The 71,909-nt window shown below is 44.4% G+C and overlaps 1 protein-coding gene across 1 annotated transcript; it reads left to right on the top strand.

Moving 5' to 3' along the window:
* Window positions 1–9,146: 9,146 nt before the first annotated feature.
* On the top strand, window positions 9,147–32,809 carry LOC306807651 (monocarboxylate transporter 2-like). The gene is made up of 5 exons (XM_079317454.1): window positions 9,147–9,272; window positions 9,763–10,004; window positions 22,654–22,797; window positions 28,427–29,275; window positions 31,682–32,809. The coding sequence occupies exons 2-5, from the start codon at window positions 9,788–9,790 to the stop codon at window positions 31,966–31,968; spliced, it is 1,497 nt and encodes a 498-aa protein (XP_079173580.1). The 5' UTR covers window positions 9,147–9,272; window positions 9,763–9,787; the 3' UTR covers window positions 31,969–32,809.
* The last annotated feature ends 39,100 nt before the right edge of the window (window positions 32,810–71,909 follow it).

The following is a 71,909-nucleotide window of genomic DNA, read 5'->3' on the forward strand; positions in this document are numbered from 1 at the left end:
ATCTGCCCTGGCCATGGCTCCCCCAGCCCTGCCAGACCTGGGCTATGTCCCCCCCGATGGTGGATGGGGCTGGGCAGTGGTGTTTGGAGCCTCCATCTCTATTGGCTTTGCATTTACCTTTCCCAAAGCTTTCACTATCTACTTCAAAGAGATCCAGGCTGTTTTTGGCATCTCCTACAGCCAGCTTGCCTGGACAACATCCATCATGTGTGCTACCACATATGGAGGAGGTAAGTGAGGCAAGGCTCTTCCTTTGGAAAGAGAAGGTCTGATCTCACCAAAAGGGGAGAATATATTTCTTTGAGAAAGTTCCTGGAGAGTGCTAACTCTAAGTTTGGCTTTCTGTTTTCTGATGATATATATTGGCAAAACTGAGAAAATCAGTAGTGCTGTGTTTTTTATTGCCAATGTATATGAAGTCATCAATTTTAATTTCATCAGAAATCTTGCCATGTGTGGGTAAATTGGAGGCTTGGAATTATTTGGGTCAGGGCAGTTATTTCAGTATACATTGTCTTTTGTTCTGTTCCTATTCCTGTCTTTTATTTTGAAACAAAAATGTGTGACTTGTACTCAGGATTGCAGAGAAGCCACTGAAACTCAAACCATGATGTACAGACATGGAATATGTGCACATATATTGAAACAGCATGGAAATACGTTTTTCCCAAAATGTGCTGCTAAAATATTGCTCAAATAAGTAAGGGATAATGTTTTAGACTTTTCTCTGCAGAATCATTCTAAAAGAAAAAATACATTCACTGCTTCTTTTAAATTAAATGTTCACTGGGCACCTGTACCTTGGCTGCAAAAGTTGTATCTACTGTCCTCATCATGAAATCATCAACTGGATGTTCTCTAAGGGATGTTTCCAGGTTATCAGTCTGCCACTTGGATCTGAGTAGCTGGTTAATCTTGCTGTTAATGGTTAGTGGAGATCATCTGGTTTAGGTTGCTGCTGCCTGTGAGGTGCAGCTGCTGGCAGTAATTCCTGGGCTCTTAGCAGATCCTGGTGGTGCTCAGCTGCTTTTGCAAGGGTGAAAGGTAAAAGGTTTAACACTCAACAACACAAAAATAGCTACCCAAGTGTGAGTACCTACCCAAACCTGTATTCTTCCTAAAACAGGTCACTCTTTATTATCACAAACAATTTTGTAGATGGAGGGATCTTCTTGGCCGCCTCTCCCTTCAGGACAGGGTGGTTTGGAGGTTCCTGGGTCAGTCATTGCAAAGATCAGGGGTACACCCTATGCAGAAGGATCACACTCATGTACTTTAGGAACTGGTTTGACATGGCAATTAAAGGAGGAGCTGGTGTGGGATGGATTAAGGTGAAAGGAGATGTATGTGGCCAGAGAGGTGTGAGGGATGAGCTGCTTGCAGAAAGAGCCTTTTCAGCTCTGGCTGGAGTGGATCAGACTGCCAGTGAGGCATCCCTGGGCTCTTTGGGCTGTGCTCTCTGCTGCAGATGGACAGAAGGGTTCAGCTCCAGGGGGAATAAATCAGCAGCTCTACTGAGCACTGATTTCCCCTTGAAACAATGGCTGCATCCTCTGGCTGCTCTTTGGCTCTGGTGGCTTTGTGTCAGGAGCTGAGAAGAGCTGACAGAGTAAGAGACTCAAGAGAGATTCATTTGGAGGGTTCATTTCCTTAGGGTGGCTGTTCAGGGCCCTCTGGAAGCTGGATGTCTGAAACTGAGCACCAGACATTGCACTCATCTCAGAGTGGCTGGGATTTCTGGCTTTTTATTCTCCACACTTGACATGTGGATGGAAATGGAGGAGAGGACAGCAAGGGAACTGCTGGCTGTGGTATTGATGGGGGAAGAAGCCACTGCAGTATCAGACTTGTGGTTTGCATCACTATCTTCCCATCTTTAAAAACAGACTTTTATGACACCATCTTGCTGCAGAGCTGTTATTATGAACTGCAACTGTGTGTGCAGTGCCTGACATTCCCAGATCCCACCTTGTAACAGCAGCACAAGCAGGAAAATACGAGATGCTGTGAAGCAAGTTGGTTTTTCCTTTTCAGCACTGCATTTATATTTACCAAGAGCTCAGTGCTGGTAGGGGGGTCCTGTCCCTTTCACAAACTCCTGTGTTCATTGCTCCAAGAGCACCTTTCCTCTCTGGGGGTTTCTCCCCCAGACAGTACCTGTTGCTCTTCACCTCACTCAGCTTTCAAATCACTGCAGCATCTGAAATAGGTCTTGGAAAAACATAAATCTGAGGGAAAATCCCTGTGTACTCTTCTAGAATTAAGGAAGATCAAGTGTCTCATCTGCTTTTGCACATGATTCATAATTCTAAACATTTCCCTGTCATGTTCTCATCTTTCAGTTTTGCTGCCAGTAACTAGTGTTGACATCTCCATAGATCTGAAAGCAGCAGCATGCTAATAAGTAATAGAAGAGGGAATGGCAATAATAACAGCTTTAGGAGTTTAATCTTGGGGAATAAATACCTTTGAGTGCATAAGTAATTGAATACTCAGTTTGATCTTCCTTTCAGCTGTATCAGCATCAGTCTACAGCAATTCTGCAGCATCCAGTGAAGCTGCATGATGTGTTTGGGGAAGGAGGAAAGCACCAGCAAAACCTGCCCAAAGTGGTTGAAGGAATGCAGGGGATCCCTTCAAACCCCAGCTTTTATTTTGCAGTATTTAGAAAAGCTGCAGCTATCTGTATATAAAGCAGTTGTTTAGGCCAGCCTGCAGTAGAGTAAATGAAAAAAAAAAACAAAACAAAACTTCAACAAGCATTGAATATAATTTTTGAGTAAAGCCTGGGCTGTGCTCAAGTCATCAGACATCTTGCCATCACCTTTAGTGGAGCAGGATTTCATCTTTTAGCTGCTGAGTTTGACCTGCTGAGCTGCAGCCACCTGGCACATTTCAGCCTCAAGCTTTTGGGAAATGGGGATTCTCCAAGGGTCATCAGGAATGGGAAGAAGTGGAGTGCCCTGCAAACCTTACCTAGGTAATGGGTGCCTCTTTGAAGCATGTCTTACAAGGAGTCATTCCTGTGCAGCTTAGGGGCCTCTTGGGAAGGTCAGGCTGTAATCCTGGGATTACAGCAGGCTTGAGTAAATATCACACTTGGACCAAAAAGTCTCCTCTTCTTGTTTTTGTGGGGTCACAGGGATGTACAATGTCAGAAGTTCAGCAGGTTCCTGAAGAGCACTCTGTCCTTGGGAGTTAATGCTAAAACATTGTGCTGCTCTGCTGGGCAATGGTCACAGAAGGCAAAGCAGAGAATTCAGGACCAGGAGCCTGGCTGAGTTTACCCCCAGCAATCCTGTGTGTTGCATCACCCTGTGTGAAGGGCACAGGGATGTTACACACAGCTCTCTGCACTCAGCTCCTCCCTCTCTTTTCCATATCCCAACATTTCACTGAATTTGAAGGGTAATGAGGAACTCCCTGGCTTTCCTCCACCCCACCAGGAGCAGCTGTTGGGTTCCAAGGAGCTGCAGACTCCATCCTGTTGTCCTGCTCCCACCTGCTCTGGTGACAAGCACTGTGTGGTACAGCTGAGACTGGCTGCTGCTCAGACCATCCCTGTCCTTGAGGCAGATCAGTGTCCAAACACACTCAGCAAACAGCAGGACCTGCTCCCAGAGCACTGCAGTCCTGGAGGGAGATTCCTTCAGCAAACTCATGTCAAGAGGAGACAACCTTGTGGAGTTACCATCACTTGTCACAATTTTATTTGGTGGGGAACCAAAGTCATACCAAAGCCACAGCTGCCTCTTCATTATATTTTTCTGTATTTATAAATGTTATCCCTCCATCATCTGAAAACTTGGGTGAGGTGGGGTTAATTTTGTGGAAAACACCTGCATTATGGAATGACTGGGAGTACTATGACCTGCAAACAATGGTGTTCCAGTTCCTGGAAACTGCTGTGACATCCCCCAGCCCCCAGGTCACTGACTCTCAATTCAGGCTCAGTCAACATTGTGCAGTCCCTGGTTTTTGCTGCTCTGGAGTGGGAATCTCTCTTCATGGTGATCCTGCAACATCTCTCTCAAACATCATGAGGGTGCAATGAGATCTAAAGCTCTCCAATGTGGTGAAGTGTTATTCAGGCAGCCTTGAGGCTGCTGATCCTTTTCCTGCCTTGTTGTCAGCTGCTTGAGAGTTTACTTGGAAGCAAGCTGGACACAGCAGTGGTTTTCTGGACCCAGATGTGCCACAGCTGCTGGGGGCCATGGTGCTTGTGGAGGGGCTGGATGGGTCACAATTCATCTGCTTAGTTTTGGCAGTCTAAGCTGCAGATCTTTGCCAACCTGGGTCCTTTTCACTGAAGGGAGTAAGGAAACCTTCACTAGAATATTTCCATCAGAAATCACAGGCAGGCTAAGTGGGTAAGACAGACTGGGAGAAGGTGGAATACCACTGTGATTTTACTTGGGCAGCACTAAGGAGTGTTTATTCATTATGTGTTTACCTTGAGCAAAAATGTATGGACTCATTATCCTGTGGTAAAACCTCACAGCAAGGACAACAAGGCTTGAGTGTGGAAGTGGAGAGCCACAGGAAGGCAGAGGTTTCCCTCTGCACACAGTGTCACCAGTGGAGCCCCTTTTGCTTCCAGTACAAATGAGAGAATGACCTGGCTAATGTGTAATTACACCTGCAACACAACCTCCTGCCCCAGCTGCTTGTTTCCCTTTGTGTGCACGATCTTAAATGCCTTCAGGCTCTGCATTCAGCAGTGTTTGGAAAAAACACAGTATTTCTCCTCTTTTTCAGCCATTTAGGTCTTGGCATAACCAGACTTCGGCCATAAAAGTTAATAGCTAAATTCTTGATGCATCTCTGAGTACTTCAACCATGTTGTTTTTTCCTTTCTGTGCAGTCATTTTCCAAATATAACAGAGGAAGATCCTTCTGGGATTAAAATGTAAATGAGACAAAGATGCAGTAGCAAAGGAATAATTTGTTTTAATTCCCCAGTGAAAACATTCCAGTTATTAGATCTAGATTAATTGTCACCATCTTTTTACCAACAAGAATGTTTTGGTTTGAGCTGCTGATTAAAATCCCACAACAAGGAAAAAACAGAAGTGGTGTTACTGCTTGGTTTATTCTGTTTTCTCCAGGAAACCAGCACATCCTGCAGTGATGCTTCATGCACCTAGCTGGTTTGATGGCACAGACACAGGCATGGGGCTGTCTGACAGGTTTCCTGGCTCTGGAGAAACTTATTTCATGTCATGAATCTCTCTGCCTGTCTGCACTTCATGCTATTAATACTGGAGTTTAGCAAAAAGCAAGTTTGACATTTCATTGCTTTCTATTTTGACCTCTTCCTGCCCCTCCTTGTAAAACTTATTACTCAGTGAAAAACAAAGCCAGGAGTCTCTGCCAGTGTCCCAGGTGGTTCTGGTGCCAGCACTGATGTCACTTGGCTCTGTCAGTGTCACTCCATCTCCAGGTGAGGGGCTGGTGGCTCTGCCTGCAGCAGAATCTCTCACACAGCAGCAAAGAGGCTGCATGGAAATTAAAGATCCCCCCACTCCCAAACAGCCCAGGAGATGTGGAGTGACCATCTTTGACCAACATCTGCCACTTGGAACATGCTGGTTGGGTGCTGCCTGCATCCCTCCTGCTGCTCAGTGCCCCAGGAGCCACCAGCCAGAGCCAGGTTCTCTTTAATTAAAAGCTCAGGCATGAAAATATTAGTGGTAAATCCATGAATGCTGTAGTCTTGTGGCTAAACACAGAGGAATTGTGCTTTATCAGCCTGGTCATGCTCAGTGCTGGGGAGAACAGAAGGTACAAGGGTAATTCTGCACTACTGGGAAGGGAAGGGATGCTTTGTTCCCCAGCTGGCATTTTGTGCTGGCATCTGGTTGGAGTCCAGAGCCAAGAGCTTTGGTGACTTGGAATCCACTCTCAAGTATTACTCTGCATCTGTGTGGATTGATCCATTGGAAAAAAGTTAAGAATTTTATTAGGAACATCAATATATGGGCCTTTTTATGAGAACTGGGATGTCTCCCTACTAAGACAGGTCACACGAGGCACCTGCAGGGGATGTTCTGTAGAATGGCACCCAATTTAGTATTTCTGGAGAAGGGAATTCTCATCTTCCAGTGGTGGTATCACATGGATCCAGCCCTTTGGTTTTGCAGAAAATTTCTGCCTATGTTCTCATTCCTTAATTCAGGAGCTCCATTTTAACTGTGGTTATAGCTTGGATTTCACTGCTGCATTTTATGAGCAAATGGAACATGACAATAGAGCAGTTTTAAGAAATAGGGTGTGTCATTAAAGGCCCTTTAAAGAAGAGCAGAGGTACCTCTTTTGGCATTTTCCAGATGCTGTTTTCAAGCAGCAGAGTTAGGTATGGATTTTTTTTTTTTTCTTTAATGTGGAAGCAATTTTTGAAGACTTTTTAATTGACTTTCAAAGAGTCAATGAAGGAAAAACTCTATTGGAATTATAGAGTTGTAGCTCTTACCTTTGGCTGCTATAAACTGCTTTACATAAAAGTAAATATATTTCCAAGTACCAAAGTCATTAATTGAAAAGAAATAGAAATGGTTTTGATTCTTGAGGGGGCCCAGGGCTTTTCCCCTGACCCTGTTTTGTTTTGTTTTGTTTTTTTTCTTTTTCCAAGACAAGGAAAAATACTCAAGTTGTCCTCATAGTCACTTTTTTGGGGGAGTTTAAGTGCTCCACTGTATGGGTGAGGTGAAGTGAGACCCTGGCACAGATGGCCCAGGGAAACTGTGCCTGCCCCATCTCTGAAAATGTTCAAGGCCAGGTTCATGGGGCTTGGAACACCCTGATCTGGTGAAAGATGTCCCTGCCCATGGCAAGGGGATGGTCCCTGTCCTCCCAAACCATTCTGTGTTTCTGTAATTTTAAATATTGCTCGTCAAAACTTGGGCTTCAATAAGCAAAGGGTGTTAGTTCATTTGATTAAAAAGTCATGTCTTGGGAACTGTCACTTAAAGCTTTGTGAAGGTTAGAAAATGGGGGGAGAGGAAGAGTTTCAGATTATGCTTTGCTCCTGGCCCCTCTTCTTTGAACAGCTCTGGAGCAGAGCTCTGGGAATTACAACAGCAGTCACTTATTTACATGGAATACTGTGATAGGGAAATGAGTCATTTGAAAAGGTGTTTTGCAAGTTTAATCAATTTTGTTGCTGCTTGCCAGCAAATTAAAAATCCTGCCCTCCAGGAAGTGTCTGCTGTCAGTGGATGAGAAAGCAGAGCCTGGTCCCAGGGGACAGTCTGTGATTCCTGTGTGGAGGGGGAGCACTGGCACAGGCACAGGCAGCTGCTGTGAGACAAGCTCAGGCCTCCCAAATTGCTGGGCAGTGCTCTTTGACCTAGTGAGGCCAGGATTTCCAGGGTCAGTCCCACCCTCTGCCCTGTGGCTCTTCTGCTCTGCTTGTGAGCTCTCTTCAGAGAGTGCAAACACCACCTGCAGACATCTTTAGAAATCATTTGTTTGCCCCCAATACCACCTGCTGCAACTGGTTTCCTGCTCTAGTTCTAAGTTTACCATGAGTTTGTGTGAAAATTTACCAAGAGGTGTTCTGCTGGGGTTGGCTGCAGGGGCCATTCTTTAGCATGACACACAATTTACTTGATCTGGAGAAGGAAATTCTCATCTTCCAGCTGAGAGCTGCAGCTTCCATGGCTGGAGTTGTACCTGCTTCTTCATCCCTCTGCTCCCTGAGCTTTCCATCCATCCTCCCACCTTCCATGCTGCTGCTAAGGATGTGCCACATTCAATCTTAGGTTTTATTCTGTTTTGGTATTTTTGTTTTTTAAAAGAACACAGCAGCTGCTGAAACAACTGAATGGTGGCATCCTCACAGCCCATAAAGTGGATCAGGGCTGTCCCAAAATAAAACTCTCCAAGTCATCATGCTGTGACCCCACAGCTGAGGGGAAAGGTTTCTGATCATTTTGAGTTTGCTCAGTTTTATAGGAAGAAAGAAATGGCAGTAATAAAACATCTTACAGTGTGTTGTGAGGAGATATTTTAAAGCTCCAGATTTTGTGCCAGGTAAACTGTAGAGCAAGGCTCTGATTTTTCCCCCTCTCAGTTGCTTCATGGTGTAAGTAGGAAAATGAGACACACATGGATGGGGCTGTTAGCTAAGCCAGGGGGAGGCAAGGTTGAGTAAGATACAAGGTCTGTGGTGAAACTGCACCTTTCCAGCCAGAGCAAACACTTAATGTTTGCCCAGCCAGAGCTCCATGTGAAAACTGGATACACAGCAAACTGGAGAATGTGAACAGGGGCCAGAAGTCTGCAGTGATCACAGAATCATAGAATTCTGAATGGGGTTGAAAGGGACCTTAGAGCCCATCCCTGGTACCTTCTCCTATCCCAGGGTGCTCCAAGACCTGTCCAACCTCTCCTTGAACATTCCAGGGATGGGGCAGCCACAGGTTCTCTCAACCTGTGCCAGTGCCCTGTCACACTCACCATGAAGAATTTTCTCCCAACATCTAATCCAAATCTCCCCTCTTGCAATCCAAAACTGTTCCCTCTTGTCCTACCAGCATCTACCCGTGTAAAAAATCACTCTCCTTTTTTTATTAATAATGGTCCAGGGGCAGAAGAGCAGCAAACAGTTTGGTATGGAGGAGAAAAGAGCTGGGATTTAGTACGGAAAAGGGGAGGGATACAGGGGGAGTAAAGAAGAATAATTTGCATTTAAGGGTGGTTTAATTGATGCCTGCGGAGTGACTGGTGCTGCTGCCTGGGCTGGATATATAGATATATAAATAACTAGATCTGGGTTTCAGGGTGCTGGAGAAGGGATGTGAGTCCCTCGGGGAGGTTCGGAGGTGTCCCTGGGCCGGGCCGGGCCGGTCCCGCCCGCAGCGGTGCCGCTCCCCCGGGACTCGGGTGGGTCCTGCCGCGGGTCCCGCCGTGTCCCGCCGTGTCCCGCCGTGTCCCACCGTGTCCCGCCGTGTCCCACCGTGTCCCACCGTGTCCCGCCGTGTCCCGCCGTGTCCCGCCGTGTCCCACCGTGTCCCGCCGTGTCCCACCGTGTCCCACCGTGTCCCGCCGTGTCCCGCCGTGTCCCACCGTGTCCCGCCGTGTCCCGCCGTGTCCCGCCGTGTCCCGCCGTGTCTCGGCAGCCCCGGGGAGGGCGGAGCAGCGGGCTGCAGCCGCGGTTTCAGGGTTGTCCCGTTACACGTGGCGTTCCTGCCCCGTGCGCTCCCGGCACAGCTGGCAGCAGCTGGAGCGCTCCGGGGGCAGCCGGACACACGGGACTCACCTGAACCAAGGTGTGTGGGGACAGTGCTGGGCTGCAGTGCTGGGCAGCGTCCCCGACCGGGTTCTAGGGGGCAGAGTCTCGGGACTGGGGTCTGGAGGAGCAGAATCTCAGGACTGGGGGTCCAGGGGAGCAGAATCTCAGGATTAGGGGTCCAAGGGAGCAGAATCTCAAGACTAGGGGTCTAGGGGAGCAGAATCTCGGGATTGGGGATTTGGGGAGCAGCATCCCAGGACTGGGGGTCCAAGGGAGCAGAATCTCAGGACTGAGGGTCTGGAGGAGCAGAATCTCAAGACGGGGGGTCTAGGGGAGCAGAATCTCGGGACTGGGGATTTGGGGAGCAGTATCCCGGGACTGGAGGTCCAAGGGAGCAGAATCTCAAGACCAGGGGTCTAGGGGAGCAGAATCTCAGGATTGGGGATCTGGAGGAGCAGCATCCCAGGACTGAGGGTCCGAAGGAGCAGCAGCCCGGGGCTGACCCCACCATCCCGTTTGTGTTCCAGGCTCCCCGGCCCGCTGCCCCCGGCCATGCCGGCCCCCGCGCAGGCAGGGCGAGCCCCCGGCCCGCCCGACGGCGGCTGGGGATGGGTGGTGGTTTTCGGAGCCTTCGTCTCCATCGGCTTTGCCTACGCCTTCCCCAAAGGCTTGGCCATCTTCTTCAAAGAAATCCAGGATTTCTTTGGCACGTCCTATAGCGAGATCGCGTGGATCTCCTCCATCATGCTGGCCACGACCTACGGGGCAGGTGAGTGACCCTGCACCGGCACTGGGGCACGGCGGTGTGAGAGCAGCAATAAAAGGTGTGAGAGCAGGAATAAATGGTGTAAGAGCAGGAATAAGCCAGAAATCGCCACTCTGGAAAGCAGAGGGAGAGCAACCATCTATACAGGCACTATCTACAGCTTTAATTTCTGATCATGTTTCCAAACGTTTGTTTAGGCAGACAAGTCATATGTGGAGCCTGAGGGGCTCCTACCCAGAAATCAGAAGATTACCTATGAAAACTTTCTTTGGGCATCAGGGAAAAAGCCCTGAGAATAGGCTGGTGGAAATAACTAGATCTGGGTTTCAGCCAGAGCTGAGTGTGGAGTAGAATAATAAACGAAGTAGCTGCTTGTTTATTGTGCTGATAATCTCAGCAATAAAATTACCAGTTGCTCTTATCAGTTGTAAAGCAGTACATGTAGCTTTGATCTTTTTTATGATTTCAATATAACTTTCATGACTGAATGAAATACATGGGCTGCCCTTGATTAAATCTTCAGTTGGAGGTGGACAGGAAACACCCTGCAATTGCAGGAAGCTTCATTAATATTTATCCTGTCTATTAAAAAAATTCTGAAATGAATCTTTGTTTTTACAAAGCGTTGTTTTTTTTTTCCCCTTAATAACTGTAATGGTTTTTGAAGAGCATTTTAATGAAAATACAGTTGCTTTGTACAAGTTTGTAAGGTTTGATTCAGAGCTATTGTAATCCACTCTGTTGTAACCCAGACTGGGTCCTACAGAGATGAGCTGATTTCCTATACAAGAACCCACAAATGGAGGACTTGGAGGGGAGACCCCAAGGAGTGATTTAGAAAGAGAAATCCCTTGCTTGTGCCAGTGCTGTTGTCCCTTTTCTGTCCCATTACACTGCAATCAAAGTATTTACCTGTGGGCTGGGGGTTCCCTCAGTACCTCTGTGAGTTGTTGGCAGCTCTGCAGATTAACCCTGCACTGGCAGCACCTCAGGTTGCTCACAGGGCTTTAGATGGGGAGCTTGAGCCTCTTGGGGTTCAGCTCATGGCCAACAAGCAGGTGAAATGCTGGTGCAGGTGCTTTTCACCTCTGCCTCCTCCCAGATGCTCATTTTCCAACCCACCTTCTTCTCTATCTCTCCAAGTGTTCCAAGTCAGTGCTGTGTGCTCTGTACCTGGGATGTTGTAGTGGACTTTCACCCTGGTTAACTGAGCATCTCCTGCCTTTTTGCAAGGGCTTTAACATTACCCTCCCTAATGCTATTGCACAGTAATGTGGGGGATGATACAACTGAATTGCAGGTGACTGTACAATTGTGAAATGTTCAATCCCTTGCCTTGCAGCTGCTCAGAGTTATGTCCAATCCTCCCCTGCCCTGCTCTGGGGTGAGGCTGGTGTTGTTGGATGCTCCCTGTGCCCTGGCTGAGCTGCTGGTGGCTCAGGGGCTGCAGGCAGGGCGTGGGGGAGCTGATGGAGCACAGAGTCAATGAAACACGGGTGCCCAAGAGTGTTTTTAACAGGGCTGCTTTGATTGACTGGGCATTTAACAACAGAGCAGGTGTAGCTTATAAATGACTCCAGTGGTCTGGAAACTCTCATTAAAGGACAGCTCCTCTGAGCTGCCCCAGCTTTGCTCTGCAGCAGTGCTTGTTAGAACTGTGAGGACACAGGGCTTGATTTACTCTGATGAAAAACTAGACAACAGTTTAACACTGGATTTTTGCTAATCTTCCCAAAAATGGAAATTCTAAAAACACCAAGGTTTCAACATGCTCCTGAGTAACTAACAGAGCTGCCAAACCAGATGATTATTGCCATAGCATCCCTTCCCTTCCTTTCCCAAATGAGGCAGAACAGTCACAGGCTGTGTGGAGGTGCAGGTGGGGACAGTGGGGGGACACTGAGCATCTCCCACATGAAACATCAGGCACATGTCCCTGGGGGGGCTGGAGGGGCCAGTGTGCATTTACTGAGGTCAGGTGTGGGCCATGGAAGGAAATTCCCATGAGGACTGACCCATCCCAGCTCCCTCCATCCCCAGGAGATGCCCAGTGCCCTGGCAGGACACACAGGGGATGATGCTTTCACAGCTTTTGATGACACAGTGCTTGGCTTCCTTGGTGTTCTCATTGGTCTGAGGACTCATTTTTGGAGACTGTGCTACTTACACTGTAACAGAGCTTGTGTTTGCATTTCATAAATAATGCAAATGAAGCTTATTTTCTGAAAATGCATGAACTAACCCAAATCTCCACTGGAGAAGCTGTGTTGATTTTGACAGCATGGATGCAAATTTACAGAGACCACCTGAGGCTTTGCTTGTAGCACCAAAGGAGTTCCAGTTTTTCAGACTAAAACTGAAAATCAGCAGCCAGGACTATTTCTGCCCTTCACTTTCTGCTGAATTCCCCCAGGAAGCTGTTTTATACCAGCCAAGGCTCTGGCAATATATATTACAGAAGTTAATGTGTCTTATCCCCCAGTTTCTTAATCTGAACTAGGTTGCAGAAAACAATTCTGTCACTATAATACAAGTAGTAAAACAGATTACTGTGCAGTAAAGTGGATAGCCTAGACTTTATGATGGGGTACTTGTAGTTCTTGCCAGAGCTCCTGTTCAGCAATTCCACATTTCCAATTGCAGAAGGCAGACTGGGATATTTGAGAGTGAGGAGCATGAAGGAACATTGCTTTTCTCTGACCAAAATCCCATAGGCTGAAGCCCTATCAATCTGATAAAGAAGGATTTGTTTTACAATGTTTCTACTTTTCTTTTTTTTTTTTTTTTCCTTGTCATGGGTGAAGAGCTCATTCCTTACCCCAAATGAGTATGGAAGAAAAAGGAAAAAGGATCTGATCAATGATCTTAGAGGTCTTTTCCAACCTTAATAATTCTCTGATTCTATAAGGGACCAAGGGCCATAGCACCATCCTTCCCTACAGGTGTTTTCAGCTGCACCTCAGCACTCAGGTAACAGGCTCTGTCTGAGGAGGACACAGCAAATGTCCCAAAATGTGGAGCACCACAGGGCACCCATCATGCTGCCAGAGGCCCTGGGCAGGGCTTCTCTTTGCAAACTGCCTTCTGGGGCACTGTGTGCTGTGCCAGCACAAGACCAAGATTCCCAAGGTTTTGCCTCCCAACAGGTGAGTTTTGTTTAGGAAACAATTTCATTGCAAAGCTAAAAGCCTTTGGCATTTGCATCTCCTGATCTGGGCTGTGTTTTGGTGCCAGGTTCACTGAACTGAGCTGCCTTTTCCCCACTTTTAAGGCTGACACATTTCAAGCTGGGTCACAGATGTGTCCCTGGGGATAGCCAGGGAAAGCAGGAGGCAGCAGAGCTCTCAGGAAAGGAAAGATAAGCAGCATTAATTTGCTAGTAAATTAGTTGCCCTATTCAGCATCAGGGGAAACAGCCAAACATTCTAAAAATAAGAAGTAGTGATGCCACTAATTTAATAGCAGTAATGTTCTTGTAGCTCTTGTGATCTCCTGTAAGGCTGTAAGAGAGGTAAGGATTGTGGGAAGAAGTAATATCTTTTATTATTGCCAACTGTTAGAGCCTGAACAACGAGCCAGCCTCCTGGCACAAGTGCCAGAATAGAGAGAATAATTTAATACTAGGACAGGATCTGCATTTTCTTTTTAATTTTTTTTTTTTTTAATGGTGACTATATGGCCAAATGCTTCCTTCATCTTTATAATGGATTAACAGGAATCATCCAAGGGGAGCTCAGAGAGCAGATCCTCCTGCAGAGTCATTTCAGCTGCTCAGCTGGCATAGCTGGGGCTACACCAGGGGACATGGGAGCTTCTTTTTAGCAATTTAGAATAATTTCACTGCTTTATGATTGCCATGTGTGTTTGTTTTCAGCTTGTAGGTGTAAATATGTGCTGCTTCTGTTGCCCTTTAGTACCTAAAAAGCTCAGGCTCATGGCATCAGCACCAAGAATTGTTTTTATTCAGAATGTGCTGCAGTGGAGTCTTGTCTCAGTCTTGCTATGCCCTGCTGTAGAACTCCCCCCAGAATCTCCAGGGTGCTGCTGTAACACATCCAAATTTCCATTAAAATTGAGGAATCACTGTCTATTTTACAAAGGCAGCCTCACAGAGCCACATTTTGCAAACATAAGAAAAATAAGTGTTTCTGGAGAAAAAGCCTCCACCTGAAACCAGTCAGTCCAACCAACAATTAATCTTGTTATTTATTGTTTTGTAATTTGGAAAATTACCTGAAGATTTAATTCTGGAAACGCTCCACAACTAAATCTTTTCTCCAAAAAAACTTTCTCCCAGAGCTTGTAAGTGCTTAATAGAGCATCTGCTAAAGCAGCAAGGAAGAGAAGCTGGAAGTCCACCATTGACCTTGAACATTTAATCCAAAATTTTATAGCTGTATTTTATTACACTGCTAGCATGATAAATTGCAGTGACAGGTTTAGAAAGCACCTTACAACATGCAGTGGCATAAAGCTATATTAATAATGAGTTTGATTCTGCAGTTTTTAACTTAATCAAAGCTGCCAGTGTTCTCTCCTGCTCTGCTCCAAACTCTCCAAAACCTTCCCTGCCTCCAGACCCCACCCAGGGCTCTCCACCCATCTGAACTGCCTTCAGACAGATGTGAAGCACCACAACACTGCAAGGGGAAACTGAGGCACGGGAGGGAGGTGGGATTTTCACCTTGTCAGCTCTCTGCTGCTGTGCTTACTGCACTGGTTTAACAAACTTTCATTCTCAAGTGGAGCTTGTAGTAGGATTTCTCTAGGCATGTGCTTTTCCACCTGGGTATTTTGTGGAGGCTGAAACAAAAGAAGGGAGGTTATGCTGTTTATTCCCAGTGCTGTGGGTATCCAGCATCCTGCTGTCCTGGCCCAAGCCCTGCCAGGTGCTCCCTGGAGCTGCTTGGTGCTGCACTTCACCTTTTCCCTTTCCCTCCCCACCTCCTGGAGTGCCACTCAATCAGCCTGCCCATGCTGTGGAAATGGAGCAGGGGGCAATCCCCAGGGTAGCAGCCCCATTAGAATCCTAGATTTTGATAAGAAAGCTGGATGAGGAATGGCTTGATTTCTGTAATGAATGGTGCTGCAGATTCATATACTTCTCCTGACTCTCAGAGAGCACTCCAGCTCTGCAAGGTCACCACGTATGGGCTTATATTTTTTATTTTTTTAAATAGCTCTGTTCTGCTTAAGAACAATAATAGCACTATAGGTTCAAGTGAAATATTTCTGTGTTCGTGGACTTGGTCACAAAGCTTTATCATTTTGCCCTTCATTGGAGCTAACAAGGTCAGCAGTAATAGAGATGTGATAGACTTAATAAAAACCAAGATTAATAAGAACTAGGGGGAAGGAAGTGAAGAGTTTTGGCTGGGGGGTTGTTAATGGTGCTAAGCCAAGGAGTAAGTTATAATCCACTCCCCCAAGTGGAATTCAAACATGTGAAAGCTTCTTCCCCCAGATGCCAGCCTGTCCCAGAGCACTGCAGCTCCTCTGCCCCTGGATGGACACTCCAGTGCTCCCTTGGCCAAGCCATGCAGGGCTTCCCAGGGGGGCAGAGCCCTTTGGAGATCACAAGCAGCCAGGGGCCAAATTGCTCCTGGAGCAGCGTGTTAAGAGTGGGAACAGAGGGCTGGTGACTCCAGGAATGGATGTTCCAGCCACACAGGGAGCTCCTGCTCTGCAGCTGGGCTCCCAGTGATGGAAGGGATCAAAGGCAGTGGTGCTGCCAAGGCAAAGGGACAGCTAAAGAAATCACAGGGAGCAGCTCCAACTCTGTGATGATGTGACCTTGTGAAGGTGAGAGCTGTGATCTGCTGCATGGTGAGATCCAAACCTGCAGCTGGGGAAACCACTGAGCACTGTCCCTTTGCAGGAGAGGTTATTTAATTGCCTAAATATGAAGTGACTCAAAGGACCTTGTCCCCAGCCCAAATTTGGAAGCTGCTGGCCTGTGGCTCCTCTGTGAGCTGCAGGGACAGCATCTAAGATGGGTAATCTGGGAATTGAAATGCCAGAGCACTGATCAGATAAGACTGCTGGATAAGGAAGAGAACACTTTGTCTTTCTGAAGGTTGGGCCTTGTCTGCTTTGTTTTTCTTCTTCTTTCTCTTTTTTTTTCTTTTTTTTTTTCCTTTTTTTTTTTTTTTTTTTAACATCAGGTTGCTGCTGTGGTAAATTTAAGTATTTCTGATGTGAGGTCAGGGTCCCCAAGGGCATGCCTGTGGGTGCAGGGGATCACTACCCTCACTACTCTCCCAGGTGAATGCAGTGCCAGTCCTGCCCAGGAGCAGCACAGGACTGACCAGTTTGATGACTGAATAATGCATGTCCAGACAATTTCTGCCATGCTTGGCTCGTGCATCATCTCACAGGGACTGTGCTGAAGCTGCAGCCATCAGCCCCTTGAATGAACTGACTGTTCTCCTCACCTGTGAGGAAGCACATGAAGCCTCTCTGGGGCCATGCTAGCTGCTAGAGCTGCTGTGGCAAGTGCTGGATTTCATCCTCCTGATTTAAAATCAATTATTTGCAATGTAAAGTAACACTAATAGAAGGCATCAGGGTGATTTAGGTGTGCACAGGTCTTTGGAACTGCTCTGGCAGAGGACTATTTGAGGCTGTGGTTGTCACCTGGGGCGGGTGCTCAGTGCCACGAGTCCTGTGTGTGGCCCCCCTGTTTCCAGCAGCACTGCCTGAGGAAGGGCTGCTGCTCTGTGGGCTCCTCAGCCATGCAGGTGCAACCCAAACCATCTGAACCAAGCAGCTGAGACTAATAATTATGAGGATTCATTATTAGCAGGTATCACCAGTTATTCTCCAGTGGTCTGGGGCAAGAGCTCTTTACTAAGGGGGAGCTGCAGCTCTCCCCACCCTGGTAACACAAACCCCTAAAAGCATGAGCTAGCCAGGTCTTTTCTGGCATGACAAAGAGTGAAAGGCTGCAGGCTTTAACCCCTTCATGCCTTCCCCCACGTCAGAGCTGTGTTTCTCTGGTGTTCCCTTGCAGGCTGTGCACTGTTACCAGGGGCTGGTGGCTGATTCCCCCATCCCAGGGGCTGCTGGGCTCTGGCAGCACATTAATAACGTGGGGGCACTTGCTCTGTTACCATGGGCTGGTACCCTGGTGGATAAATTACAAAGCCAAAGGCAGTGTTGTTATTCCATGAAGGGACTAAGATTATTACTGAGGAAATTGCAGGCCTGCTCCTGCTGTTGTTTTACTACTGGTGTAATAATAGACTTTGTTCCATTAGTATAAACGATTTCCCCCCCTTTCCCTCTCTGCTGAGCACGTTGCACTCCTTCTTATGTCCCCAGTGACTCCCCCCAGTCAATGCAATCATGGCATGCTGAGCTCCTATTTGTATTTTTACAATAGTTAGGAAAATATTTACTATCTGGGCAGTTCTTTTGGTGCTGACCAATGTCCCTGTGCAGGAACAGCCCTTTAGAGCCCCTCACCACTGTGGGAAAGCAAGAAAAGCTGAGCTGCATGTTGCAGCCCCAGCCATGGGGGCTCTGGTGGTCCCAAATCTTCCCTGTGATCTGTGTATTGTTGAGTATTTTAAAGTGTTGTTGTTTTGTCACCTGTGTGCTGTGGTCATCAAATTGTCTGAACAGCAGACCTAGAATATTTGCACTGGCTCTGTGCCACTTTACACTGTCAGAAGGTCAGTGTTGTGAAACCTGGAAAAAAACCCACATTGCTGGAAGCCTCTGGGTTACAGATTTTCAGGGCCTCAGCTCTTTGCTGCTGAAAGCCCTACACAGAAATACTGCAGCAGAAATTCATCCAGGGCAAGTTTCACCAGAAAGGAAGAATACTGTTACTATTAGTACCAGGTTTAGTTAAAAGAAAAAAGAAAAAAGACAAACCTTTCAAATAAGGGATATATACACACACAGGGTCAGAGGTATGGGAGAGAAGAATGTTTTAGTCCCTATTAGAAATACATCAGTGTTTCACACCGGTGCTGGAAGTTTTGCAGCTCATAAAAAATTCATAAGGCTTGCTGAGGAAAACAGGAAGGCAATTCAGGTGTCTATTTTTTGAGCACTGTCATACTTGCAAGAGTTTAAGCCAGTCTGGATTGATATTTCTTGTTATATGCCAGCTCTGCATTATGAGCCTCTCTGGATCATAGTTCAGTGACTCAAAAAAAAAAAAAAAAAGAATGACAAGGTGGCCTGGCTTTGTGGAGAAGAGAGGAGAGTCCAGGGTATTTTGCTTTTTCTTTATGGTTTTACAGTCTCCTCTTCAGGGTCCTTTTCACTTCTGCAAACACAAAACTCAAGGTGAAAAGTAATTGGACAAGCTAACAAATGAGTTCAGGCTTACTGCAATCCCCACTGGCGAGTCTCTGTGTTTCTCTTGCCACCAGGAGCAGCCTCTTTGACATGGCCTTTCATGTACCAACTAACAAAGAATGGAAATCTGCCATAGGGATGAGAAAAGAGAGGCTTTAAGCAGGACAGGCACTAAACCAGCCTGATTTATATGGGCTGAGGATAGTGCTCCACATTTCATCCCTCTTCCAGGGGCTCCATCATCCCAGCTGCATCTTTTGGGGATATTTGGTGCAAAGTGTTGCTCTCCAGGCTGCAGTTTTACTGCAGGCAGGAGTGGAAGCCTCATGGTGTGCACCCTGCTCTGCAGGGGCTTGGGGTGTAAAGGGATGCAGCTGTGAGAGGCATTGCTTGCTCCTACCATGGGCTGCTGGAGATGATGGAGAGCATGGAGAGCATGTCCCTGTGAGCCAGGGCAGCTGCAGAGACACAGGCACAGCTCTGGGTGAAGCCACAGCAGTATGAGGCTCAGTGTCCCCACTGTGTCCTCTGCTGTCCCCCTGTGACAAAAAATGGCCATGGCTGGAAGTTCACTGGAAGGAGGAAATCACTGGGCCATGGAAGGGGCTGCCATGTGGCTGGGTGGGAATTCCATCCCTTCCTGCACCAAAACACCACCCTAATATCAGCATGCTTGCCATTGGAATGTGCTGGGGTGCAAGGGGTTAATTAAACGATGCCTCTAATTTCCTCATTAGGCATTGCAGTGCTGTGTTGGTGGTGGGGCTGTGGGGACAGCCCTGCCTGCTGCTCCTGAGCAGCCTCAGTCACTGGGGGCATTCCCAGCAGCTGGGGTGGCTTTTGCTGCTCCCTCTGACTTTTCAGGGACTTGCACAGCATTTGTGTGGCTGCTGCTGCAAGGTCAAGCCAGGTAAATGGCATTTTCTGAGAGCTTTGCCAGCTGTTCCTCTTGCCCTGTTCTCACCTGATGCTGTAAATTAAAGAAGCAAAATTCACCCTGACTCCTCAGCTTCTCCCACTTCAGGCCTCAGGAGGGAACAATGACTTCATTTGGATGCCAGCACAGGGAGCCTGTGGTTCCTGCACGTTTGACCAGGCAGGTATTAGCAGCTAAAGGGGCCTTGGGATCCAAGCTGCACACACTCTTACCCTAAATGGTTTCTCTGTGGTATTGTACAATATCTTTATTCTTTCCATGCCAGCTGAGTAACTGGTAAATGGCAGGTCCTGCTTTTCAATTCCACCGTGCTGCCAGGGCCTGTCACACTTTTAATTTGTGCAATAGCTGCAAGCAGAGCAGTAATTGTGTTTCACATTTCCCACAACTGCAGTGCTGGCTTTGTGTTCCCTCTTCTTCAGTCCTCTGCCCCGACTTGAGCTATTTAATGTTTTCTGAAGCTACCCCACAATGCTGCAGTTAATTTATCTAATGTTTGAGGTTTAACCAACTTGCCCCTCAAGAAATGCACTGCAGGAGGCCCTGAGGATGCACTCAGATCTGGGTGTGATGCTGATGGCTGAGACCAGGGCAGGCTGAGGGGTCTGTGTGTGCTCTGTCACCTGCCCAGGCTGGCAGGGTTGGGGGCTGAAGTGTGCACAGCTGCCACATGTGACAGACTGTGTGTGCCACCTCCCACCCAGAGACGGGACACTTTTGGAAAGGCTGCTCTGCTAAAGCCTCTGGATGTTTCTGTAGGTCCAAATGACTTAAGTAGAAGTAATTTTGGGGATGTGATTTTGCATTTGCTTCAATGCATTTGAAAGGTTTGCTCAGGACTGTAAAAACCCTTCAGCCTTTGAACAACATCTCAAGGAAGTTTGATTTCCGAGGCTCTGAGTTGGATTTTTTTTTTGGTGTCCCGTGTAAGTCTAGCTTTTCCTGCTAGGTCTAGCTCTTCCTGCAGGTTGAATTCTCATACTGTGGGCTCTCTGTGGCTGAGAAGGTTTGGTCCATATGTTCTGCTCCTGTTTTCTCCTCTGACTGGTGCAGTCAGTGCCTGAGAGGTCTCTGATCCCCAGATATCACACATGACAGGAATGGGGAAAGTTTCAGTCTCATGGCTTAATAAGTGCTTGCTGTGAAGCTGGGATGTGGCTGAGGACACAGCACACTGCACACATGGAGTGTCCCCAGGGACACAGAAAGGCTGCTCTCATTTGTAAAGCCAATAGTTTGGATACAAACATTTATTTTCCTCTTTTTCAGCCTCTGCCTTGGGCTGTCCCCACAGCTGGGCAGAATCTCACCCTCAGCCCCTTCCAGCTCAGTATCTGCTGTCATGGTCCAAGCCCATCCTTCCTGATGGATGAAGCCAATACATTAATCCTAATTTCCCTTCTCCTGAGCTGGACATATGTGAGCAGTTCTGCTTTTCCTGTCATGGCAGGGGCTTCTCTCCATGGTCCATGTCCCAGGCCAGAGCAGGAGAGGAGCTTTAGCAGGAATATTGTGGGCTGTAAATGCTTTGCTCCATGGTGCAACATCCTATAGGGTGAAAACCCTCTGCCATGGGTGAAGATAATTGAAACCACATTTTCTTAGTTGAGTAATTAGATTGATTCTGCAGAAATGCGGACATGTGGAAAATTGAAAAATGGAAGAGTTGCATGGCCCTAGGCTGCAGATGAATGTGTTGGTGCCTTTCTGAGGAACAGTGGCTCGATCTATTGAATTACAGGACGTGCTGAGACCAGCTCAGCACAATGCCAGTTCAGACCCTGACCAGGGAAATCTCAGACAGAAGGGGGGGTCTCTCTCTCTCACTGTGCTGATCTGAAATATGTGTCTTTTCCTCAGAACTTCTCATTGAATTCTGTAGTGCTCTGTGCAAAAGGATGCACGTGTGTGAATCCAGTTACAGGATTAGCAGGAAAATCTCCCCATGTAATTATATACACAGAAATTTTAATTGAATGGTGCATTTGATAGGACTAGATCACAGATAACACAGTTACAGGGATGTTGTTGAGACTGTGTTTGTGTGCATTTAATTTATGAATGTTTTGACCTCAGACATCAAGTGGAAAGTATTTCTCTGGGTTTCATTCCCCACATTAAACCAGCCATACCTACTGTTTTCTATCCTTGCACATTATAACAGCTGAGAACTTGTTTGGCTGCTGTCAGCCATGCTGAGGGAGCGTTGAGGGTTCTGGGTTTCATTCCTGTGATCAGGAGTGCTGTGGTTTGCAGGGTCTGGAGAGATCTCTGCAGCTATTTCCTGCTGAGATTATTTAAGCAAAGGTAAATATTCTACCATGGCTCTGTGGTGAGGTGGTCCCACAGCCAAACTCTTCAGAGATGCCTGTGAGTTTAAAATACCTGTTTGCAGTATTGTATATGTGGGTGGGGTGGGAAGTGGCAGCAATGAAGGCAGACAGGCACACTGGGCTCTGAAACACCATTACTGCAGGATGAATAGCACCACAAATAGCCAGGCAAGTTCAGATATTAAATCTGCCAGTATTCCTCTCCCTCATTTCCAGTATCACTTTTGAAGCATTTTGATTCAGGATTTTTGAGTAATACAGAATATTTCCCTTACATCTCATGGCTTGCTCTTTCCTGTGCAGTTTGTCTTCTCTAGTTCTGACTTCTCAGTCTGTTCTAACTTCAGAGCTGGCTTTTCTTTGGACATGAGATTGGTCCTGAGTTATCATCATTATCCCTCCAATATATATCATAATGTGATTCTGATTTTTCCTGGTCTCCCTTCCTCAGATTTCAATGTTTTGTTTCAGTGTGCACAGATTTTATCAAGCCATTTCCCTCTTTCATAATTTTGCACTGCCCTGAACCTCCTCTTTGCATAAATGCAAGTCCAAACTGGTTCTTTCAAACACTGGCTAATCAATCATCCCAAATCTTCTACCTACATGGACTGCTATTAAGATTTAATTAACAACTGTTCTGCTGAAGCTTCGGTCCTGATCAGCAGTATTGGAATTGCATTAAATAGAGGCATTAAAAATGCAACAGCATTTGTGATATCAGCTTTGCAATATGAGCCCCTGCTTTGTGTGTATAGTTTAACATCATAAATCAAGAAGCTCCTGTGCTGGGATCCTGTGTTCACATAATTTGTTGTTGCTCTTTGCCTTCTCTGGTGACACTGGAAGTCCTGGGGTCAGAGCTGTCACTCACTGCCACCTGTGGCACTGGACATGCTGCCATCTCCATGTGGATCATCTCTGCTTTTCCATTTTCTTGCTGAACTCACCCCAGGAGCTGTCAGCAGCACTCAGGGCCATCGATGTTGCAGAGCTTCCCCTGCTTTGTGTCAGACATGTCCTTCTGTCAGGAGGTGTCACCTCAAGGTCCTTTTCCCTCTCTGCCCAGGTCCCATCAGCAGCATTTTAGTGAACCGCTATGGCAGCCGCCCCGTGGTCATGTTTGGGGGCCTCCTGTGTGGTGTGGGGATGATCTCAGCTGCCTTCTGCACCAGCATCCTGCAGCTCTACATCTGCGTGGGCTTCATCACAGGTGAGAACACAGCAGCTCCTTCCCCTCCTCCTGTGGGGCTCCCTGCTGGTGGCTTGGGGCTTCCAGCCCTGGCAGTGTGAGCACCAACACTCACACAGTGGGAGCCTGGGGGGGTGAAAAGCTTGTGGGATAAAAATCTGGTGGGACAAAGAGCCTCCTTATCAATGCTCCAGATGAACTTCAGCAAAGAGCACATTCCCTGCTCAGTGCTGCTCCTGGCTGGGATCCAGGTGTGGGGTCCAGGTGTGGATCCAGGTGTGGGATCCAGGTGTGGGGTCCAGGTGTGGGGTCCAGGTGTGGATCCAGGTGTGGGGTCCAGGTGTGGATCCAGGTGTGGGGTCAGGTGTGGGGATCCAGGTGTGGATCCAGGTGTGGATCCAGGTGTGGGATCCAGGTGTGGGGATCCAGGTGTGGATCCAGGTGTGGGGTCCAGGTGTGGGATCCAGGTGTGGGGTTCAGGTGTGGGGTCCAGGTGTGGATCCAGGTGTGGGATCCAGGTGGGGATCCAGGTGTGGGGTCCAGGTGTGGGGTCAGGTGTGGGGTCCAGGCAGGGCTGTGCTCTCTGAGCTGAGTGCTCTGGGCCAGCCTGCTGGGGATGGTACCAGCAGTGGCCTATGAAGCAAGCCCAGGGTGGCTGTGCTCTGCCCTGGGCAAGGCAAGTCATCCTGGGTACCAGTGTGACTATAAAGAAAGCACCCTTGCTCCTATGTTACTGTGTGTTATCTTCCCTCTGTGAGACTCCTGAGATGAGGTTTCAGGGTTTTGCTTCAGTTTATTTCTCCTTTGCCAGCCTGTGAGGTGAGGAGGTCCTTTATCTGAAAATAAGAACTGCTGGGCTTGACTGAAAATAGACAACAAATTCTCTATACTTGAAAAAACCTCCTATATTTCCTTCTTGAAGTTCCAATTTGAATTGCCTGTATTGGAATATGAAATTCAATATTTAAAACTCAAGCAGAGTAAGGCATAGGCTCAGTCCAGCATCTTTAAAGGCTGCAGGTGCCAGGTTATTGCTTTTAAAGGTAGATGGATTAGAGCTCTCCACCTGTGTGAGTATGGATGCTTAATTGTAAGTATTTTTGTTTTATTATTTTGGATAAGGTACAACCAAAGTTTATTCCAGTGCAGCTAGGACATCTGCTTGAAAACATGACACAATGAGTTCAAAATTGGCTTTTGAGGTTGCCAGGTGTATGGTTTAATGAATGTTCCCAATCTCTCTGTAGGTGCATTAAGTGTTGCTGCTTTCTGAATGTGAAAATGTGAGCTTAACATTTAAAATCAATAAAACCAGCCACTAGCAAAGTAAATAAAAAGACAGAAAGTTTGCTACCCTGTTCTGCTATATCAATATTCTTTTATTAAATCTCTACAGTGGTGAATAAATCCCTGTGTAGGATTCCCTCTCTTAAACCTTACTCTTCCTAAGGACTGTCATTGTAATTATTGGATGTGTTTAATTATTGGATGAATAAATCTTGCAGATTCCTTGAAAGAGACTCCAGGAACAAAGTGATAGGAAATAAAAATAACCAATGTCTCCCAATATTTCTTAATGCATGAGCTTGCATCATTTCCTGCTAAACAAATGTCCTCTAGGAAGGCAAAGGGGGACGTGACAGGACAAGGGGGAATGACTTTGAACTGACAGAGGGCAGTTTGGATTAGATGCTAGGAAGGAATTCTTTACTGTGAGGGGATGAAATCCTGACACAGGTTGCAGAGAGAGAAGCTGTGGCTGCCCCATCCCTGGCAGTGCCCAAGGCCAGGCTGGACAGGGTTGGGACAACCTGGGACAGTGGAAGGTGTCCCTGCCCATGGCAAGGGAGTTGGAATGGGATGAGTTTTAAGGTCCCTTCCAGCCTAAACCATTCTGTGATTCTAAGTTGTGATTCTAGTTGCTAAGTAATGCTGGATTAGCGTATGAAAACCATAAATCCTCTGCTAAAAATCTTCCATGCATTTTGGTGAGCAGAAGGACTCAGAGGAGAGGCAGGGCTGTAGGAAGGCACCAGCTCCTGTGTTCTAAAGCACCTGGCTAAAAAGGTGACAGGAGGGGATTCTGTGCATAACCCCAATGGACCTAGGATGGATGAAGACCTTGTTCTTGCTTGGTCCCTGGATGTGTCTGCAGGTCTGGTCCCTCACCCAGCACAGAGAGCTGATGGTGTGGGCAGTGCCCAGTGCACACAGTGACCCTCGTGCCAGCCCCAGGGTCCAGGGCTGAAACACCCACACCTCTTGCTCTGCAGTGCTGTGCTGTTTCCTCTGAGCACAGCTCATCTTTTGTGTGCATCTCCTCCTCTGCTTGCTGAGCAGGGCAGCTGTGTGGGTGAGGTGCTGGCTGATCAGCCATCATCTCCAGACACGGGGTGTGTGCTGGGGAAGGAATATTAATTTGACAGAGAAGGGAAGATGGTTGTAAGCCTGCTAACATGCTTGATGCCTCTAATTAAGCCTGAAGTATCTTTGTTGGTCAGGCTAACATGGGGCATTCAAGGGCAATTACAAGGCTGCCTGCCCATCACACTGCTGCACGAGGAGAGAGGCTTTTGTAAAGGGGATTTGCAGAAACTGTAAAGCAACCTGTAAACATCACACTCTAGCCTCCTTCCTAACAGCCTGGAAAGAAAGCAGACTGATGTAAGAGCCTCATGTAAATCACAGGGATGGAGGTAAAAACAAGGTCTTGGTTTGAGGAGGTCTCTGCTACAGTCCTGTGCCTTTGGCATATTAATAGAAATCTCTCCAGAGGAGCAGAGCAGGCAGTGTCTGTTTGCAGTGCAGGGATTAAACACAGCAATCTCAGTTCTGACTCCATTATTCCTGTTTCCATCTGCATGCAGGGCAGGAACCAGCTCTGCTGGGGGAGGCAGTCTGTCCTTGTGCCACTCTGGGCTGCACGAGGCATTTGCATGCCCTGGAAACCCCACAGCCTCTTCCCATTTGTTCTCCTACAGTGCTTAGAAAAAGAAATGGGGTTTGCAAGCTGTCCACCTGGACAGATGCCAGCCTGGATGCATTAAATAGGTGCTTCAGCATGCAACCTCTTCTGAAGTCTGAGGTGGAAGCAGCAGATTTCAAAGCTAATTGCAAGGTAGTAATGACTGGTTGGAGTTTAGTTCAATCTGCACCAATTAGACTGCCATGAAATAAAATGGGATCTTGAGTGGGACATGTGGACTAATGAGGGACAGTCTTTGCCATGGCTGTAAATGTTGAGCACTGAAATACCTGATCAGATTGTTCCTTGCTAATAAAGTAAGAACAGGATCAATAACTACACAGCTGAGTCCTGTAGCACCACTCATTTCCTTCTAATATGAGTGAGATGTATTTAATACAGGAAAGGACACTCCCTCTGGCACAGGTTTGCTTCTGTTCTTGCAACACCACTGACAGACCTCTCTGTCACATCCCTGGGGAGAAAATGTGGTTATTGGCTAACAATTCCAGCTATGGAAAAGCTGCTGTAGTTTCTGAAAACTGCAATAAAATGGATGTAAATATTTCCTACTAAAGTCAGCCAAAAGCTTAAAGTAAATTGAAATTCCAGTTATTCAATTTGAAACTCTCCAAATTTAATTAATGGGAAGAGCATGAGGTAATATTAAATTAGATTTGTCCGACTGGCAAATTAATGTTCACGTAATAAAAAAAAATTGAAATGATTATTGTTTAAGTGGGTAGCTGGCATTGAGTCTGATTTTCCTCCTTTGGAAGACATGTGGTGTGTCCCTACCAAAAATGACTCTGTGGAAATGATGGTTCAATTTCTGCCCTTACTGACCTGCCTGGGAAATGGGGAGTTATTGCAAGCTCTCACCTGCTGTGCTGCATCTTCACAGGTGGAAAAATACACATTTCTATATTTCAGCACTGTCCAAGGGTGTTCTCTAAGCAGAGCTATGGTTTTCCTCTGTGGTTCCCAGGTCACCCTGAATTTGGCCTATATGCATTACAATCAGGCTGCACTTCCCAAAGATGTGCTCTGACTAATATACAGACTATCTAAAAAAGTTCATTCTCTGCTGAGAATGTTTTTTATCCAGAATTATTTTCAATTTGCCATTTCAATTTATTTTTAATGTTGTAAACTTCAAAGTAATTAAAAAAAAGAACTTTAGACTTGGCAAAAATCATAATTTTGTAAACCCATTTAAACTGAAGCTATCCAGCATTGGCTGGATTCTGCTGCATCAGTTGGATTCTACTCTATCAGTGACTAATGATAGTGTTCCTTAATTAATTTTGAGGACCTTGACCTTTGTAAATTCTCTTCTGTAAAGCAATATGCCTAATTATGTACTGCACAGTTAAACAAACTAATTATATCGACTAATGAACAAGAAAAAAAAATCTGCATGACCCTATTTTCAGGATTCATGTTCTCTGATATAATCACTTCAAGTATTACATTTCTGCTTTGTTCTAATGTGGCTCACTCTTTCCTGGATGATGGAGTGGAAAATATGTGGCATGATTTTTAAATGCCATTTTGAGGGAGTTTGGAAAAATTAACTTTTTATGAAAATACCACATGTCAAAGAAATGCTTGAAAATATTATTGATGTTTAATTATTGATTATTGATGTTGGGCATCAGGAAGAACTGTTGGACATCAGGGAGGATTTTTTAATTGAAAAGGTGATTAAGCATTGGAATGGGCTGCCCAGGGAGGTGGTGGATTCACCATCCTTGGAAGTGTTCAAGAAGAAGCTGGATGTGGCACTCAGTGCTCTAGTCAAGTTCATAAGATGATGATTGATGAAAAGTTGGGCTCCATGGTCTTGGGGGTCTTTTCCAGCCTTACTGATTGTGTGATCCTATGGTTCTGTATGGCAGTGCTCTCAAACAGAACCACAGGAAACTGAGGCCATCACAGCATTTGGTATCTCTGCCTGCAGATTCCACCTGTGCAGGAGAAGCTGGCCAACTGAATTAGCAATGCAGGTTTATAATGGCATTTATATATCTAAATGCAATAAAAATAAATTCTAATTAAAAGAAACACTCTAGAGTCCTGTGTAACCAGCATCCTCAGAAACTGTTTTGCTGTGTGCTTGCAGACCTCTTAATCTTTTGCATCAGACCTGAATTGCTCACAGCACCACACCAGTCGTGGCTGAGGAGGGTGATGTTATTTTCTCTGCAGGTCTGGCTGCCTGGCAGCAGAGTTGGGTGCCCATGGAAGGGGAAGCCAGCCCTTGATAAATGCACTTTGGTGTTGGCACTGTCCAAGCCAAAACAACTTTCCTCAAACTGGGAGTTGCCATTTTTTAAAAATAGATCCATTCTCCCCCAGCAAAGCTGCTGCATCTGGACAGAACCCACCAGCATGCCAGGAGGGAATAGTTTTGGTTCACTCTGAAGCAAAGTCTTGGTGCTGGTTTTGCCACCCAAGAAATCTGCAGTGCAGAAGGGAGGGGGGTTATCTGACTGAAAGAGTGTTTCTGGGGTCTGGTTACCCAAATGTGGCAGCCAGAACTCAGAGACACCCTGAGCAATGTTTGCATCTAGATTATTGTGTTTAAGGGCCACCAGTGAACCAATTGACTGTGAATTGCCTTAAACAATGAGCTGAGGAGAAATGGGTTTCAAATCTTCCTTTATCTGAACTGCTTTCCAGGATTTGGCCTTGCTCTCAACCTTCAGCCATCAGTGATAATCATAGGCAAATACTTCTTGAAGAGAAGACCCATTGCCAATGGCCTTGCTATGGCAGGGAGCCCCGTGATGCTTTGCACCCTGGCACCTCTCAACCAATTCCTTTTTGACAATTTTGGCTGGAGAGGCAGCTTTTTAATCCTTGGGGCAATTCTATTAAACTGCTGTGTGGCAGGAGCTCTCTTCAGACCCATCGGGCCAGGCACAGCACTGGTCAAAACCCAGGTGAATGAGGAAGGGAAGGATGCTCTGAAAGGAAAGACCACTGAAGATGGCCCCATGGAGAAAAAAACAGAAGAGGAAGAAGGAAAGGACTGCTTTGAAAAAGTCAACCAGTACCTTGATTTTTCCCTCTTTAAACACAGAGGGTTCTTGATTTACCTGATCGGAAACGTGCTCATGTTCCTGGGGTTCTTCGCCCCCATCGTTTTCCTGGCTCCCTATGCAAAGCACACTGGCATTGATGAATACTCAGCTGCTTTCCTGCTCTCCATCCTTGCCATTGTGGACATGGTAGCTCGCCCTGCCACGGGCATGGTGGCCAACAGCCGGTGGGTGAGGCCGAGGATCCAGTACTTCTTCAGCTTCGCCATCGCCTTCAACGGCGCCTGCCACCTGCTGTGCCCGCTGGCCTCCAGCTACACGGGGCTCCTGGTGTACTCCAGCTTCTTTGGCCTGGCCTTTGGCATGGTGTGTGCCATGCTCTTCGAGACGCTGATGGACCTGGTGGGCGCCGCACGCTTCACCAGCGCCGTCGGCCTCGTCACCATCGCCGAGTGCTGCACCATACTGCTGGGACCACCCATTGGAGGTGAGTGCCTTTTGCTCCTCTGCTGGCACGTGGGCTTGCACTTGTGCAAGCACAGCTGGTGGGGAATTATTCTAAATGTGCTTTCTCTGCCTCACAATCACTGTTTTTCTACTGGTAACTGGATGGGAAAGGATGTTCTTGATGTCACGTTTCCCCTTTCCTTCTTTCTTGGAGAGTCATCTTTTAATCCTGGATCCCTTCAAACACCTGAACTAAACTTGCAGAATGGGCCTTCCTACAACACCAAGAACCTTTAAACAGCTCCTCCTAGAGATTCCTCCTTTTGCAAAAGTCTGGAGTCTACCACAATTTAAATAAAATACAACAATTCTATGAGAGCCTCTTGTTGACTCAACCTTGCTGTTTGTCTCTAAGGCTCTGAGTGCACCACTTAGGAATTTCAGTCATCTCAGTGCAGCTGAAAGATTTAAGGCTGTTCTAAAAATAATTTTAAAAAAGATTTATTTTGGATGGCATGGTTGGAAATATCAAAAGACCATGTAGACAATACTGAGTCTCCAGGAGGACATTCAGTCATCTAAAGATAAGTCAGGGCAGTGTTCTCCTGTGATTTAACAGCTTTAATATTCCCTCTATAGCATGTGCTCCTTTTGCAGTTTGAACCTTGTTCCTGGACTCAAAACTGAGATCTGGCCAATGCTTCATATGACACATCCTCCAGAGCTGTTTAATCCTGCTTATTACTGGGTAGCTCATACAGTGTGACAGAAGCAGCTGTATCCTCTTTGCTGTCTTAGAGATTCATTATTTAATTAATGACAAACAAAAGAAAATACCATTTTAAAATGACCGTTTTCTGAATTATGTAATTTTCTGTGTGGGAGATTAAGTTAATGACTAGAGACTGCTAATGAGGCTAAAACAGTTCTGTGTAATAATCAGTAATATTAGTTTTGTATGGTTTTCCCCACCATTTTAATAAGCAGCAAATTTATTGGTTCTTTGGCATTTTAATAACCTACTGCAGGGTTCTGCTTTAATGAACTAAGTAAATTGTTCCCAATGTGTTTTATGACTTTATCTTATTCTCAAAGGAAAAGAGGCAAGACTATCCTACTGTTGAATTTTCCAATACTCTACTCATTAAAACTCTCATTGAAACCTATTTAGGAGACCTCTAGGTCATCCTGATGAGCAGAAAAGGAAAAATTGTTGCAATTAGCATTTGGTTGATGTTTCACCAGTAGCATGAAAAACACAGTGCATTGAAAATGGTGTACCAAGTCAGCTAGGGATGATTCAGGAAAAACCACTGACCAAAACCAGTCAAAAATTATTATTTTTGTGATCAGGAAATCTATTTGGTGACCATAAACCCCCTTGTTAGTGCAATGCAGTGGGATAATTAATCATCAGCTTTTCAACATTAAGGGTCAATCGGGAAGTAATTAAAGGTCCCTCTTTTTGAGGAGGAGAACATATTCCAAAACATCAGAGAGCTAATGGATGATGGGAAGTCTCAGGGAGGATTGTCTGTACTGTGAAGGCCAGGTTAGGAGTGGGTCTTACTTTAATTAGGATTTGGGATGTTAAGAATGGTCTGTGTTGCCCAGTAAATGGGAATTAATGCTCAGGATCATAATCCCAATAAGATTTGCATTACATTTTGGCATAATGGAGAATGGTGACATTTCAATTAAGCTGTCTCCCTTCAATTACTCTGTAACTCCATGGCAGAGGCATTAACCTTTGAGAGGAACCTGTCACATTTGTCTTGGCATTGAAATTATCTGACATTGACAGCATCATCTTTGCTTTCCCTGGAACTAATGTTTTCCAGTTTCACGCTGTGCCCCTTCCTCTTCAGATCAAGAGTGTAACTGCAGAAAGGGCAGCTGTGACCAAAAGCTGAGTCCCCTCTAATGCTGGTGGGTGACCCGTGGTGGAATAAATCACAGAGTCTTTGCCAAGAGGCTGAGATGAGACTCAGTAGGCAGGTGGCTTCTCATGAAAGTTTTCCCTGCTGCTGCTTTTTGGCTGCCAAGGCAAATGGAAATCCTTGTAGTTGATCATTGGAGTCAGTGAAAGGCTGCCTGCAGGCTCTGGGATCAGAGGAGTAGTTTAGCATGGAAAAAATAGGTGTGCTGGAAAAGTCCAGACTTTGCAGTGTAGGTTCTGTCCCCTTCTGTTGAACTGTGCAAATTGTCAGAGCATTACCTGTACCAATATCAGCTACCCACAGGCTGTATAGTGCAACACATGCCCAGTGTTTGCAGGCTCTGGGTGTTTGTGGAAGAGATCAGAAGTTCAGAGAATGTTTTATCCTAAAGCCACAAGAGTGTTCCTTCATACATAGAATCTGAAAATAAAATACCCTTGCCTTCATCTCTAAATCTCTAAATTTCCTTTTTTTTTTTTTTTTTTTTTTAAATATATATTTTACAGGAATTCTTATTGATACCTTTGGGGACTATAAATATATGTTCATTAAATGTGGAGCTGTGATGGTTCTGGCAGGAACCTTTCTGTTCATCATGAATTATTATAATTATCGTATGCTTGCCAAGGAGGAGAAGGAAAGAAAGACGAAAGAAGAGCATCTTAAATCTGTAAGGACAGAAAATGAAGGCAAAATAAACTGGAACAAAGACTCCACACAGGATGGGCCTGAGCTGGAACCTTTGAGAGAGAACGGAGAAGGAGTAAAGAAGGAAATGAATGGCACAAATTAAGTTTAAACTTGTTCATGTGGGCTGAATGGGAAATGACTTCTGAGCTGCTCAAGTGAGCATCAGCTGTGAAATCACCCTAGGTTTTAAAATTTTACTCTTTTCTCTGCCATGTGCATTCTCTTCTTTGTTGTAGAAGACTAGAACAGAAATGAGCCCTGATTCTCATAAACTGCTGGGACACTGCAATATCCACTTGCATACCAAACATCCTGGAAGATTTTCCATTAGATATTCCCCATTTCCCAGAGCAAAGGGAAAGGTAATGTTTTGCAGGGGGCCAGGACAAGGCTGACATGAGACAGGAGTCCTTCTTCAAGTGCTTTGTCTATGAGGAGCAGAATTTTATTCTTAAGCTTAACCCTTGATCTAAATTCAAACAGTGCAAATTTAACTTTTCCCTAGGAAGTTACAAAGTCCTTATTATCCAATTTCTGAGTGCCTTACCATTTCTAGTGAGCTTTTTCTTTACAACACCCTGGTGAGACAGTAAGTGTTGCCACTATTAATTAATTGCACAAATGAAGAACTGAAGCACAGAGGAGCTTTGGGCATCATTGCATCAGTGAATAAAGTTTAGGTGTGCCAGAGCTGGAATGGAAACCACTGACTTAGTTACCTTAGTTGCCCTGCTGAGCACAGGTATTCCCTTGCTAGAAATTAGGGAATACAAAGGACAGTGGTGCATTAAGCCACAGTGCACTCTGCTCACTGTGTGCCTCACACAGGATTAGTGATTTTGAACCCTGTCTCACAGATGGGACCTTGTGCCATATTTTTTAACCTGCTTCAGTTGCATCCCTCCTGGAGGGAATCCAAGCTCCCCTGGTTTGGGCTGGAGCAGGCAGCTCCTGGTGCTGGCACTGCAGCACCTGCTGGCCTCATTCCACCCTCTCACATTCAGTAAAGTTTGCCCAGGTTGGTGTTGCAGAGGTGGAGCTGAGACCTCTTAGAAGGTGATAATTTTGATCTGGGAATTTTATATGTTATATATATTTTATGTCAAGCAGCTGTTGCTCAAGAGCTATTGATGCTGAGCATAGCATCATGCAGTTGAACCATCAGACATCTGTGGAATTTTATGGATTTGATTAAATAAAAAACAAGGATTTTTCAGGCAGATTATCCAAATCCAAAATTAAAACTAGTCCAAAAGTTAGTTCCCCTTTTTCTTTGTTTCAATGTTATGTGATCAGATTATATTTTTTCACGGTTTTGTCTTCGAAGAACTGTATTTTCTTGTCACTTGTGTACACAATATGAAGAAAGGCTTGTAAAAATACTTTCACAAATACACTGTAATCTTAAAATTAGGTCATTCTTGTCTCCTTGTACAAAATCTTTTCTGTGAATTCTTTTGCTTCTTTGAAGAATAGTGGCCTTTGATTTCAGTTGGACTTAAATTTTAGCCTTATGTCATGATTTGTATTTTCTCTGAAAACAAAACATATATGAATTAATTAGGCCTTCAGTGCTTGTTTTTAATACCCTTTATTTCTGTCAAATATATTTGTGATATTTCATTTAAAAAGGCATTAGTAGAAGACCATGAATATTTTCCAATATGCCTTCTGTCATATACCTAATAAAACTGTTTTTAAAAACTACATTATTTGCATTTTCCTGTGTGTGTAATGCAGTTTCTTGATTCAGCAAGGAGTTTATCCTCAGAGGGTTTCTAGTCCTGGCTCCATGCACATGGTCACACTACTCTTGGTCACAACCTCATGTTCTTGTTGATTCAGATTCCTTTGACATCCTTGGTGGTGTGGGGCAGCCTGAAAGCAGTGCAGAATGACCTGGCAAGGACCTTACAAGATGATTTTCTTACCTTTCCACCAGGCTGTATCAATTAATCCTCAGTGCAACGACCCAGATGCCCAGCTGTCCTTACAGCAGGAGCTGATACTCAGGCTCCTTGTCTCTCAGAAACCCCAAGCAAGCTTTTTAGGTGATAAAACTTTGTTAAAACAGGTAAGACTTTTAATAAAAAGGTGTTCTGTTCAGCTATCTGTGAAAATCCTCTGGAAAAGATACCTTTGTTAAACTACCCCCGAGGGCAAAAAATGTTTCACTGGATAAGTAGATTTTAAAGCTTCAGAATTCTTCTAACATGAAGCAGCTACTTCATTTAACCCACTCACCCTCCTGTCAAAGAAACTTACACTGCCTTTAAGATTATGGCACTATTTCTGTCAGGTAGGAAGCCAGACTATTTTGAGACAATTTTGGTGATTATGGCTGGTTTCCAGTGGTGGGTGGCCTGACTCTTCCCTGTTACCTGCTCCTGCTGCCACCCTACACTCAAACCTCTGATCATGACATCCCACTCATCACTGCAGCAGAGCAATGCCAAACAACTCTGTGCTCATAAGCCCTAGAAATGCTTCCTTGACTCAAATCCTGTGAATTCAACACCTTGCAGACTGAAGCTGTAATCCTTTCTTGGAAAGCTCTCAAACTTTCCTAAGAACATTTTCAGTTATTAAAAATGACTAGTGCAATATGAAATAACAATTGCACAAAAGCTCTTGTGACACAAGAGAAGCTGCCTGTGCATCTAATTTAGTGATTTGAGTGGCAAATTGCACACAATATTCATATTTACTTAGGTTTGGAAAGCACCTGTGTAAGCAAGTCAAGAGGTGTGAGTGTTGTGCCATAAATATGTGTGCTAGGCTCATGAGGGATATTTGGGATATCAGACTTGCAGGGATGATTGCAAACACTTTCTTTGGAGTGCAGTCATGAGACTTTTTTTTTATCATATTTCATTAGCTTGTGACCTTATTAGAAGCAATTGCCATTGTTTCCAGGGCTGCTCAAGCTCCATCAAGAGCCTGATTTGGATGCTGAACCATCATTCCCAACAACCCCAACAGAAGCCAACAGAGTGGTGTTTGATGGGGAGGAGTGTCAAGTACCACAGGTTGGATTTAGATTTATCCCATGCAATTATTTTTTTGTTTACAATTCCCCTTACTTTTATCCTCCCTATATTCAGCGTTCCAAACTCAAAGGCATGGAGGTAGAATTCAAATATTTCACTATTTAGGTGTGGCAAAATTTGTACAACTTCCTCCCTCCCTTTTTTAAAATACTGTTAGAGCAGTGACTCTGCCACCTGATGGAGTGTCATGCTGCTGGAAGGGGACATTTCCTGCCATCACACCCTAGGCCAGGTGCTGCTTTGCCCCACACATAAACATCATTTAAATAGAAAAAATGAGCCATGTCTAGAAAGCACAAAACACACAAGGAGGCTGGAGAAGTCTGGAACCACAAATGAATAGAGACAACTTGGTAGTAACTGTGTTAAAAATTAGTAAGCAAGCAAACAAACCAATAAAGTGTCAACCTATATGTTTGAAATATGGAATCATTTTACATGACACAGGAGATTATTCAGAAGGACAGCTCCCATGGCAGCTGACACCAAATTTATTTGGTTGTGTTCAGAAAATGCCTCGTAGACAATACAGGTGCATTCAGATTACATCTGGAATGAATTTAAAAGATGGCTTTCATGCCCTCTGCAGTGACAGTGACATTGTCTATAAAATAGTATGATTTAGACTTATCAGAACTGTGTGAGGGCGTTTTGATGAGTGACATTCATAACTGTCAGCAGAGCTTCCCACAATGGCAGCCTGGCTCAGAAACACAGGTTTGATTTGCTGTCTGCTCTGACACTCACTAAAATATTGCTGTGCCTTAGTTGGGATTTGGAAAGAGGCTCATTTACATCCTGACACCAAGAATATGAACATCCATAAGTAGATGGGGTGTTCTGTGTCACTCTGGTCGAGACCCTGCTATCATCAGTGACAGCATCAAAAAATTCCATTTTATACACTGTACCAAACAGTACCAAAGGCACCAAACAACAGTGTGCTTCTACATTTTCCTGTACCCATTGTCTTTCAAGAAGGGAAAGATATTAATTCACCAAACATGTCAGCTTCAAGGTCTAATTCTGACACATCAGATTCCTTATGAATCCTGGATCCTGTTTGATGTGCAAAGCAGAGTCTTTCAGATGAATGGGCATGATTGAAATGGAATAGGGACAAGCACTTGCCTCCTGCTGCAGAGCCTGGCATTCCCTTCCTGGACAGATGAGATCCTTAAGTAGTTTTAATCAGTATGTAATCAGTCCTGACCATTAGTTATGCCTGTGATCACAAAGCACAGCTCCAGAGAGAGATCCTTAGAATATCTAGGAGGTTCCATGCATTATTAAGTGAAAAAACCACAGACTCTACCTATCACCCATTAATACTATGTATAAGAAGTGCTTGTTGAGCAAACTTGCCAACTCTAATTATTCTCCCAGCAGACTGTGGAGGTTTTTTCTGGCACTTCTACAAGTCTAATGGAAACCTCCACAGCCCTGCTCCTACAGAGGCAGCGTGGGCAGGGAAATCTCTGTGATGTGCTTCAGACTCCTGAGATAGCCCCACCTTGTGTGCATGTGCACACACCCACACCCAGCATTGCTCCAGCAGATTGAAGGGAAAATCCACCTGCTGAAGGCTGGGACACAGGGGCTGCATTCCTCTGGGATGTCTGGATGGATGTGTTAAAAGACTGAGCCACTCAAATCTGGTGTCAGGAGGGATCCTCAAAGCATCTTTGATGGTGCATCTTTGATGCCAGAGGTGCCAGTCACAATGGGAAGGGAGAAGGGAGCTCTTTACAGCACCACCCCCAGACCACAGCCAGGGACTGGGGAGGGAACACAGGCTGCTCTCCATGTCTGGGCTCCACTTTTCACTCTTACAGGCAGGACAAACCATGTAATAAAGTTTGTTCACAGCTCATGACCTGAGACATGATGTATGTTGATTCATATTTCTTATTTCTTTAGACTTTTTGGTTTTTTAATCACAAAATGCTGTGAGTGCTGTGGCTAGAAATGAATTGAATTAACTTACTGAGTAGGTATTTATTCTCTTATTGTTACAGAAACCCTTCAAAATACAGTATTCAGTAGCACATTTCAGTATGAAACATGATGAACAATGATATTATGATTTCAGCTTTCAGCCAGAGAAGATAGTAATTATACACCATATAAATAGAAGTGCAGTGAAGCTGCTTTGTAATTACAGGGTAACTAAGCTGTACCTCATTTACTTGTATTCTGAAGTGCATCTGGAGTTAGCAATTAGGGCCAGGACATGATTAAACACTTACCTTCACCAATCCCAGTATATAGAACACTGTACTTACCTTCACATGTGTATTATTTTTCACTCATATCTGCTATGAACCTAGATATTTTCCAGGGATTAATGATACACTGTGAAAAGTTGATAGCCTGAAGTTCAGCAGAGAGCTATTAAACTGGCCTGCCCATTAATCCCTGGAAAATACCCTCCACCAAGGTTGTTATAAGGTGAATATGGAAAATAACTTTCCACTCATGTTGACTTTTGTCCTGGCTGTTATGCCTTTGTCAGTGTTAGGAACAACACCCCAAGTGCAAGTGAGTCCCTTGGATTTGGGTGTGCCTGATGTAAACAGGATGAATCCTCCCTCAGTTCACCTTTGTGCATCACCAGGGCCATGAACAGACAGCTTGTGTTCCAGCCAGTCTGTCCTAGCCACAGTTTTCTGGCAATCTTTGGAGATCAGTTTTAGAGTGAACCTCCATTTTCTCGAATGTGTAATTCCAGCTTCTCTGAGCTGAGAAGCAACACTGGCAGCCAAGTATAAATACCCATTACTGGGGGAATATGTAAAAACACTGTTTCATCAGTCATCCTGCTCACACAACTCCCTCCCAGAACTCAGAGTGGTAATGAAAGTAATTTAACACACATCTATAATTAATTTACTACATTCTTCCTGCCGATGGCAATCATCCTACCTAGGAAAGTTCATGAAATTGATCTTAATGCATAAAAATAAAGATGGAAAAGCATCAAAGGCAGCTAAACATGGTTTACTCCTGAGCATGTAAGCAGTTAAGCACTGTTTGGAGAACCAATTTGGGGCTGATTTAGCAGCAGCCATTACCTGTGAGAAATGTCAGGGAGCACATGAGCAGAACAGGGCTTTGCCCTCAACACACTCAGTTTGTGAGCACTGCTGAGGGCAGCAGCCTTTGCTCCTGCTTTGCATAATGGGAACAGAAATGAGTGTGGCTTGCAAGAGGCAGAGCAGGAGGGGACAATGCTGGGGCAGCACCAGGGACACAGCCTGCACCAGCTCTTGATCCAGAGCCATTTTAATCCATGAACCCAGGCCCAGGTATCAGTTAGAACAGCTCTGGCCAGTGTGCAGAGCATCCAGATGTGCAGATGTGTCTGAACGCTGCACACACACCTGTGTGCTGTATGCAGACAACAGATACCATATATATATATATATATATATATATATGACAATCCTACCTGTGCAGGCTGTTTCTAGAGCTTTCTAGTGGCTCTAACAGCACCCTGTTGTTGCTGAGGCATCACTGAGTCCTTGTTTATGAACCATTATGGCTTCAGCTGTGGCTTTTCTGCACATTCATGAGCCACACACTCTGCTGGGCTGGTGTCTCCCACCCTTTGTGCTCTCTAGGGCTGCAGAGCAACACTTGGGACCTTCATACACTTATCTACAGGCTGTGATCTGCACTGCCCAGACATCCTATTTTAATATGCAGGCCATGACATTATGACTTCAATATAGGAGGGAAAATGCAGAAAAGCAGGAGCCTGTAACAAGTAATCCTTCAATGCCCTGCAGCAGTTATATAAATATGTATAGAAATAGGTAGGATGGTTTTTAATAATGTCTTCTATCATTGTGGCTTCCAAACAAGGGAGTACAGTGGCCTTACCTTGAGGACAGAGGAGAAAGAGCCACTTTGGACCCCTTTGAGGTGAAGCACAGCCTGTCCTGCCTGCACTGCCCAAAAGAGCATGGAAGTAGGGCAGATTTTTCCTTCTCATGTGCCTGCCTGTGCCTGAGAGGCCACCAAATGGACCCTTGGCCTCTGGAGCTGTGAACACAACTGGATGAGGAGGATTCCCCAGCAAGACTCAGCAAGAGGCATTTTCTACATCTTCATCCAGCTGCAAAGCTGCTCCCTGGCTTCTCCTTAATGCCAGGCACAGCAGGATGTGTCAGGCCCGTGCTGCCAGAGACAGAGGCATGAATCAGCCCAAGGATCCATACAGATGACAGCAGCTTGCTGCAGGACTTTTATTACCTGTTGGCTGTCACACAGTTCCTCATCACAGGGCAGCAAACGCTGGAGAGGGACAGCAGAATGTGAATATCAGGTCTGAAGCCAGCAGAAAGTGCTCAGGGCTGCTTTGAAATGCTGGGGTGTGAGCCCTGAGCACTTGCTTTTCATAGTGCCCCCATGGCAGGAGTTTGGAGAAGTGTGTACCCCACAAAAACCTAAACCAAGGAGGTCCAGGAAAGTTAACAAAATTGGAGAGTTTCGTCTACATGTGTTTGTGTTCCCAGCTTGTGCTGGCATGAAAATTACTTAACACCATGGCCTCAAACCTCCAGAGGCTCCGGCCCAGCCCAGGTCTGACCAACTCATGGCATGTACTACTACATTGTGCAAGACCTGCACACTTTCCTCTCTTTTATACCATCAAAACCAGAAAAGCCGTGTAGTAAATCCTTTCCTCATGGACTTAAGGAAATTTCAGGATACAGGCATTGCATGGAAAGGCTGAGACCTGCCCTGGCTTGGAAGTACCTGTCACTAGTGAGGCAGTAGGGGATAGCACTGCTTCTGTCAAAGAGGAAAGTTATTAGCAAGAGGCAGAAAAAAAAAAAAAAAAAAAAAAAAAAAAGAAACTAGGCAGAAAGGTCTGAAGAGTAGAGCTCTGTGTCCAGGAAAAATGTGGACATTGGCTATGGCAGCACAGAAGTCAGTGAAGAGCACAGGGCAAGTTGTTAACCCAGGTCAAGCTCCACTACTGAGCGAGAGATGCCCAAAGACATGCTAATCACTGAGATTTTCAAATGTGAGGAACATCAGAGGGATTTGATTCAGGTAAGGAAGGGTATTTTATTTCTCCTTTCTCCACCTTTCTCCTCCCATCAGTCACAGGACGAACTAGAGTGGACATGACAGGGAAGTAAATGAAAAGCAGGTATTCAGCAGAGAATAAACAATTACTTTGAACAACGATCTGAAATATTCTAGAAAGATCGTAAATCAATTTTTTCCATTTTTTAAATCATAACAAACTTTGCCAAGAAGCCCAGTACCCCAGAGGAGCGCCGCTCCAAGATCTGCACGAAGTGCTGCAACACAAACGGCTTCGGCGGGGGAAAAACACATCCTGACGTGTTACTTAAAAGAAAAAAAAAAAAAAAAAAAAGAAATAAAAATCTGTGTGAGTTTGGAGCGGGAGCGGCGCAGCCGCTAGAGATCAGCCTTGCCCCGCGCTGGGCGCTCCGCAGGATGCGCGCTCGCCCCGCTGCTTCTGCTCTGCCCGCTCGTCCCCCGCCTCTCCACATCCCCTCGTGCTTTCCTCCAAAACCTTCGGCTTGGCTGTGGTTAATTAGCCGGCAGCACGGTGCATTTTCCTGCAGAGAGAGCGTGTGCATCTCTCTGCTGCAGAGATGCCGAGCTCCCTCTGTCCCCGAGGCTGTTTGCTTTGCTTTAGCTGCTTTTTTATACAATCCTCTGCTATAAACTTTTAGAGCTTTGTTTCCCCCCCGACTCCCATCTGCTGAGAGATGACTGTCTTAATGTTATGCCTGACATTTTCCATCTTAAGATACACAGGGATCTGGGAGGGAGGGGATTAAAACAGACAAAGGAGAAGGATATTCTGCTTTTCTGCATGGGTTCTCCCTTCCCAAATTGCTACATGGTCTCTGAGATTGGAGGCAGCAGGACAAGCCCAGCATTTCTGTGTGGGCTCAGGGCAGGGCTGGTGCCCACCATCCCATCCATCCATCCATCCATCCATCCATCCATCCATCCATCCATCCATCCATCCATCCCTCCTCCATCCCGTGCCCACCCCAGTTCATTTTTGCACTGGCTGTGCTGGGGGCAGTGATATTGCACTGCTCAATAATCAAAATGTCAAAGTGGAGCACAGTGGTCCCCCACAAGGAGCAACTCTGCAGATGCTTCCCCCTGGAGCAGAGCTCTTCCAGCTCCCACTCTGTGCACACTCAGCCTTAATGCTGCAATTAATCTCCCACTTTCCCCATGTCAGGCATTTCAGAACTCCTCTGATCATCTTTCATTTTGCGCCTGGGAAATGTATTGAACATGATGTGCAGATGTAACCAGCTGTGACAAATTGTGCTATAGATGTGAGGAGCACCTGGCATACCAAAGGATGTGAAATGCCATGGCCTGGGCTTCAGCTTCATCTGTGTTACAGCACCTCAGTCACAGCTTTGTGCCAGGCAGAGCTGTGCCCACACTCAGGATTTGTCCCAGCTCTTTACCAAATCACTGTTTATGCTCATATGTGAATGCATCAGTTTTCATTGTGCCATGCTGCAGAAACTTACCCATGGGTTGGCTTAAACTAATGAGACTGCTCTTGTGATTCTTCACTAAAATGAAAAAAAGCTGAAAATGAAAGCTAAAAAACCAGTGTGACTGAGTGGTACATTGAGGACAGATGTGGGCTCAGTTTCCTCCAGCTCTGAGCTGGCCAGATGTGTCATCCCCGAGGGGATGTGCCTGCCTGAGGTCACTGCTGCTCTGGGAACAATGCTGTGCAACTGTCTGAATGGGTGAATTTGAAAACCAGTGTCCTCAGGGGATGAGAATATCCCTCCTCGTGCCCATCTCTGGGAAACAAACTCAGAAAGCTTTGGAAAGTGGCCAAAATTCGTTTATGAATTCTGCAGAGACTTCAGTGCTTAGTTTTCTAGAGGTGCCAGTCAGTGTATAGAGCATCAAATATCTCTTAAAGTTATTGGCCAGTCAAAAATTCAGGTTCTGAGACCTGTATCTACCTCAGTCTTGAAAGCCTGAAATGCCACTAGGCTTGTGATGTGCAGAAAGGCTCTTTGAAAAGCCAAAAGTGACAGCACCTGGGTGATGGAAACCAGACCAAAAGAGGAGCCAGCAGTTCTGCAGGAACCACGAACCACTAACCCAAAGTGATCCCTGCAAACTGGGGTGGGAGCTTGAGAGCCAGAGGGGAAGGAGAGAGGGTTGGGTGAGGGGGAATGCTGCAAGAAGTGTCAGTCCCAAACAACCTTCATGTCTGCCCAGAGTGAGAGCTCTTTTCTGCTGTCACACATGGTATGTGGGCCCATGCTACTCTTCCACATTCATTTAGTGTCACCAACTCCCCTGTGCCTGAAGAGGACAAGAACGAGCCCAGCATTATAATATCCATTGTACACAGTATTTTACAAGAAATGTGACAGTATCTGAGAACCCAATCTCTTTCAAAGTGAGAAAATAACCAGGAAACACTGGACTGAGTCCCAAAAGAGATGTCACTGCATTTAATGTGTATTTATGCAGCTATTTAGAAGCCAACGAGAAGCAGTGATTATGTACAGAATAAAACGGAACAACAAATTTAGATTGTTTTAGCTTCCTCTCTATCTGATTAGCCAGGAAGAACAACAGACTGATATGCTCTGAGCAAACAGGAACACGCTGAGCCTAAATGCTCTGCTCCTTGGAGGATTTATTTTTGCTTACTGCATGAAACAAGGAGGGAGAACAAAAGAGATTTGAGTCAGCTGTGGTTTTTGGCAGCCCGGGCTGAACCAGTCCTTCTGCCCACCTCTGAGCTGGACTTTGGTGCCACCTCCCTGTTCCTGGGCTGGGGTCCTCAGGCAGCTGCAGCACCAGCAGTGGCAGCTTTGGAAGCCAGCCCTGGGTGGGAATTGTGGCACAGGAAAGGGCTGCAGGATGAGGTTTTCTCACCTGGACATGTTTGACAGCAGAGTGTGGGTGAGGGTCCCCAGGCAGGCACAAAGGAGAGCTGCTTTATTGCAAAAACCAGGCTTTTTAAGCAGTTAGCCAATTATCAGTTACATAGTTTTAGATCATAATAAACACAATTCCACCAACCACCATGATGTGAGCACTTGATGGTTATAAAATTGTTTTTCTGCCTCTGATTCAGCTGAGTCACTTTTCCATAGTCCTCCTCTACTCAGCCATAGTAGCAGGCCTGAGCCACGGTTTGACAAGACCTTCTTTTGTAAGGTTTTACCTACATGCAACAGTGGAGAATTAGCTGGAATAGCTGCATGTGGTGCCTTGGGGTCTCCTGGCTCAGGGTCTGCTCAGTGCTGTGGGGCTGGATGCTGGAGAATAAAAACCCATTATGGACACACTCAGCAGGGATGGACAGCAGTGATTTATGGGGACAACCAGCAATGTTTCCAAACTCTGCACAGCCATGGGGAGCAGCGAACACACGAGATGTGGGGCATGATCCCAGCACAAGATGCCACTGGGCCAACTTCCAGATTTTAAAGAAGGAAGCAAGTTGAAATTGGACATGAGCTGCTAAGTCTGCAACGTGCTACCTCAGAAAAATGGGAATCACCAGCTGTACTTTGCTCTTGCAGACCTTGACAGACACCAAAAAGGTTGCATGATTTCATTCATCAGTCCTTAGGACATACCACTGGTGAGCATCAGTGCTCAGTGCACAGGAGATGTTGTGTATTACCAAGGCTTGGGTACCAAATCACAAGGGTAGACAACAGAGTGGCTGCAAAAACCAGTTTAGTGGTAAAGGTTTAGTAGCTTTTTCATGCAGCAGTTAAAATCCTACACCAAAAAGTTCTCATGATCTAATAAGTAACACTATTGTGGCAGGAAATAACAATTGTACATAGCAAGTGTTTAGTGTATATTGAACCAACCTTTTATAAAACCAGGGAGGTCAAGCTAAATCTTGTTTTCTTCCTGTTCTCTCCTATGGCCATGGTGATGTAGAGCAGCAAGACACTCAATTAATTCATCACTGCTGGGCATCAGAGCCCTGCTCCCTCCCTGCTGTGGTGCTGTGCCTGAGAGAATAATCCTGAGAACCCCAAAAGATGCAAAACTGCAATATGGCTGAATAAAGGATGGATTTCTGTCTCTCTTTTCAAAATAAAGGACACCAAGGACTTCACTCTATTTACTTATCCTTGTCCTCTTCAATGCTTTAATAATATTCTTTCATTTTCTCAGTTATGTTTCATGTGGAATGATAAAGGGAGGTTTTCCCACAAAACATGTGCTATAAATACCATCACAGATGTACCTGAGAAATAGCTGAATAAACACTGACATGGAACAGGAAGGCTTATTCCTGTCTTAAGTTGATGGTATGATATCCAACTTGCAAAAAGATCCTATTAAATCTTAAAAAAGGTCAGTAACATAATTTTTTATTCCTTTCCCAAAAAGGGAAGATTCATCAGAAGAAGAGTCTAGGGCTTCTACAAACTCACTTTAGCAAATTTCTAAATGAAGAATGCAAGTTTTACAGAGGCTTATATGAAAAAGGTCGTTTGTGGAAAGGAGAGCCAGTAATGCAAAACCTAAATGAAAAAACAGAAGTGACTTAATAGAATATGCCAGGGAGAACAGTTCAGCTGGGATAATAACAAGAATTCTGTATTTTATTATTTTTTAGCCTGTTTTCTGAAGCAAAGGAAGTTCACACACTCATACTCCACATACCTCTATGCCTCCATGTCTGGTCCTCATGGGTAATTTTTTAATCCATGGGGCCTTCTGCATGAAGTTTGAAAGGGAACAAGAGTTTTAAAGGCAACTGAGATCCCCTGGTACTGCTATTCCCAGTATGGAAAGGCTGCAGACAGACCTCATCCTTACTCAGATATGGAGGAATCCACACAAGAAAAGCACCCAAACCCCAGGAAAATGTTCAGCTGCAGCCTGCTCCTTCCTGGCACCAGAAAATCAAACTGCAGAGTACAACTGGAAGGAATCTGCTCCTATTGGTCCCACTGCTGAAGGAATGCCTCATTTAAAATTTTACTTTTCTGAGCAAGTTTTGTAAGGAGAGAGCTTTTTACTTCTGACTTTTAGACACAGATCTCAAGGCCACTGCAAGAAACACACTGTGTTTCTTTTAGGCTCAAGGATCCAAGCATCTGAAGGACCCAAGCATAAGGTTTTGCCCTTTAGTGGGCATGTGTTGGTCTTTACACAGGTATGAGACCCTGATTCTGTGTGGAGGAAGGATGCTCTAACTTGTGGCTTTGGATTGTGTTCAATTCTCCCTTAACCATTTCACTTAGTGCTCAAACCCCTTGGCAGTTAAACATTTGTACCTCACTTTTATCTACACTGACACTGAGGCAGCTGCTCTGCTGTCCCACCCCAGCCCTGTGATCACTCAGCTTTCCACCACTTGATGCAATTCAGCACACAGGGCAAGTTCAAAGCAGAGCTGAGGATGCACAGCTCCTTCCCAGCAGGGTGTGACACTGAAGATTTGAAGAGGAGAGGTCCTGGCCTCTCCCCTCTCCCTCCTCCTCTTCATTTCACATTTCACAGGCACACCAGGTGCCCTTCTCAGTGAGAACTGAGGTTCTGCACTGTTGGATCCCACATTTCCCTGTGCCAACAGGCTCTGGGGTGGGTGAGAGCTGCATGCTAACAGCCAAGTAAAATAACATATCCCTAAAGAGCCTCTCTCTCTATTCCCCAGGTCCCAATCTGTCCCAATCACCACAAAACCGAGACAAAAAAAGGAAAACAAAAACCCTTAATCAACTACAGCCATAGAACAGTATAAATCACAGAAAAATTTATGGCAAAGCAAGCCTAGCCTGTCCTGAGAGCCCCTACTTGCAGACTGGAGCTGTTCTTGATACAGGGTGCTGCATTGCCCCAAATAAAACTCCCACTCAAGTCATGTTAGGTTAGGTTTCAAGGATAGCTCAGGATTCATTTCATGATGTGAAGTATGGTTATCCCTGAGTTTTTGTTCCTGCCTGAATGATACCTCATAGTGCTCTCCCAGATTTTGGGAAAATGAAGGTAACATACTATTAAAGCATCACAGTATTTCTGTGCTATCTTCCATGGGTAAGAGGAGATGGCTGGGAATGATATTTGCATGGTTAAGGAGAAGACTGGTTGAATTGAGAAGCAAAATTTGTAATCCTGACTTGAGGAGATGCCTGTGTTTATCAGGGATCACATCCTCCATTTATTTGTCATCTCCTCCCTTCTCCAGCTGACCAGTGAGATTTTACTCTGGCCAGATCTGGCAGCTTTATTTTGTGTATTTACTCCTTCCTTGTCATCCCTGCAAACAAACACACACACCACACACTGCTGATGTATCCACAGAGCATCATCTCTTATGAATGCACCAAAAAGGTCAGAGCATTCAGCTGGCATTGCAAATCAGCCCCAGCTCTGTGTCTGACAGCACCAGATGTCAGCTCCAAACCAGCTGCATCTGTTCAGCAGGACCTGAGGAGCATGAGAGGATGGGGGCTGACCCTGGGATAGCCCCTCAGAGCCAGGGCTGTGCTTGCATGGCAAATGCAGCCACCAGTGCATCTGCAAAGGCAGCTTTGGGCTCCTCCTGGACTTGGTGCTGTGCTGAAGCTGAGGTGAGAACTGCAGGTAAAATGCAGCAGTCAGACTGACCTTGGGGCTGGCATGAACATGGCAATTCCCTTTCCCAGCTCTTTTTGGTTTTTGGGGTAGTTTTTTGGTTTGTTTTTTTTTTTTTTTTTTTTTTTTTTTTTGGTTTTTGTTTTTTTTTTTCATCAGCTCTTTCCCACTCCAGTTAAGGGCTGTTAACTGGGGTTCCCTTCACCTGGTCAAGCAGCATTTTCTTTCCAGAGTGCCAGTTTTGACTGACACCAAGGCAAGAACTGGTTTGGACAGTGACCTGCCCTGCCCTGGAGCATCCAGCCTGGAAGGGCTCCTCAAAAATCACACCTTTGAGTTAATCATGCCCCTTGTGAGGCTTGACAAAATGTATGCTCACTGGACATGGTGAGGATAGTTTGGTTTATTTTGTCTTTTGGAATTTTTTTAAGGTGAGGGCAAGGAAGGTTTTCCTTTCCTCCCCTGCACATTGTACCTGACATGATAAATCTTAGAACAGTAATGAAAACAAGTTAGTATGGGACTATATTTTCTCTTCTCATAATGAGCTTTGTCATGGAAATGGATTGATTTTATGTCACTTTCTTTCCTTTTTATAATTTGTATGGGTAGAATGAGTTAGCAAAATTTTCTCTCTCATGAATTCAATATAAATTTGTCTTAGCCTATGTAAGTCTGTGTTTATTTTGGCCAGCTATTTCACAGCTCCCCTGTTTACAGCATGGGAAAGAGGGGAAATGGCCAATCAATCAAAATCTGGAATACTGAAAAGGTCACAGCCATTCACATGATATCAGCATCAGGCAGTTCCCAGCTGCTGCACTGCTCCAGATGTGCCTCGTTCTGTCTTCCCTGTAGTTCCCCCAGGCCCTGGAGAAACTGGGGGAAATTCAGATCTCACCTAAAGGAAACCAGTGCAGGAAGGATGGCAGTGAGGGGTTTCTGCCTCCTGTCCAGCCAGAGCAGATGTCCTGTCTGGCACACGGTGAGGAGTGTGCTGAGCTGCTCCTGCCACTGCTGTCACCCTGGCACTGGGACTGCCAGCCCCACAGAGAGAAAATGGATTAAACATCCACCATCCTCATCCAACTGCTCTTCCCTGGAGCCCCAAAAAGCTGCAGACTGGATGGATGAATCATTTCCCCTTGAGTGCTGTATAGTTTTCTCCATCCTCTCCAAATTTCTTGCTTACCACTTTTAATAAATCCTTTCCCCCTCCAACTCAACAGCTGCCACTGTGGTAGAAAACCAGTTTTTTTTCCCCAGGTTCATGCAAACAAATGAGGGGCTGAACTTTAGGTGTTCCTCCTTGTAGGGCTAAACTAGACACCTGCATATTCATTGGTGCTCATTTCTCATTGCACAGGCTGAAATGTGAAAATCCTCTAAAATGAAAACACGGCAATAAAAAGGGATTTTGTCTTTCTGCAGTTATGTGCAAAATCACACAGAATGTAATGACTACAAGTAGGGCTACAAGTTGCCCAAAACTGCAGGGCAGAGGTGTGGATGGCCAGCACACACCACAACAACCCCAGGGTGTATGAAAGGTGGCCTAGTCCCTGCTAGGTAAGAATCTGGCCTCTACAAGCCAAAATGGTTCAAAATTTAAACTCATAATTAACATAACTCAACCCACTGAAAGTTGCAATGCTTTGCAGCAAGACTTCATGTTTTTACTTAATGGGTTTTTGGATGAGAACTCTTTTAAATGGGAAGACTGTATAGGAGAAAAAAAAATAAGCAGGGGAATTGCAATTTTGCATTTTATTTAATAAAAGCAATGAAGGGATGAAGGGAACACGTGGCTGCTATTTTACAAATTGAGTTGTGGAAGCCAAGCTCCATCTTTGCTCCCATTAAGGATTAACATCTGGAGATAAGAGTTTAAAATCCAATATTGCTTTGAAAACAGTGCACAGACACAGCTTCAAGTTGTTGACTTATCTGCATTTTGCAGTTACTGTGGGCACTACACAACTGCTTTGCAAAACAGCCCCATCAGACACTGCAGAAAGGGAGGAAAACTGAGGCAGACCCAGGGATATGAAGAGGGAATCTCCCTTTTCCATAGGGGTTAACTGCAACTCAAAACCATCACACTAATAAGTGAGAGAAGAGAACCACTCACTGTTGAGAAAAATTCATTTTTATCTTCATTGTAAAGAGAAGCTTTAGGAAATGTGGAAAAAATTAATGCAGCAAATACTAGTTTAAACTGCTGGAAAATTTTAAAATCCATTATATGAGGAGAACAAGTCCTAGAGAAGGAGAAAAAAAATTTTAGCTATTGAACAATGTCAGCATGCAGACAAATGGGAATCATCTGGCTTTTTGAAGGCATGAAGCTCAGAAATTAGAAGTCAGCTTCCACTGAGAGAGAAGGAGCAAGAAAGGAGTATATTTAGGTTATGTGATGCTAATATTAGCAGATTTGTATCCCTTTTCCTTCTACAGGATAACTGAATAAACAGCCACTGATATGGGGAATAAGAAGTTTGCAATGTATAACCAATGCATAAGAAGAAACTCTGACTGGGTATTCACAAAGGATAAATAAAGAACTGGAGTTACTCTATTTAAAAAAAAAAAACAAATTCTTGGGGTTTTTTACAGCAAACTGTGCTATTTTGCCTCAGCACTGTTGGGAACAAATGTAACTAAGCATTACTAGAGGTAATAGAACAAATTCCCCCAACCCAGTAAGCAGTGATGGGTCCATGCTGAGATTTTCCTCACTCTTGCTACCATGGCTTCTGAAGTTGGGCAAAGTAAACTTAGAGAAGCAAAAATCCTTCTAAATCCACCCAAACACAAGGCTGAGGGGGCAAGTGCAAAACCCGGGGGGACCTTCCTTCTTCCCTAGAATTTGTTTCTGCTCCTGGATGAAGCCTGACACCCAGTTAGAAGGCAGCAGGGCAGGAAGGCACCTGCTCAAAGGGAGCTCCTGGATCCAGGTGTGACAGCCTGTCCAGCTGCACAGTGCTCACTGCTGGGCACAAAAAACAGATAATTGACAGTTAATTGGCTTGTCAGACAGTTCTGAATATTCCTCTCTGCCATAAGTAGTAGGGAAGGGGGGGAAAAGCCACCTGGGAGAGGGCATCAGTCTTCTGTGTTGCAGAGCTGTTGGATAAATCATATTTTCTTGGCAGCTGATACAGATTTGTCCACAGAGCTGTTCACCTCAGCTTGTTAATATAGAGGCCCTCAGATATTGTTCACATATCAGTGGAGTGCTGTGATTTATAGGCACCTTTCAGTTTACATCTTTGATTTACTTGGAGTGGGATTTGCTTCTTTAGGGAGTCTTGCACTGGCATTTGCAAAGCACCAGACCACAGCAAGTTGTGAAGGACTTGGCAGCTCAGGAGAAATAGTTGCTGTACAACCCTACAGAGCCAGAGGGCTCTGAACAAGGGCAGTAAGAAATGTTTATCCTGCAAAAGCTCTTTCAAATCCTCCTTCAAAAAAATCTGGTTCTTCTTCAGCCTTTCTTTGCCATCTGAGTCTCACAGCCTGTAAGGAGCCACCCAGGACAGACCCTGGAGCAGATATGTCCTTCCTTTCCTAAATCAGGAAAAATATCTCTCTTATCTCTCTGATTTATACATCAGGAAGAGGTCAAGTGATTTGAACATTGCTCCTTTCCATCACCACCTCCTTGGCTCTGTTTGCCACCTCTTGCTCACTCCCTGCAGCAGGACAGAGCAGCCCCTTGGTGTACAAGGCATCCAAAAAAAGGTGCTGAGCAACCTCAGCCCATTCACTCTCCTCCTCCTCCCTCATCTTGCTCATTTGGATTTCCTGATCCCCTTGGGAAGCTGCTATGAGTGGCTGACACTAATTTCAAAGCAGTGAAATGTGGTTTACAAGCTCCTTGGCAGCAATATTTAGGGTCCACAAATCATAAGGCAGTGGGAATGCTGTCACATCCCTGTACCTCTAGTCACATCCACTTTTTTCTCTCCTGGTTTTTACTGTTCACCCAGGTCTCACCTCTCTGCCCAGCCAGTAAATGCTTCATGCTGGAGCCATTCAGGGGAATGGTGCACACACAGAGGGCTGGTACCATAACAAATGCATTATTACCACAAAAAGAAAGGGAAAGGAGTTTGACAGGGATCATGGAGTGTTAGCTTGACAGAAACAGCAAATAATATGATTGTATCCTTTTAGTTCTCTTTGCTGTTTATCTGACAAGAAGATTCCTCTTGGGTTCATGCCACCAGAGCTGAAAATTTAAACAAAACTTACATAATTTAACACTGCTTGAACAAGGGTGACAATGATTTGCCTTCATTTTTGTTTTCATTAATCCCAGTTTTGCTGTTAGGTTGGTTTGTTTGTTTGTTAATCCTACAAATGAAATTAAACCAAAGCTGTTGTACATGAAGGGCTTGCATGGATCAGATCTTTTAGTGTCATACTGTGTTATTTTATAGAAAATGATTGGCTAGTAATTGGTTTGATGGAAGAAAAAAACAAAAGCCTCAATGAAATGAGTATTTCACATGCCATGCACGGCTGAAGTTATGCTAACTGTGCAGAGTGTCAGTCTTTGTGCTGGACACAGCCTTGTTCTCAGTGCAACCAGCAGAGAAATTCAGGGTGGGACAGGCTCAGATGTCATGGAGCAGGTAATGAGCAGCTGATGTGATTCCCTGGGGTGTCACTGATGCTGGCACTTGTGAGCTGATGGCAGCATCTTCCAGTAATGAGCACACCTCTTCTGTAAGGTGTTCCAAGTGGTGCAGGAATATCCCAACTTTTGTTTTCTGTGTGTGTGCACACCACATCTCCCCAGACTTGCTTGCCTTTGCCCAAGAGCAGCTGTGATGAGTGGCTCTGTAAATCATGGGGACATGCAACTTTGGTCCACCACCCTGCAATATCCCTGATTATCTCCTCACAGCCTGGTCTGCAGTGGCTCAGCTTCCCCCAGCTCTGGTGCTCATCCATCTGGACCTTTGAGTCTATCCCAAACCCACTGAGCACAAGTTTTGATGCTGCAGTGCCAGAACAATAGCAGAGAAACAATTAAGGCTTTTTAAAGAACCTATAAAATTTTTTACATACTGCATCAAAATTTTAAGCATCATTTTGCCTTGGTGTCTGTTTAGAAATTCTCCTCCATTCTGTTAATACCAGGGGATCTGTGTTAATTTGCCCCAGAAGAGGATTTGTCTCTTGTTTTGATCAGTGGCATGACCAGGATATTTGTGTATTTTCTGTTCTAATGTCAGAGTGACTCGATGACATGCACAGGCTATTATTCAATAATGATGCCTAAATGGAGCTATCAGAAGGGTTATTATCAAGGTTATTAAAAAGCAATTCTTTCTGCTTTCAGTTTAACCATGAATTGCAGACTTAACCATCATCTAGGTGAGGATGTGCATATTAATCAAGAGGCTTCCTATGGTCTACCTAGATATCCCAAGCCTGGATAATGATTGATTTACTCCACTCTTAGATTAGCACACAATCATCCAGGGGTGTTGAACATCTGACCAGCAGAGTTAATTCATGATGCTTGGCATCCATTTTGCAATTTCCTCACATCTGCTCTTTCTGGCTGAGACACTACATTTCTTTTAAGAGCCCAGAAAATGGCACATAGAGAAATGTTTCTGGTGCAGGCAATGGTCCTACTAAAACCACTTTCACTTCAATATTTTCCAGGAGAAATAAGCTTTCTATAGAACAATATGCCAGATGCTAAGGCATGGAAAATGCCAATATTTTTTCAGCAGTCATTTGAAGCTAGCTGCCCAGAATTGCATTCTAGACAAACCAAATTTCATCAGGTTAGTTCCTAATGAGCCTATGAGCACTATTTGGGCTGAGCTTTAGGGAAACATATTGCATTCCACTTCTTGCCCTGCTAAGGTAAAGGGCAGCTCCACATTGCTGTCACCTGCTTGCAGCAAACCCTGAATGCAACAAGAGTTGCATCTGTTGAGCCATTTCTTTGAACAGAATCATCAGCTGCCTGAGGAATTCCTGCTGACTCTGTGCTGTCAGGACACACATTTCAGGCTTGGCAAGACTCTCACAGTGCTGTCAGCCTGACCAACACATCTTGTATTAAATGCTTTCCCATTTGCTGTTATCATCATTTTCACAGGCTGCACTTCAGCTTTGCTCTGCACTTCTAACACTCCCAATATTGCATTTTGCAAGTGAGGAGACCAGAGGTGCTGATGTGTCCAGCCCAACTCCTTTCCCTGGCAGCCTGAGGATGACAGCCAAAATTACAAATGGTCACTAAAGGCAGGCAGACTTTGCTCTGGTCTATCCCTCAGTTATGTTATCAAAACTGCTCATCCTGTCCTGGGAAGTTGTCAAAGATGAAGTGTGCAGAACAAATGTGAGGGTGGATTTAATACATATTCTTCTGAGAAATATTGTTTGCACAATCAATAAAAAGCTTTGGAGGGACTCTCAGGGCTTTTGGGCAGTGAATTGAATATAAGGAGCTTTGACCAAATGGGAGATACAGGCATTCCAGAGATTCACCTCCTTAGGTTTTAAGTGTTTTCTGGCAGGTGATGATGTGCTGATGGACAGTCCTGTGCTGTTTTTTAAAACAATGCAGTGAAGAGTGACAATGATTACACTGATTTGGAATAGCTGCCAAAAGTGAGAGGAAGAGAAGAGTTACCATTTGTATGCAGAAAGACATAGCTATCAAAAAGTGAAGGGTATTCTGAATTTCATACCATTCATGGAATCAGTAGCCTGGAATCTGGACTCACAGTAAATAGAGTAGGGTCAACCAAAACTGCTTCAGTGCAAGCAGATGAAAAGCCTTGTGGAGAATCATCTCAAAAACCTGCACACTCCTATTGAATAATTCAGTGCTTGGAACTCATGTTTAGTTGTTTCTTCTGCTTATAAAGCACAAAATACTAGGACTCAATATTTCTGATGTTATGGCATAAACTGAGGTGAGCAGCACTTTGCTCTGAGGAAGTTTAGGTATTTTCGGATAAAAATTCCTTTGTACAAGCACTCTCCCTGTGAGTAGAACAGTGCTTACAACACACAGTACTATTAGAGCTCTACTTCCCATGCTGCTTCCCCATCCACCAAGCCCAATAGAGAGATAATCACCTCTGGAAAAGCATCTTTATTACAAGTTAGGATGTACTTCAAGCTTCTACCATGGAATAGCAAATTCACCCCCTGGGAACAAATAAAGCATCAGAGTTTTGCATCCCCCCCTTCAGAGTTCAGTACCAAACACAGATATCCCATCCTGCTTTAGAGTGAAGCTGTTGCATTAAATTCTCCTTGGAACTCTCTTTTATGAGAAAAAAATCTATTTTTAGAGAGGATTTAGCAAACAGAAAAAGAGCACCCAGCCCACAAATCTCTCCAGGGTACAGCCTTGTGGGAGCTACAAAGATGGAAATCTGGTCTGGCAAAGGATTTTAGGTATGTCCAAAATAAAAGTTTTGGGGAGCAGAGCTGCTGGAGGCTCTGTGTGGGGCTGAGGTGCCCCAGGGTGGGCTGTGGGTGCTTTGGTTCTTCTCACCAGCTCAGCCCAGCAGAGGGGACTCCCGTGGCCTGGTAATTTATGCCTTGTTATGCTTTAGCTCTGTAATTTACCAAAATAAAGAATAATATTCCTGTAACAGAGATTAATGGCTGTCAGGCTGCAAAGTAATTTTTCAATATGAAATGGAGCAAAACTTACATTTTTAGCACAATTTCCCAGTTCAGTGATGCACCTGGTAATAATTATGATTTACATTAACCATAACATCATCCTTCTTATATCAACTTGCCTTAGTGAAGAATGAAATAGGCTCTTGTTAAATGTTTCATGAAATAATTCAAATTACATATGCTAAAATTTCCCAGCTCCCACTAGCCAGGCTAAAAATCAACAAGAATGAAAATTATTTGCTGCTGCAAACTGCTGGTTCCACGTTAAGAATTAGGCAAGTAGAGCCTTAAGAGCTATAGTGGTTAAATTAATTATAAGAGCAGTTGAGAAAAACTTAAAGCCTAAAATAATGAAAATAACTGCAAAACTCATTTTATGCAGATTTTCCATGAGTTCAGGCTCACTTTCTCCTGGAAGAATTTGCCTGTAACAAAACAAAAGAGGAACAAAACCTCTGCTATTCCCAAAGTCAGCAAAGTTCAGCCCTTCAAGACCACCTAATTAATTAACTTCCAGACATCAGGGCTGCAGGAAAGCAAAGGAGTTGGTAATTTGTTGCTTTGCTAATCTGGGGCCTGAGTGGGTCCCTCATTCTCCAAGGCAGGGTGAAGCACTTTCCTAGTGGAGTTTCTTGCCAATATATAATAAACTCCTGCAACAAAACCAAAAGACAATGTCTTTTCCCTGGAATTTGTGAGGAATGCAAAAAACTTACATGCTCAAACATTACATTAAAATAAAAAAAAAAAGGCACTGGAACAGTGTGAGTTATTTGTCTTAGAAACACAGATAAATGAAATACAGAACAAATGGAACCCTCAAGAGCAGGTAAATTCATTTGAATAATGGGATTATGATTTATGATTTTCCTATTGCAGGAGAGAGCTTCAATTCCACAGCCTTTAATTATGCACTGGTGGCACAAAAGCTGCTCTTCTCCCCTACCTGGAGCCCAGACAGGATCCATGGGAGACCTCAGGCACCATGGATGTCATGGCTTTTTCCTGAGATCCTGCCTCTGTGCCAAGAGGAGCCCCACAGCCAGCAGCTTCCCAGGAATCCAGGGGGCTGGAAACCCTGGGCAAATAAATAAATATCCCCCTTTCACTTAAATAGTCCCTGGAGCAGCAGATATGCTGATTTAGACTGCAGGATCCTCCCTACCACAGATCAGGGAGCTGCTGCTGTTTGGGGACAGGAGAGGCTGCAGGGTGGGAGCTCAGCCCCAAACCCCAAACCCCAAATCCAAAACCCCAAACCTGCAGCAGCCAGCTGCTGCCAGCGTGGCTGTTTGGTGACAGGGACAGCTGATTTTGGCACCAGCACTGCCCAGGCAGCAGCTCAGCCACTCCAGCCCAAAGTGCTGCTCCATCTCTGGCTCACTCCTTCCCTGTCAGCTGAGCTGGGGAACAGCCTGGTGCTGCCACTGCCAGAGTAAAGTTCAGCACTGAATCATTAATTAGGATGACTGGATACTCTGGGATTTAAACCAGTGATTAATGAGCCTCTCCAGCTCTAGCTCCATGTGAACAACTATCTAGTTCATGTTATATTTAATTTATTTAAAAAAACCTCGCCAAGGCAGTAAATCTTGCTCAGAGGAATTAGTGGAGGGAGAAATAACACACCACATTTATAACATTGCTTGCAAGATTATACTCACACTCTCTTGCACTAATTCGAATGTCTTCTTTAGGGAGATAATAAAATTTATGGTTTAAGGGTTTCTGTGAAAATCTGTTTAGATTAGAAATGGTGGAGGGGTAAAGATAGGGTAACGGTGATAGGCTAAAGAAAATGGGTATGGTAAATAATGCAAAATAATTAATATGAAGCAAAAATACAGAGCCTTGTTTTTATTTATTTTGGTGTAAAGCTCTCAGGCTTTTTGTGGTAAGACACTATATTCTGCCAAACCCAGCAATCCACTGTTAATTACCTTGCAAAGGAAATTTGAATGGCACTGGCTGCATCACACAGGTGCTCAGGTATCCTGGGTTTCCTGGTGGTTTTTGCTTTTCTTAAGCAAAGGTTACAGTGTGGGGGTGTGTGGCAAATGCACTAGAACACAATTTTGAGCTAATCTGTTCAGAGCATTAATCCACTCCTAAGATCCCTTCACTCCTGTAGGATACATAATCAAAATCTGGGGTTGTGGCTGCTGGGAAAATTTTTCCCCTCACATCTGCAGGCAGACATCAGGAACTCAGAGGCCACCAGTCTTCACTAACTCCTCTAACTGTGCTCAGTGATCTCCTCACCAGGAGTCAGTCCAGGGTATCTGCAAATTTCCATCTGTTTGAAGTTCTCCTCTTTTATCTTTGTCTGAGAGCTGTCAAAACACAGCTACAATTTCATAGGGTAATGAGAAAGAGATTAAGGAACGCACACATCTGTCACCTAAATACGTGCAGTAAGGAGAACATAAAATAAATAAAATTAGGATCCCATAAAAGCAAGCAGCAGCTGAACTGGCAGCTCAGGTTCCCACATTAACTCCTGAATCCCAACTGCAGCAGCTCTGCCAGCCCCAGGCCCATCCACAGCAGCTCCTGGGTATTTTCATTGTGGTCAGGCTTGTGTCCAGGGATGGAGGTAGGAAGGACAAGCTCATTCCCCTTCCAAATGGGGCAGGACCCAAACCCCTGTGACAGCTGTGCCTCACCTTCCATGGAGCTGGACCAAACCAGCCAAATTTCAAACAGGCTGCAAACCCCAGAGTCCTCCTGCAGCACATTAAAAATACACCATTAGACACCTAAAATACTGACATTATTCTTTGGGATTACTCCAGTATCATCTGTGGAAACGTTACTAACCCTCAGTTTTCCTTATCTGTACAAGACTGAATAGAGCAACCCAAACCTGCTCACAGGCAGGAAAATCCATGTTCCTGGGGCACATTTCCAGACCTTTGAGCTGGGATTTCCACACAGCTCTCTCCACAGTGGAAATGGACTCATTCTCTCTATTTTGAAGCAATAATATCCTGGCAAACCTTGCATTTCCAACCTTTACCCAGAAATGGTTAAGCTCCTAAATTGGATCCATTATCACCCAAATGAAGACACATACCAGTCAGCTAATTATGGGTCTTACCAAACTCGTGAATAATTAAATATTTTATTGTGATGTTACAATTTGTATTTATTATCCTTTGCTAAGGAGTGAAATGAAACATAACGAGGTCTGTTAGTGCCTCTCTTCAGAGACAAGCCTGCATTACAAGCACCTATATCATTTGCAGCAATGGTGATTAATGGGTTTAATTTACTTGACTTGCATATGTTGGAATTTATGAGGGGGAGAGAGAAGGAAACTTGGATTGTTAAAATCCTTTTAATTAGACTAATAATGCCAACTTTGCATGTGTTAACTAGGGTGCACTATTAATTAGTTTTAGTAGGCTGTTTTCTGAAAGGTGGCACTGTAGCATTTAGGCCTGTCTTGTGATCCCAGGAGAGCTGATAAGATGACAAACAGAGCATGACATTACACATAACTGCAAACAAACAGCCTTTAATCTTTCTGGATGAAGAATTGGGGGTAATTGATGGGCAAAACACTTGCTGCACTCTGGCTGCTTCTTCCCCTCATTGCCTTTGCTGGGTGTGATTCATTCAGCTGCAGCACAGCCTGCACAGAGCAGCCCATCCTCAGCACTGGTAATAAACTTCTAGGGTAGTTATGGATCTCAGGCACCCCAAAACTGACAGCTGAGGGCTTGTTCACACACAGAGTGCTCAATTCTGGGGTTTCACAGCTCCTGCAGTGCAGGAGGCAGCAGGCTGGACAGACTGGCCCCACTGGCAAACAGCTTTTTCTGCAGGGACTGAGTGCCCTGAGCATCAGCTCAGCAGCTCCTGGGCTGGTGCTGGGAGCCTGGGACAGCCTGGCAGCCTCGAGGCACCACCAGGACAACAGTCTGCATCTCCTCCCTGTCCCACAAGGGACAAACACAGCCAGGAAGGGACAGATTCTGCCTCTGAGCAGGAGAGAATCACACAGCCAGGCAGAGCTGGGAAGGGAGGAGAGAGGCCAGTGGTCACTCAGCCTTCTGGCTCTGCTTCTTAGCAGCCTCTAAGATAAACCTTGTATTTCTTAGTCTTTTTTTAGGGGAAACATCTCATTAAACACAGGTTCATAAATTAAAATACCCCTACTTGTATAACTGAAGCTGGATGATGTTTGAGGGGATTACAGGCTACAGACAATGGCACATACTGTTCTTTGGAGCCACAATAAAAACAGATATTTAGCAAAACTTCCCTCACAGAGGACATGGAGCTGAAATTGGGTTCTTCACTCCTCATTACAGCTATTCAACTCAAGTATTTAAAACATCCTCCCAGCCTTGTAGTCAGCCTGCTTAATTCCCACTGAACACTTGCTGAGCTGTTTTCAGCCTAAGCAAAGGCAGATCAGGAAAGTAAAGCCTCAGAACTTGTCTAAAAAAAGAAATCCCATCAAGTTCCCACTCTCTAAAGAAGGAGCCAGGGCAGAGCTATCTTGCAAACTTCACAAGAAAGGTTTGAGGCAGAGGAGTGCTCTCCTGGCAAGGCTGTTAGATCTCTTTGCTAATCTACCTGTGCCAGGCAGCCCTCTGCATCTCAACTAGAGCCTTTCCTGCATCCTCCCACCCCCAGAATTTCCTTTTCACTCAGGTGGAAGCTGGTACTATCATCCTTCTGAGGGACTATCTGCATTGCCAGGTCAGGCAATGTTTCTAGGGAATATGTGCACATTTTTCAAACATTTCCATTCACATTTTTTTCCTGTATCAAGCTTTCCTGATTCAAAATGCACTAAAACAAAGGGAAAGGTCCCCATGACAGTGGCTTTGGTGCCAAGTTCCAGGTGAGGCAATGTTTGAGGATCAGGCACCTAAACCCTGAGCTCATTTACTCTGTCATCATCTGCCATGCCTTAGAGATGAGAAAGCCATCAGCAGTTTATCCACAAATAAGCAGAGGTTAAATTAAAGCTGTAACCACACAGAGCTGTAAAAAAGGCTGGGAAACAGTGATGGGTGCTCAAAAAAGAAGGCAGAAGAGAGGAGAAGCAGTACCAGAATATTTGCAAGTCCCTCTTTCTGTCTCAGCTGACATCAGAACAGCTCGGGGCTGCAGCCCCTGAATTTTTTTCTGGTACACTGAGATGGGCAGTGCCCAGCACAGGTGAGGGGCACAGCTGAGCCAGAGCTGCACATCGAATTTCCACTGTCACAAAACTTCCAGCAACACCTTCCTGCATCTATTCTGAAGGAGCATGGAGTGACCATGCAGACATTAGCTGACAAGTGATTTGTTGGCAATGCACTGTGCACTTGGACTTCCTCCAGTGATGAGTGGGGGAGATAGTGGCAAATAAACCTAATAAACACATCTTTTTACCATTTACCAACTGCTAGGCTGTGAGCTGGCTTTTCAGTCAGGTCTTGTCAGCCTAAATAGCAGCACAGTCTCAAGTGCTGTTCTGGGGTTTGAAAGGAGACACTGCAGATCCTTCAAGGAAAATGGGTTAAGGCCATTCATTGCTGTCACAAGCTCATCACTGCAGTTCACACCTGGTGCTTTGCTCACAGCCACAGTTTAAAACCTGCCCGGCAATAGGGAGTGCACATTTCTCCACAAGTATGGATAAAATCATGTTTTGTTTGGTGCAGGTTCTTCTCCAGGCTGCAATGAGAATTTGGACATGACCAAACCACCCATGGTAGGTAGAAATTGAAAAATTGTGATAGAGATTTCTGGCACAAAGCCCACCTTCAAATGGGGAATCCAAAAGGTTTTCTCTCTGAATGTTTTGAACACTGAGGCATTTTATCCCTAGCTGGGATGAGGTGAACTCCCAGTCATGCTTGGGTAGTAAGAAATTCTTTAGTCTGAGTATTTAACCTTTCTGATGATTTTGTACTCCAAACCAAGTAAATTGTGCTAGCAAGTATTTCAAACCACAATGTTATTTCACATTACAGAGATAACTTTAAAGATTAAAGAAAAAGAAGAAAAAAAAAAAAAAAGGGAAAAAGTGTGCTTTTAAAGAATCTTCAAATTCTAGTAAAAAGACACACAGGATCCACAGTTCAAAAACTGAACAATCAACCACACCAATTCTGATCAGCAGGATTTAGTTTCCTAACATAAATTAGAGAAATACCACACAGATGAGGAAATATGCTTATTTCTAATTCCTCCTGGCTACTAAAGAATACCTATCACAGCTGGAACAAAGACACCCAAAAGAAAATACCAGAAGGAGGTTATGATAATAAGCTTATTTTCATTACAGTGGGATTATATTTTAAACCTTTCATTAGGCTCTTAAAATTTCAGAACATGCTTCTTCTCAGAGCCTACATTTTTGAAAGACAAAAAGAAAAACAAGAAGAAAAAGTAAAGTCTGACTCCTGTGGATGAACCCAGTTTTGTTACATAGAGAAGATCTTTTTGTAAAGTTACTTAATTATATTCAGGGGACATCTAACTCTGATTATGACTAGAATCATGCATGTCTTCATTTACAAAGTCCTGTTGGAGTCTGTGTGTCCTAAGCACAGGCCTTTTGAAGCATTGCTAACTGGGGTAATTTGATTGCATGAGTTTTCTTGTAAAAATTATTGTCTTTCTGGATGTCTAATTAAAATAAAGATGTAATAAAGAATTTATGGTTTTAATTAGAGCATAGATCTTAAAGCAATTATAATGTGATTAATAATTCCTTAACAGGCTTTCTTAGACAAGATGAAGAAAAGAAGATTTGGGCCCCATGAAAAATCAATATGCATTACTCAATTACATTAACAAAGCTACACAAAGCAGTCTAGGTCCCAATTAAATTGCTCCTCGTGTTAAACTGGCAATGGAGTCTGTGCTTACTAATGAGTCTTGATCTATTTGTTTAGTCATTGAGGGGTTTTTGAACTATGGGGGTTTGTGGGTGTTTGATTTGGAAGGTCTGCAGCACAGATGTGCTCATGGCCTCAGCCTGGCTCAGGCTCAGAGGACAGGGAGAGCAAAGTTTGCCCCAGGACCAACAGGCAGCAGCCCCAGTCCAAAATACACACCCTGGGCACCATCAGCACCTCCAGGAACCATTGGTTCCCTTGTATTTTAATGTTCCTTTATGTACTAAAATTAAATATAAAGTAACTGAGTGAGACACAATCTACAATGAATGATGAACCAAAGACAGGCAGGAAAGATTATTCCTTATTTCTCATAAAAACAGAAGCTCTAGAGAACCTGATGAATGGAACAGGTATGAAAGTAACCAAACCAAATATAACCATAAGAAACGAAAGTTTCTGACAAAAATAGATTTTAAAGATCAAGAATATAATTGATTCCAAAGGGGAAGAGGGAACCACTGATAGGCAAGTTTTCTCCTGAAGGTCCAGAAGCCCTAACAAAGATGAGGCCCAAAGACATCAGAGAACAACACCTGGACCTGCCCATCCTTTGTCCTTAACCATTTGCTCCTGGTTGCTGTCAGGGACAGCACAGTACAGCTGTTTTCTTCTTTTTTAGTTCATAGTTTGGTAAATATTGATGAGAGGGGCTTGGAGTGGGATAAGGATTTAATGTACAGCTTGTGTGTCATCACTGAAATTTCTACCAGAAATATTATTTTACCTTTCATTAATAACCTGACTGAACTGGTAGAGCAGAGAATTGGAGAAGTTCATATTTTACAGATCAAATGAACTTTAAAAAAAGCAAAATTTAGATTCACTCATGCAAAGACAGCTCATCTGACCAAGCTGCCCAGCAAATGAAGCCACACTAATTTAAATGTACTGCAGAAGGAAAATGATCTCACACCAAACTTCTAATTTGTCATTCTGTAATATGGATTGTGGCTTGGAAACTCACTAATTGGCCATTAAGAACACATTGTTATAGAGGTGGGCTTCTTGGTGTGTGAAGAACAAAACTCCCAAACTTCTGAAAGAGAGAAAGAAACCACCATTCACTCCAAATGAATGTAGAGGACGTTGATGTTTCATTATGTTCAGTCTCAGCTATGACAGAACACAGGATTATTTTGGCCCTGTCAACTTGGGTGCATCCCTGAGCCTTCACTGCCCTTCTGCAGCCACCCACAAAGGTAAAGATGCTGTTAAAGCTACCTCCAGATCTCATTTCCTTTAAAGTTCTTAGAGCTCCTTTTAAAAATGCAGCATCCTTCAGCCAAATGACTGCATGAATTTATGGTGATTGCAAAGAGTTGGTCATATTAAGAAAGAAAAGATTCAATAATTGCAATGAGGAAAAAAACCCCTATTTTACTCCAAATTAATGCTGTGATTTCACTTACTTGAAAACCTGGTTCTGAAAATCCTTTAAAACCCTCCAAAAGGAGTTCAAGGTATTCCCAAGATTTTCCTTTCATGTTTTTGTCTCTCCCATCCAAAATCTTTGGGTTTCTCAATGCTCTGTGTGTGAGGGATCCACCAGGGAGGCAGTTTCAATGGCAAGGTGCACATCCCACCCCTGAGGACAGCTCCTGGCAAGGTCCTGTGCTCCTCCCCTGGCCCCAGCACTATCTCTGCTTAACACACCCTTCCCTCCCATTATTTCCTTTCATATCTCTTTTTCCATCAGGAAACCATTTGCCTTGGCATGCTTTTTCATCTTCTCATTTACATGTCTCCTGCAAGACAAACTCCAGCATTGATTTTACCACAAGATAATGTTAATAGGATCAATAAACCACAATGACTACATCAAAGTGTCTGTTCTTCACCCTCCAGGACTGCAGAAGGTGCTTTAGTCTCAAAGTACATCCAATACAGCATCTCTCACTCTCCTTGTCTACTCTTATGCATGAGAGACTGTCTGTCTGCCAGGTAGAAAATAAATTTCTAGCTTGTTGAAATAATTTAAATTTTAATACTGCTTCAGCACATATAAAATATTACTGATGCAATTAAAAGAAAAAAGCAAATCAGCTCAATGCATCTAAAAATGGGTGAGGTGTGCCCTGAGAGGAATAAATGAAGTCTGGTGAGAAGACTATTGTAAGTACAGATTTCTCCTTCATCTAAAGAATTATCAGCTAAATTAGTAGAAATTTTTCAGTAAAAATCAAGTGTCCTATTTCATTCAGGTCAGCTGCCATTTAATGTTTTTTTCTATGGCAAGATTGAAAAGACTGGCTCCCTACAAGCCATATCCTCTAGGATGCACAGAAAGGTAATTTTCAACAGAGTAAAGGAAATTACATCCTCTTTGGTTTCTTGGTTGCTCCATGTATTGTTTAAAGTGGCTCCTTTCCCAAATGTCACAAAATAGGAATGATCCTGGTTAAAATATTGGACTGCAGGTTTCAACAAAGTCTGATCTGGCTCCTTCAAGCCCTTTGCACCCCCAGGAAGAGCTCACATGGTCCCAAACTGGCAATTTTTCATTATTCTTTTTGTTTGCCACCAATATCTGACACTTGAACTCCAGGCATTTTGCAGACAGCAATAAAATACCTGAAAGTCAGCCTAATTATTTTTCTCTGCATTATATGAAGTGTTTCAGTGAAATGCTAATGATTTTATTCACCTTTCACATTTAAGTGGCATTTAACTGGTGAGTCTGGAGGCATTTAGGGTCTTGTCCAGGTGAAAGTTGCCCTGGGCTGACACCCAAGGACATCTGTGTGCTGGGGTGAATGGGAACCAGGTTTCTACCTCAAATAATCAGTTTTTTTCAGTGCCTGATAAGAGTAAGCAGGTGGGACTCTGAGGAGGCTGAAAGGTTTAGACAGAGGATATGGGGGCAGCCCAGGTGAGAAGAGCAGCTAAAAGTCATCACCTTCCAGGAGACCCTGTGGAACAGGCAGGGCTCTGCACTTTCCATGGAAAATCCAGGGAAAATCCAGCCAGTCTGGGTAAATCAAACCCAGCACCCTGCATTTGTGAGACTCTATAAATCTCAGCTGTTATCTCCAGTAAAGTGCTTCTGTAATTCAGCAACACAGTGCTACCAAAAAATTCTTCCCTAAGGGCTCTTGTAAATCCAAAACCTTTAAAAACCAGATTTTCTGACTCTTTTCCTATTGATTTAAATGGTCTGTGTTATCCCCAGAGCACTTTAAAGGTCTTATCAAAATATTTTTTCCGTTTTTTATTTTTACATGACAAATAAAGCCAAAGTTTTAACATTATACATAATGAAGCAGATTTATCCTGACAGATTAAATTTGCTTAAATTTAAAACAAAGTTCAGGACTTTAAAAACCTAGATGAGATCTCATCATATGATACAATGCCAGTTCAGGCAAATGAATATGTGGTTTCTATCTCTCTATTAAAAAAAATATTTCTGGAAACTGAAAAAAAAATCTGTACTTATATTTAAAGATTAGGCACCCATTATAAAAATTCTGCTCTAAAAATAAGTTGACAGCAAGAAAAAACAGCACAATGTGCTCAGTTACACCTGTGCATGTACACTTTGTCTTCCTGAATCGTGAAATCATGAAATAACTTCTGATCTATTCCAAATTTACCTTGGTGTAGATCTTGTCTACATAGCAAAACTGGGGAAATGTATCCACATTAAAAGTAGACACCAGCATAAAATGAATTTGTTGAATCATATTTACTTTTTTTGTAGGGATCATTATTCATGACTAAAAGAGCAATAATTTGATTTTTGTTTCCAAAGTGAATTAAGGTAAGCTCAATTAAATCCAGTCTAATTCTGTATAAGACTGTCTTCTCAGAGATTTAATGCAATTCAGTGAGTTGCTTTTAAAAGATACTTTGGAATGGTTTTACTGACAGCCTCCAAGTTAGACCATGGATGCTATACATACTTAAAAATTTATTTCAGCCCTTCTGTGACAACTAACAATAATTATTTGGTCTTATGGATTTATTTGTTTTTCTTTTATTTTTTTTTCTTACCATATAAATCTAGAATAACTCATTTTAAATTAGGATTTTATCTGAAGGAAAAACCCAATGAAACACTGAGAAGAATACTGCAGGCTTACTCTCAGTAATGTCCAAGGGAGAGGGGAGGAACAGCCCCACATGTTCCATGGGATTAACCAGCTAGCTGGGGACTGGGACTTAATTTCATTATATAATTACAATTTCCCTTTATTTGCTGTGATGATTTAGCTGTAGGTTGGCTTTCTAATGTCTGTCATAATGACTTAATTAGCTCTGGGAACAGGAGCAGGATGAAATAAGAACAGGCATGATGTGTTCTGCTAAAAGGTCAAATTGTGGTCTCAGCAAAGCTGTGGCTGCTGAGGATCCCACCTGGGTGCAAACTTCCCACCAGGGGCTCTGGCCACAGCCTGGCTCAGGGAGCCTCCAAACTGAATTTGGTACAGCTGGAGAAATGACTTTAACCTTTTAGTAAGTGTCCAGAAGCAAGCAGATATGAACAGCATCCAGGGAAAAATGTCAAAGCAGAACGACTGTGAGCAGTGGGGGGTCAGAGAGGGACATCAAGGCCAAGTCACACTCACAGTGACAAACACTACCATTGCTTTTTCTGTGAGTAATTAGACTTTTTAACAATATGGGCAGCAAATTCCTCTCAAAAAAGTCAAGGCTTGCCAACTTACTGCCACTCTTAAATAATTGCAGTAATTGCTTCCCAAAATTCTTATTTGTATTTTTACTACGACCACTGTTGAGAAAATCAGGCTTTTCAAATCCACTTTAAAAACTCTGGATTCTACTCCAGGCTCATTATGCGAGTGGTTTGGTTCTCACAGGTTTCATTGCTGCAGTCCTGAGGCTGTGGAGCTCAATGGCAATGGGGGCAGGGGGTGCAGGGAGAGCCCCCAGAGCAGCTCCCTGGGGTCTGAGCTCCAGCCCAAGAACAGCCTCCTGCCAGGGAGGATGTTCCCAGCTCTGTGGGGAAAAGGCTGATCAAAGCTCTGATTAAAGGGGGGGGGTCTCACAGGGTCAAACCCAGCTCCTTTGTTCTTCTGACTGTTTAAAAAATAAATAAATTTCACACTCAGTAAAGCTCACTCTTCTCTTAAGGGCGTGTTGGCAATTAAAGCCTTGCTTGGCCAGCTGGACCAGCTCAGATTTGCTTCAGGAAAGTGGAGAGTGGTGCATCTTCATAGCCTGAATTCTCTCCATGTCATTCACTTCTGCTCAAGCTGTTGAAGTTTCATTTTAAGTCACATTTAGAGAAGGCAGATGTAGAATTAGCAGCACCAGCACAGCTGAGTCCCAGTGAGTGGAGCTCCTGCAGCCAGGCTGCAATAATCTGAGCTGTAATGCCCTGCTCTGTGTGCTGCTGCTCTCTGTGCAGCACTTTACACCAGGCTGAGGAAATCTGAGTGCAATAAAGCCCCATCCAATGCAAGTTTGGTGGTGTATCCACAATGAAACCATAACTTAGTGTAAAGATAAAGCAGCCCCTCTTCCAGCCTGGCTTCACTCAAAGTCAAACTGAATTAAATGAATAAAAGTTAAATTTTCTCTCTGCTTGAGGAACATCAGCTGCTGAAAATCTGTGATTTATGGAGTGTAAGTAGGCAGTCCACCCATCTTCACACCAGATTAACATCATCAGAGGATCAGAAATGAAATGCCATATCTTGCACCCAAGTAATCCATTCTGAAGAGGAAACAATTAATTAGTGCCAGGTAATATTGTCACAGGTTGATTAGGTGACACAGTACATTTCCCCAACCAGCAAAGAGCTTCAATGAAGGCACAGCAAGATTCTATTTCACTGAAAGCAAATATTAAAACAACAGTCATTATCTTTTCATGAAAGGGAAAGAAAAACTGTGACCTTGACAGAATTTGCCTCTCCTTTTCAGTCTTTCAAAATAAAACGCAGCCAAGGCAGCACTTCTCCCCCAAGCCCATCAGAAGACAAAGCCCCACAAAGCCACACAGCCCTTTTAAGCACTGAAGATGTTCTAAGATGGATTTTTCCTACAGGGATTTCAGCATTGCAGCTGCAGAAGCCAACAGAGTGGAACATGGGCCACTGAGTCCAAGAGGGAAGGAGAGCAGTGTGCCACAGAGAGCTGCTTTAAACCATTATTGGAGATCTGTAGCTGAGCTCTCCAGTGGCCTGCTTCCAGCTAAAAGGCTTCCACTTGAGTGCTTCAGATCATGTAAGTTTGTTTAAGATGCATAATTCATGAAGGGTACATAACACCATTCTTGAATAACTTTTCACTCAGCACCTGCTTGACAGGGAGAGAGCTGACAGAGCAGTGTGACTCCAGAAATCCAACATTAGCACGCTATGTGTCCCAGCAAGGGACAGGGATCACCACACTCCCTTAACCCTTTGTGGGATCATTGCCTGAGGAAGCCAGTTGCCTTTTCTCATTCCATGATTAGGACCATTTCTGTTTGTTGCCATTATCACTGAAATAAAAGAGCAACAAATGGTGTGAAGAGTTATAACTATTTGCATTATAGTCCTTGAAGAGAATCTGTAAAGAAAAATGTCTGTTTTTATAGGCTTTAAAAACAAATCTATTGCACACCAAGGCCCTGAGTACAACCATCCCCTCTTGTGCTGAGCAGTACCTTGTAACTCAAATAGTCCCACAGAAATCAATTTGGGATTATAGAATGCAAGGAAGGAAAGAACCACCTGCTCTTTTGGTAGCAAAATAAGATGTGTAAGGAACAAACCTTCAGCTAAAATTAATGTGATTTGCCTGGTTGTGCCCAGTGGAGCTGTGCCCATTCACATCAGCCTGGAGTCCACTGTGACAGTGTGCTGGCTGTAGAGAACTTGGGTTTTAATTACCAATGCTAAATACTATGTCCTTAAACTTTATAGACCTTATATATTTGCCCTACTTTATTTTGTAGATAAAAGCCCAACTGTGGCCTGATAGGCAATTTAGGAATGATTTATGGACTCTGTCTGCTGTTAGTAACAGTTTGGAAGTTGCTGTGTGACAGAAGGGAGGCATTTTTTTCTAATTTATTTTGGGAGATAATGGTTGGAATAGAACTGTCATATATTGCTTTCCCTTATAAAATTGAGATTTTTTTTTTAGCAAGGCTTTAGAAAAAAGGAAAAAATATAGGGCAAGACAAGATATGAAGAGAACAATGGGTACAATAAAAAGAATGTGGGATCTAGTGCATGGTAGAGGAAGAGCACAGCTTTCATAATTTATGTTGTGGGCCAGCAGTCCCAGCAGTGAGCCTTGTTCCACTCTCACCCCAGTCCCAGGGTATTCTCTCTAGAACTCCATTTATTTTAGTTTCCTTACCACTGGTGAAGGATTTATGTTTCCTGCTCTCAGGTTTGATGTGAGATTTGGATTAAGCACAGACATCTCTCCATTCTATGCAAAAGAAACAGCAAACACATGCACACACAAACCAGGAGGGGTTAATTTTCAAACACAGACTATTTGGGGTTGCTCAGCCCCTGGTACACAAAGCCTCCAAAAGAGACATTTCACACAAAGCAATATTTTGCCTCCTGTTGTACTGCAGAGCAGTGAAGTGAAACAGAACTTCCACCCAGGGCATTCTGAGCATGCACATTTTAAAAGGAGCAGGTTTTTCCATCCAGGAGTTCAGAGAGGTTTTGTAATTGGTGGCTTCTATGACCTCACTGTGATTTCTGCCCTATACCAGAGTGCTGAGCCTACCTGAAAAATGATTTGTAAGCCACAGAGAAATATTGAAATCCAGGGATCTGGTGTATTGACACACACTTTATCCATCCTGCTGTTACTCTGAAAGCCAGCATGGTTCCCTGCTTTCACAAGGGTCATTTGAGACTTTTATCTGAGCCAAATCCTGCTCTTGCTTCCTGCAGGGCGTATGAGAGAAATGACACCAAACATTATTCTCTTACCAAGGGAGAGAGATTATCCCTGTGACATGGGTGCTTCCTGGGGACAGCAAAAAAAAAAAAAGACAATAGGAAAGAGTGCTCCATTCCTCATGCTGAGGTTCCCTGAATAGGGAGCTGTTGTTTGAACAGGAAGAAGTTCAGTGGGCCTTTCAGTGTAATTGTTTTGTATCTCTCCCTGTGCCAGGAGTCTGGGCTGGTGAGGCAGTAGGTGCCCACAGGATGCTCTGGCTCAGGATTCCTCCCTCAGTGTCTGTCCTGGAAGGGGCACAGCTGCTGCTGGCAGGTGTTGTGGGGTCCCACCAGTCTCAGGGAATGGAAACATCCACATGAGGAATGAGGCTTATTCTGGAGAGCTGGGAAAAGCAGTATAAGTGAATTTGGGGATTAGGGATTAGGGATTAGGGACTGCTTTTGGGCATCATTAGAGTCCCCAAAGAGTGAGACTGGCACAGAGCTGAAAGCCAGGCTGCCTCTGAGCCATCAGCTCATTTGGAGAGGAGGGTGGGAGCCCAGCACTGCACTTTGGCTCTCAGGTTTCCCTGCTCCACCTGGGCCATTGTAGGATAAGGCAGAATGACTGTTGGAAGTATTTCAGGATTTATGGACTTCTCCTGTTCAAAAAGCTTTTGTTCTGAACTCTTCCTACATGTCTCCTCTGACCTGGACCAGGGGCAGGTATTGAAAGGGTTTTTAAACACTTACAGCTCTGCCAGATTTCTGAGGTCTGCAGATCCCCATTTAATCCAGCTGCAGTTCTGCAAAGGGTCCACATTGAATTAGTTTGATTTGATCCATTATTACCTGTTTCAGTCTCTGTCCTTTTCCTGCCTCTCACTAGTCATCTGATTTAATTGTCTGATGATGAGACTCTGCTCATATCAAAAGGCTGTCTCTATGCAGCACCAAACCTTCTCCCAAGGCACTGTTGAAATATAAATTGAAATAGTCTTCAAAAGTTTACAGGGTATTATGAGATCAGTACAGATACGACCATTACTTATTAATTGTTCTATTCAAGGAATAACTATTTGATAGAAAATGGGGAGGAGACCTGGGAAAGAATGACTTTAATGTGATCTCAGTGACTGATATTTGGAAATATATTATCAAGTTTCTGCAATGCAGCACTGAGATTTCCCAGTGCCTTCAGGAATAGTAATAGCACCCTCTGCTTTTGTGTCTCCTGCAGGGATTGGCTTTGCAGGGTTTGATCTGCCTTGCCAAGGAGTGGAAGAGCCTGGTTTGCCTCTGGAAACTCTTTTCCTCTAGAAATGTTGTTCTTCTTTCCTTCTCTTCCAGCTGTTCTAGCTAATTTAGCTCCTTCAGCTCCACACTGATGTGGCTTTCTATGAATTATCCCCCTGTTTAACTGAAATTAAGCATCATTGTCTCCCTAGAAATAAACAACAAAGACAGGAGGCAGGAGAACTGCATCTCATCCCTTCCAATCCTTGAGAGATGCAACAAACTCACATGCTGTGCAAACACAGTCACATCTGCACTGGTGAGTGCAGAAGAAGGAGTAAATGAGTAAATGAGAAAAGGCCCCTGCACACCTTTTGGCTCTGCTCCTTACCCAGGCTGTGCCTGCAGAGGTGCCCAGCCCACGTGGCAGAGGTGTGACAAGCTGCTTTGTCACTCAAAGGGGATGAAACCCTTGCCCAGCATCACAGAGGGGTGAGGGGACACAAGCCAAGCCTCCCCCTCCTCAGCAGGGCTCCATTTGCACAGGGAGGTCACTAACCAGGCAGGGCTCTCACCCTGCACACAGGAGCAGTAAACCCTGACATGCAGCATATATCCACACAGCCTGAAACAGGTTAAGGCTCTCTTGGTAGGAACCAGCAGGAAAGAGCCTCAGCAAGGATGATTTTTCTTTTCTGACTGCTCTGTAAGAGAATATAGGGAACAATTCCTCCTGCCTCAGTTAATGGTCTCTCCCCCAAGAGTTTCTTTGTCTGATTGAGGATGACATTGTTTGTACAGGGATTCTGCAAGAACAACAAAAGTTCTATCAGGAAGGAAGAGATGGCACCCAGTCTCCTCACACCAGCATCATGGGTGAGAATGAAGCATTTAAACCACTAACTAGAGCCAAATTGAATGTAATATTCATATTTGCTGTGCTGTATTTTGGGCTTTCATTCTTATCATGGTTCTTTGCAGAGGTTGCTAAAGATTTATGGTTTATAAAACTGTCAGGCTGCACTCTGTTTCCATGGGTCCAGTTAAGGAAATCTAACAATATGTGAGTTTTGTGTTCTGAACCTGTACATATTTCTTCCCCTGTAATGTTAGGCTTGGCAAAATGAAACTGATGGTTTGGAAATGACAATGCTGAAGAGGCAAAAAAGAAAATGGTTTTACTAGAACAAGTGAAACCCAGCAGGAAAGAATCAGAGAGCAGGATTTAGAACATGTCTGTGCTATTTGAAGAAGAAGAGAAGCAGTGGGGTCTAACTGTCCAAAAAGTTTAACATACCTGGGGTTTAGGTCTGTTTCTACTCACAATCTTTTGGACGACCTTGGACAAGCAAACTTTTTCATTCCACACTTGCCTTTCTCACAGTTTGTTTTCCCTTATCCATTTAAATTGGAAGCTCTTAGGATGGGGTTTGGCTCCTAATGTGTGTTCAAACAGAAGCTGAGATGGAGAGACTTTTGTCTCTGTTGTGGGGCTCAAGGTGCTACAGTAATACAAACAATAATAAAAAAGAATGAGTGATGCAGTATAATTGCATGAATAATAGCTTCCATTTTAAGACTGTTCTTCCTGCCAGATCATCTTTGTGCTACTAAGTTCTGTTTACTCAGAGAATATTCAATAAATAATAAATAAAACCTCAAACTGAGACTCTCCAAGCACAGCAGGTAATTTAG

The sequence above is a fragment of the Erithacus rubecula genome (assembly GCF_903797595.1).
Source record: "Erithacus rubecula genome assembly, chromosome: 13".
Taxonomy (NCBI): Eukaryota; Metazoa; Chordata; class Aves; order Passeriformes; family Muscicapidae; genus Erithacus; species Erithacus rubecula.

Excerpts from the sequence above, each read along its gene's own strand:
- LOC306807651 (XM_079317454.1), top strand. The coding sequence starts at position 9,788 with ATGCCGGCCCCCGCGCAGGCAGGGCGAGCCCCCGGCCCGCCCGACGGC. Across the intron at positions 10,005-22,653 it reads GGCCACGACCTACGGGGCAG|GTCCCATCAGCAGCATTTTA; the intron begins GTGAGTGACCCT and ends CTCTCTGCCCAG. Across the intron at positions 29,276-31,681 it reads GCTGGGACCACCCATTGGAG|GAATTCTTATTGATACCTTT; the intron begins GTGAGTGCCTTT and ends TATATTTTACAG.